This window comes from Lupinus angustifolius, chromosome LG04 (genome assembly GCF_001865875.1).
Source record: "Lupinus angustifolius cultivar Tanjil chromosome LG04, LupAngTanjil_v1.0, whole genome shotgun sequence".
Lineage (NCBI taxonomy): Eukaryota > Viridiplantae > Streptophyta > Magnoliopsida > Fabales > Fabaceae > Lupinus > Lupinus angustifolius.
The window spans coordinates 10,233,833-10,292,746 of NC_032012.1; the positions used below are offsets into that span (position 1 = coordinate 10,233,833).

Consider the following 58,914-nt stretch of genomic DNA (forward strand, 5'->3'; position numbering starts at 1 on the left):
AAATTAGGTTGCACCATTGTGGATATCTTAGTAGATATTTCTTTTGGTACAACGCGAAGATTAAAAACAAAAACTAAAGAATAAGGTACAAGTTTGTTCGGAGGATACTGATAGCTCCTTATGATGGTGCATTCCAGAGCTTTGAAGAGACATCGGTCATGTTTCGGCTAAAAATATTTATAATATTGTAATAGTTCTTTCATTGCCTAATATTTGAACGCGGGTCTTTGCTTAAAAGAAAGAATACATGTATTACTTTAATCAACTACACGTTTGGTTAATAATACAATATTTAATTAGGAAAATGAAATATTATTCTTATAAATTAGTCTAAATATTATCTTAATCATAGAGATATAGGATATGTCACGTTCTATTAACATGTAGCTAAAGTGATATATCTTCCTATTAAGAAGATTTTTAGGTCATTTATTTAGAGGATATAAGACTATAGTACCACTTTTATATTATATGAAGAATAAAATATTAATTAGGAATGAAAATAATTAAAAAAAATCACTTACTATGAGTGAGTTAAAGTAGACTCTAATTAATCTAAATAGAATAAAAAACACAAATTGTTCACCCAATCCCATTAAATCAAATTTTCATAGAATAGATGGTTAGGATGTGAAGTAGATTTTTTAACTTACTCCTATAATAAGTAGATCTCTCCCGGGATAGAAAGTATCATCCTATGATAATGTTAGTTTAATCTTCAACAATCATTTCTAGTAATATATAATTAGTGTTCCTCACTGATGAGACATGCCCCATGAAACCTTGCCACACTTGCAAAACAATCATCAACATCACTAGCCAAAGTAACAATCATTAGAAACTTAAAATATTGTTCAAATTATATATAATAAAAACTAGCCTACAAGGGTGTATAAACTTTATGACCATTATAGTCATGATGATGAGAAAGGGGAATGAAATTGATGAAAGTGAAACTCATTATTATTGTGTAGTGTTTGCGCCAAGTTTCTAATACTAAGGGTAAAAGGGTGAGATCACTGCATGCAACCATTGTTTTTTTCTCTCTAAGCGGATGCAAGCATTGTATTGGTGTCGGAATATAAAAAATCGTGTCAGACTATTTTTTTGTATAATTAATGATATCTCATTATTATGAGTAAGTAATTTAAATGAAGAGAAAAAATGTATACGCTGATGATGTAAGAATTTTTTATATTGTCATTATATCATCTACCATTCATTTTCAATTTATATTGATTCCTCAGAAAAAATAATTTAAATGATAATTAGATGATGCTTTGAGCGTATATAAATCTTTATATTGATGTCAATACATATATATTAAATATATATTTAAATGAATAATGTATAGATATTACACTCATTCATATGGATGATATATTTGTAAATATAATGATCTTTTCCACAATATTGTGTAGAGAAAATGAACACAAGGTAAGAAGTCAATTTTATGGTCATGGACTTTGACCTTAACTAAAAGCTTTGTCTTTGGTCATCTACTTTGAAAGATTTTGTGGTGTAATTCAAATTTGAAAACCTTGGTCTAACTTCATCATTGAATAAAGTGTCATAACCAACCTTATCTTCTAATAACATTATGAATTAATAATATAAATATTGGAGAAATATTATTTGTATGCTTAAAGTTGGAGTAAACACTTTTTACTTGAAGAATTTTTTATATACATTTAATGTCCTTGTTTTTTTATTTTCTTATATCTTTTTTAAAGTGAAAGATTTTTACTTTAAATATTGTTTCATCTAAGAATATGTCTTACTTTTAAAAATGGCAAAATTAACCAAAAATATAGGTGAAATTATCATATAAAAAGGTGAAAATTCAACCTTCTTATCTTACCCTAACAATTTTTCATTTAACCATTTTTTGTTCAAGCTGAAAGTTGTCAACATGGGATATTGAAATATAATTAAAACATATATTAAATAGATTAATTACTTAGGAGTTAAGTAGAGTTAAGTCTATTATATTTTCTATATAATAAGTTGATTATTTTCTTTGTAATTCAATCATTTCAAATCAATTCAATTTCATTGATGAAACACACAACCTTTTTCTTTCTTTTTTATTTCTAATACTCCATATCCAAACCCAAACATTGCAACCTTTATAAAATTACCCAAAAAAATGTTTAAACCCAAAAATAAAAAGATAACATTTATGACTACCTTTACTTTATCAATAAAATAAATTCATTTTCTTTGCCTTGAAGGACAAGATGTTTATTTTGAGGGGACAGAAAGTCTATCCTAATATAAGGGTTAATTTGGTCTTTTTAATTTTTAAGATAAAATATTTTTGTTAGTTAATATTTGGTTTCCTACATATTATGGCACTTTGAATGATATGAATTTGAGCCTTAAGTGGTTAAATCAATAGAAGGGTCAAAGGAAAAGAAAGAAATTTCAATATCATTACTTTATATAGATTTTGGATAATATTTGGATTCAAACCAATAAGAAGAAGAGAGATCATGCAGCCATGGATGAAAGGGACAAGGTGTGTTGAATTTTGAAGCCATCATGCATCATCTATATTTCTTTTTATTAATTTAATTGATGTTTTAACTTTTCTTCCTATTTCATTTTAAAAAAATTGATGTCTAACAAATGAATACAGTTTTAATTTCCAATTATATACTTCTATTTTCACCCATATGCAATTATTTTTTTTATTCTCAATATGCATTACCAATAATACGTTGGTCTAGTATTGTAAGACGTCATTAGAATCTCAAGGTCGAGAGTTCGATTATTGAGAATAACACTTATTGAGAGAAACATGTACGAACCTCAAAATAGATTAGTTTCCTACCCAAAAAGGTGAGAAAATACTATTGGTAGTAGCAAAAAAAATTGTCAATATATTAAACCAAGTTATTTTCTTTTGTATAACTAATGATATTCATTCAAAATGTAACAAACTTTATTAATCTTTTCATCTTTTTTGGAAATTTAATGACATCCTACAAATAAAGTTATTTTTTTCGATATTATCAATTATATCTATCCTGTCGGTAAGAAATAATTCTCTTTCGGATGCATGAACATCTCTCTTAACACATGCCGCTTATAAGAATTGAGTTTTTGATTTTCGAGTCAACCAGAAAACCTAATAAAACCTTAAACTAGACAAATATCTTGATACTAAATTAAGTTATTTTAATCAAATTCTATTCCACTACACATCATTTATTATTTTCCATATATTTGGAGCCAATGTAGTAATTCAAATCATATTTTTCTTTGTTGAATGCCTCATTACTTCATTCATTCAAAAAGTCCAAAGTCTAAATTCAAGTCCAATTTGATGTCTCACTATCCTTTTCTTCTTCTTCTTCACAATTTCTTCCTCTTCTTTTTACTTCCAACTTTCTCATTCATAAAACCAAACCCAACTTCTTCTTCTTTTCTCATTCACTTCCCACTTCATTTTCCTTCCTCCAATATCACCAAAACTTTCTGGGTTTTCTTAATTTTCTATAAAGTTCCAATCTTTAAAGTGAAACTCCATTTGGGTATTCTTCATTTTCTCAATTTTCTGATTTTTCTTACCTACCCATTTTATTATAGAGTGATTTTCCATCTGGGTTTGGGTAATTTTGTATAAAGTTCTAAACTTTATTTGATTATAAATAATAAAGCTTTGTGTTTTAACAATGGATGATACTAGTGAGAAATTGGGTGAATCACCAGCTACTGAATTAACAGGAAAAATCATGATTGTAGCTATAATAATCTTATTCTTGGTTGTTGTATTTTGCTTTTTCCTTCACCTCTATGCCAAATTCACCTTATGCACCGGATCACACCGCCACCGCCGCCGCCGCCACCGCTTTGTCTTTGCCACTAGCCAAGAGCCACCAAGTCATGGTGCCCTTAGAAAGGGACTTGACCCTTTGGTGCTAAGGTCACTGCCCATAATTGTGTTTCAATCTGAGGAATTTAAGGATGGTTTGGAATGTGCAGTTTGTTTATGTGATGTTGTTGATGGAGAAAAAACTAGGCTTTTACCAAAATGCAATCATGGGTTTCATGTAGAATGTATTGATATGTGGTTTCAATCACATTCTAATTGCCCTATTTGTAGAAACCCTTTAGATTCTGAATCATGTAGTTCAAATGATAGACAAAATGCCTCAGAGAATATTGAACCATTAGAGCCAGAAAATTCTCCAAATTTTCCCACAAATGTGTTTATTTGGGGTAACCAGAGTCAAATTAGTTCAATTGGTGCACTTTTGGAAGATAATAGTAGTAATAGTAGTAGTAGTTCTTCTACTATTGCTACTACTACTTGCACTAGTGCTAGTTGTAGTAGCAGCAGAAATCATGGAATGTTGGTGATTGATATACCGAGTGAGAGTACTTCATCTTCTATGTCACCTTCTGCAAGCAGATTTGCTGAAGATGATTTGAAATCGCCGATTTCGGCTAGGTTGAGATCACTGAAGAGGCTTTTCAGCTGGGACAGAAGGTTGAATCCTTCTACTCCTAGTCCTGTAGATGTGGAACAAGGAGGGGAAGCACAACACTAGGAATTTGCCAATGGTGTTGGTTAATTTTTTTAGTACATATGTCTGCATGCATGCAGTTAAGAGGGTTAGCTTGGCGCAACGGTAAGGTCGTTGTTTAGTGATGATGATGTCATGGGTTCAAATCGGAAATATATCATGTCTTGAAGAACACCATAGAGGTGTCTAATGTTACTATTACTTAAGAGAAAGTTCCTCTAGTAGAGAGTGCTTAGAAAGTTATGCTATTGTCCTTCTTAATTATTTGTGCAGATAGTAGCCAAGAAGAATAATAGTTGTATAAATTATAGGGTTGTTTGTAATACTTGAGTAGGATGAACCACTTTCTTTAATTGAAGATGAATTTTATTGAATTTTTAGTACCACTGTTTTTTGTCCGAGTAAATATTCATTTTATTCTCTTGTGTTTTTTGATATTACCAATTTGGTCCTTAAAAATTGAAAAACTCAAAATAATCTCCCAAAATATCAAATGTGGGTCGAATCAGTCCTTTCTAAGGTCAAATTATTTCCTATCAGATTTTGTAAAACATGCTAAAAATAATTAATTTAAACTTTTTGAGGACTCTTTTAAGTTTTCCAATTTTCAAGCAACCACTACCATGTAGCATTGTATAAATTAAAACCATAATATTAGGACTACACTTTACAACATTGGGCACCTCCTTATCTTAAAGGAATCCAAACCAAACAAAGTGTTGTTGGGGCATTCTGTTTAGTTAGGTAACTTAGGTTGCCAAGATAGTGACATGCACCTAAAGACATCATAATTTGTGACATATTATATACCATTAGTTATGAATGGTTAAAAATCGTATTTAAGTTAAGAATTTAATTATGAAGTATTTTTTGACCAATCATAGCTCATAATATATAAAGTGGTACAAACTGTTGAGACATAAAATGTGTTTTCGGTTGATTCTTCTTGAAGGTCCAACTTTGAGGATAGTATGGTCCCAACCTAGTTAGTAGTTCAAACTTATCACTACTTTTGAATAAAGGACCAATTCAACTTATCCAAAGTCTGGCTAAACTATTCATTACATAGATAAAAGGATTTAATTTCTATATATGATGGTGTAAACTGTAAAGATTTGTTATACACTTCATTATTATGCAATTTCATGTTATTAGTTTTTTATTTTTGTAATAATAAGTGATGCATAAAGTGGTGTATGATTGGTTGATAATATAAAAAAGTTTGAACTAATTTTGCATCAAAATTAAACTCAGAAAGACTCATGGGAGGAAAAAATTGTAGGATATTTATACGTTCATCTTTATAAATAAGGTTTTAAACTATGGAATGTTCATATCTTCATCTTTATAATTTCGAAGTGTATTGGACACAAGTGGCCTAAATCAGACTATAATTAAATCAAAATGAAACTTTAATTGTTGAGTTATTTTGAAAAATATGAGATTTTTCACGCAAAACCATAAGGTCTAGTTCACCAATTTTCAGTCGAACTAATACGATACAATATTGATAACCATGTTTGGCAAAACTTAATTTTGCATTTTATTTTTTGGGAAATAAGCTTCTTTCATAATTTAAGCTTCTTTCATAATTTAAGCTTATTTGGGTAACTAGTTATAAAATAAAGTTTTTATTTTAGGATAAAATATTATCCTTAACATAAGATGGTTGTTTTTTTAGATTATAATCATAATATAATTTCTCCACCTATATCAACAAGGCTTATTTTCCTGATTTCAAACAATCATATATTGAACAGTGAAATTTTGACCATTATTTTTTGTACAAATATTTGAACATGGAAAACAGAATAAAAATAATAAAAACACTACATTGATAAAAACAAAAAATAAAAAACATTTTCTAAAACCAAGGTGGTTGAAGTTAAAAGATAATATAGCACCAAAATGGTGGATCGGGAGTACATTTGTTGTCCCACAGTTTATACCACTTCATTTGCTATAGACTTGTGATTGGTCAGAAAAATATTTAATAATTGAATTTTAACTTAAATATATTTTTCTGACCAATCACAAGCCCATGACACATGAAGTGACACAAACTGTGGGACATCAGATGTGTACCTGTTGATCACATGACCTTTCTGAAGTTTCTGTCTTGAATTTCACAAAACCAATGTCAGACAATACAAACAAGATGCATCAGTCAAAAGTTAAGCACATGATCCCACATGACCCTCAATGGCATCAGATCCCATTTTCATACCAATAAACAATGAATCTACACTCACATAATTCACAATTCACACTCATTCATAACAACTTTATCATTATTATCTTCAAAACATTACTCACAATGCAACAACTATCATAACCATAATAACAACCAACCTAAGTTCTTCAACTATCATGAAGAGTTGGTCCATATCACTAGCTGTTTCTCTTGCTCTTACACTGTCACTCTTATTATCAACTTGTTGTACTGCTAGAGCCAAAGCTGAAGTTCAACCATTCACAGAAGAAGTGCACTCTTTGCATCTAACTAAGTCTTCATCTTTTCATCAAGATAACAAAGATTTGCATGCATATATGAAGCATCCTTCTATGCAGGTGGATTCTAGTTTCAGAAGGATACCTCCAACCAAATCAAATCCTACACATAACAAGTAACTATTGCTGTTCAGAATTTCAGACCTTTCAATTGTATGAAGATACTATATGGTTGACAGAAATGACATATTTCTATGGCAGGTTCCATCCTCCAACAGATAATTGAAAGGCAGAACAACAATTCAGCAAGTTCAAAACTACCCATTTCTTTTCTTATCTTCTTATTTCTTTCATTTGTATGGTCTTTCACCTTCCAACTAATCTGAGTAAAGTCGAAAAACTCATTTGAGATGACAAACCTCTCCTGCGGGCTACTATGAGGGCTACTAAGGGTATGTTTTTTTTATTCTTGGAGGTCATTCACTCGAATACTACTTTTACTCAAGCACGCTTAACTGTGAAGTTCAGATGAAATCCGATTCACCTATCAACAACTTTTCCGAATGTGCAAGTGTTGCCATCACAAATGGTAAAACAAGACGGGCATTAAGGCAAGAGTTATTCTGAATTGTATTAGTACATGCAAGTGCAAATACTGCATCTTACATTCTATTTAACAGTTTTACTAACCAAGCTTCTTGAGTTATATGATATACTCCACATATAATATTTGTAGTAAAAAGGGGGAATGATCTCCAGATTTGTAACAAACAACAGATTAAGGGAAAGAAGAGATTAGTTGTGGGAAGAACTTACATATTTTGCAGTAACTACTTTTTTCTCACTTAAGCTTCTTTCCAGTTACATAGTCTATGCAACATGGTGAATGATACAGAACTAAAAGCAAAGAAGAAATTTTTCTGACCATGCTTAATCCTTTACTTAAAAAATAAACAAAATTGTCTTCTTCTCTACTCATCTATGCTTTCAATTTCTTCGGAGAAGCTTCAGATATGTTACCATCTCTATGCCGTTTCTTCGAAGTCTTTTTATCATCATGCCCACTTTCATTCTTCTCCTTCTTAGACTTTTTCTTTTTCTTGCTAGAGTTATCATCCTCTGCACCATCTTGAGCATTTCTCTTATGTTTCTTCTTTGCATCTTTCGGGTTTTTGTTCATACCATGCATGCTCAGAAACGGTGCAGCAGAAGTTAGGGATTGGTCAATCTCTTTTCTCATTTCCTTCACATTTTTTGGATTTGATTTAGTATTTGAATTGTCAGCAAGAAAGCCATCATTTTTGGTTGACTTTGTATTACTGGAACCAAAAGTAGCATAAAAATCTTTGTAAGTGGATTCTTTGGATGCTTGTTTTGACCTCCAATGATCTGGACTGGCCGCATATCTGTTGTAATAAAGCAAAGAATATCGTGAAAATTAACATCAATAAACGTAAATCTCAAACAACATTCAGGACTACAATGTTCAAACATATGTCACTCTAATTCGTAAGCATTGAGGTGTGAATAGAAAAAAGTTGTGTTTTGCATGGTGCTTTTTGTTTCAATCAAACTTGATTCATGAACTCATTATTCATTCGAGGTGACAAAGGGGTTAAAAAGTGTGGTATGTTTTTAGTCCCTATAAATTTGATGTATTCTGAGGTTAAGCTAATTTGAATTTTATTCGTTTTTAGTCCTGAAAAATACCCGAACAATGTCAAGTTTGCAAGGACTCAACAAATTTAAGCCATAAAATATCTTGTCAATGAAAAGTAATAAAACTGGACATTCCACAATACAGTAAATAGCAACAGCATACCCCTCAACATCTAGTCTCCTCAATAGGTAATACCCTTGCTTTGTCCTGGAAAGTTCATTTCCCACAGCCGCCAACTCGGACACTATAGTCTCTCTCAGTGACAGATTACAGGCAGTGAAGCACTTTTCAATGGTAAAAGCACCCGATGAGCTGAGTGCAACCTCTCCAAAATGTGTCTGTAGTCTACAAAAGACAAAACGGGAAAAGATAAACACACTGAATAAAGCAATGATTTTGAAATCTATTACATACCAATTTTGATATAGTTGAAAGACATACTTTTTAACCAATCTGAACTTATGTTTACCGGAAGCTCCTGAAGTTAGAAAAGCCTCAATAACATGTGATCCCTTTGTATCTCTCACTGCTTCAAGCACATGAGTTGCTTCCATGGATATTATACTGGTGATAAAAGGCTGTATATATTCCTGTGGAAATAAGCAGCACGGCAGAATGCAGCAAATTAATACAACTTTAATGCATACATGAATAAATCAATGTACTATGTTCTTACCTAAAAGCACCAGTTCCACTTGTTTAAATAATATAACTAGAATTAGCAATATAAGGCATAGATATTTCCAGTAAGTATAACACATCACAATGATATAAAAAGTTCGCAACACTACCAATCCATCTAAAAGTGCACCACTATCTCAGCTAAGAACAAACCACCTCTAAAAGTTGAGAGACCCCTCGTCAGTACTTTGTTGAATCTGAAAGTGCATCACTATCTAAGCTAAGTACTGACCACTCATATTCAGTGTAAAGAGTTATTAAATATTGTCAAGGGGGCAAACTCATGAGTCCAAAATTCTTCGATGGTAATTGGAGATGGCAGCCTTCTATTATATCTAATCCTAGATAAGCTTCAAGACGAGCATGCTTCTTCTTTGAAACTTCCATCTACAGGCCTCATGGAAGGTCTCTAGGAAAGGACTTAGCTAATAACGCAAGACTTATCCTACAAAACGATGCCAACGCCCCAAGAAAAACCAGTTCTACAGGGTTGGAAAAACCACTTGGAAATCCAATAATCCTTATGATTAAACCTGAGAAACATGGGCATTCCATCCAGACCCTTTTCAATTGACTCCAAAAAGAAAGCAGCAAAAGCATCCATATTCAATAAAGTTGCTTACACTTTTAAAGCGGAATATTGCCTGCAGAATCAGAGAACCCATGACATTCATTTTAGCACCACTTTGCCAGCTCCAATTGGACCTATCTTCGGAAGCAAAATAGCTATCAAGAAATAGTAGTCTTGGAACAATCCATTTTGGAGACTCATCTACTGAACAAACTGTTCCGGCAAGGACTTGACAACACTGCCACAAAGAAACAAAAAGACCATCAAATTTTCACAAAGAGAAGGAACAAAATTAAGAAAGAAAAATAACTTCAATACATAATGCAAGTAATATCATTTACTTTTCAAGTTTGATACAGTCATTGTAGAGTGTAAACTTGTATTTAGATTTTGGAAGCAATAAATTAGTTTAGAAGTTTAAACACACAAGTGTTTAGGAATTCACAAATCGTAGATAATGCAACTAAAGTGTGAACCTTGTGTTCATTAACATGGAGCCTCTCACTGGCAGCAATAAGTGCAGCAACGACTCCTGGCCTTCCCATTTTGAAAAGATCTTCCATATTTGGTCCAAGTTCTTCCCAGATCAACTCCAACTATCAAACAATTAAAAACCTTAAAAATTAAAGCAAAAATGGAGGGAAAAAGATTTATGCAAGCGTGAAAATTATAAGATGAATAGGCATTGTGAAAAGATTAAGCTACAGACAAATGAAGTATATGCAACATCGTGCAACTGATTCTGTGTTAGATTAAATTAATCAGTGGCCACGCTTAACAAGAAGTAGAAAATGTTCAGGATCAATAAGGAAAGTGAGTATCAATGTCTTTAGGCTTAAAAGTGACTAAGCATGATACCAGAGGTTGACTGCTTGTATGGGAAATCAATGCTTGAACAACAAAGTTCCCACATGGATAAGATGATAAGTCCAACAATGAGTTCTTGAATACTTTTGTGAACAATTCATTGAATAAAACCTCGGGAGATACTTCCAAAACAACCTGCAAAAGATTTACAAAATTTCTTTACCTCAGAATCTCTTTAGGACAAATAATCATTGATGGCTCCATAAAGAAATGCACAAGCATAAAATTGTTGAATATACTATACTATAGCCCATGAAAACAGACATCATACAAGGTTGTAACAGTATCACAAGCATAGAATATCTAATGTTCAGGCCATTATCCATTAATGGTCATCAGTTTGAGAATATATAATGTTAGTTTGCTTTTTATACTGAAAAGCTATAGAAATAATTCAAATCTATTATAGACAATTTGAAAGGAACATGTGAACTTCAAACTTCGACAAAATCTTTAAAATAAGAATTAGCATATAGGCAGTTCTTGTAAAACTTCTGTTTGCATTATTGACAAGCTGTTGCAACGCTATAGGTACATATAGACAGTTCCCCTCATCTGTAGGTTGCTCACCTCCATTAGATGACTAAATTCAGTTTCATTTAACAAATTCAAAATCTCTGGAGCTACTTTAGTCTCTATAAAATTGCCCTCATCAATATTCTTATCCTTGCAGCCAAGAAGGATAGGAATCACGTGTAGCACCTCTTCGTCGTTGCCTGCCAGCACCCTTAGAGTTGTCTGCCATTAAATAAAGAAAACCCAGTTAGATGAGCAGAATGGAAAAGAAAACTATCAGAATACATTATAGCACCATAGAAAATGTTTAGGCCCAAGAGGTAACAAGGTTAAGAATGAATTTCAGAATCTCTTCACATTACCATAGAGCTATAAAGCAAGCACATCCAAAAAAATTACTCAAGATAAGGCTATATCTCAAACTTTGTCATGTTATCAGTCCCAAGTCAAGAATACATAGCACAGCATCACACATGCTCCCCATTAACAACCAAAAGAAGAAGATAAAACAGAATATAAAAAGATAACTCCCTTCCCTCACTTCAGCCAGAAAAACGCTAATATAAAGCCCCTAAACCTAAAAGCAAAAAGGGTCATACGGTCATACCAAGCCTGATGGTGCAAATGTATTCAGTCAATCCACACAAAAGTAACTAAATATATCAGGAAAGCATGCCTGAAAAACCAAACTGCTGAATTGGTCAACTTGGAGGGTCTTGATCCATTTTCTAGCATGCTTTAACATCTCTGACACAAGCAATTTCAGCAAATCTGGAAATCCGGACTGAAAATTTGTTCCATCATCTTTCTTTGAAGGAATTTCCTTCAAATTCAACCGCTCTGCTAGCACTGTCGTTGATTTTGAGAAATAGTAACCAGAGTTTTGTGGTTGTACTCCTTTACAAAGGCAAAGAAGGCTCCGAAGCACATGAGAACCATGGCAATTACACATTACGTCAACAGAATTAGCTCCAATCACCTGCCAAGTGACAAGTATATGCATAAGAATTCATATTTTCTTGTCTCCAAATCCTTTAATTCCTAAAAATATCTAGGCACAATCTGATGTGACTAAAAAAATGTACATTCAACATCAACTATCTTTTTTGCTGGTTATAACACCCAAGCGCGTGCATCTAGGCATTCAATATATAAAAGCAAGTCATGAATTTTTCCATGAAGCATGGAACAGTTTCTGGTGGCTTAAACAAATAATGATGTCCATGCTTTAATCAGGCTAGTGTTAAATGAACTACACCTTGCATATCACGGTTAAAGTCTCCTCAACCAGAGGGCGAACCTCCTCGTCTTGAAGATGAGCAGCTAAAGATTTGAGGGCTGCCTCAGCCACATGAGAACCAGATCTGTCCATTGCAATAGAAGGGAAGTCCTTTGCACAACTTTGAAGGAAACCACAAAGGTGGTCTGCATCACAGCCCTGGAGGATTGTTTCCAAAGTATGGCTTAGAATATAATCAGTTGCAATTTCAAATTCTTTTCCCTTGGTTTCTTCGAGAGCATTGCCGCATATAAGTAATCGCTCCTCAAATTCAACCTCATCACTTTCAAAAAGATTTGCAATTTCTGAGAAGTACTTTGATGTTTCAGGGTCAACCTGTTTCCTACAAATATTATGTAAATCATCAGCATTATGTTGAGTATACTCTAGGGGAGTGTCAAGCGCACAGACAAAACATGATGAAACAGGATGCTTTGCTCTTCTCGATTCCACCCCTTTTAGTGAAACCAAAATGTTCTGCACTTGTATTTTCAATCTCATGTCCTGTTTTATTTATAAAAACACTTAGACCTCTTTTGTTTGGGATTATTACTAGGCAAAAAACAGTTACTTTTTTGGAAGCAAAAAAATCACATGTAAATTTGACATTTGTTTGGGTAAGACTTTTTCAATAATCAGAAATCTGGAAAATTTTGATAATCTACCTTGAGTAGAATTAGATTATTGTGTAATTTTCTAATCTACTTTGAGTAGCTTTAGATTATAATATACTTTTCAAGTATAAATTGATTATTTGATTTCAATTGAACACAGCTTTTACTTCTCACCAAAATTATAAAAATTTAAATCACTTATTTACACATCTAGAATGACTTATTTAAAAGCTTAAAGAAACAGGCCCTTATACACCAACACAGAAAAGAACTCGTTTTGCTACTCCTTTTCTCAGTCTACCAAACGCTACCTAAAGTTTGGGGGGGCTACAAGCCAAAGGCTGGCAGAAAAAATATCATCATAAAATGAGTAGAATACCTAATGCGTGATCCTTGATCAGCTGAATAGTTTTCATGCTCGAAGGTCCTACTGTCTTGCACACTTGCAACAGTTTTATTAGAATCATCTGAATGGAAACCAGCACTACCTTTCTTTGGCTTCCTCCTCATTCCTTTCTTACTACTACTGCCTTGATTGTAGGATTCATACTCGTGTTCGCCCATTGAGTTAACGTTTGTCAAGTTGTGTGTTCTTGTTGCTCTCGATGGCAATGCCTTTGAACCAACAGACACCATAAGCACCCTGGGACAACGACATGATATGAAAAAGCATACCAATGAGTGTTAATCAAAAGAGTGCAAATATCATAATAAAAACAATAGGTATACTGTATACATCAAAGAACAAGAGCATATTTCTTAAATCATTACTGTTAAATATATCATTTCCACAACAACAACCAAGTCTTTATCCCACCAGGTGGAGTCGGCTACATAGATCGAACAATGTCATAATGCTCTATCATAAATCATGTCAAGGGTTCTAAACATGGGTACTCGACTGCTACATACACTGATATGTTAAAGTTTTGGGAGACACTAAAACTGTATCCCAACCGCAATGGTGCCCTATCCACCGAATATGCTCGCAATTGTCCGAAAAGGTTTTGGAAGTTTCCGAAACTGCAACTGCTCTTTAAAACCTTGTTTCTCAGTATATTGAAGGCACATCTGGAAGAACTGATAAATAGCTCATGGAAATAGCTAAAAACGTTCCTATAAGCTATTTTCATCCAATTTTTTTTATCAGAGAAGCTTATTGAATAAGCATTTAATTAAGCTAGTTATCTTAATTAACTCTTCTAATCCAAAAAACATCCTAGATACACCACTTTGTAGTTCGTTGTAAAAAAATTATCTTTTCAAATTCTGAAGCAGTACCCTTTAATTAATATTTGACCTTGGATTCAAAAAAACTAAAAGAATAACAAAATTGTTGCAATTATTAGATTATAGAAACATTCTACATTGAAAACATAGCAGTAGAGAAATAAAAGAAATGAAAATTGAGGGAAATTAAAAGGGAAGTAGAGAGAGAAACTCACAGAGTAAGAGTGTGTGTGGATTTCCAGAAGAAGAAGAAGAAAAAAGGGTATTAGGGTTCTTTGTTGAAGCGGCTATAAAACCTAATCAAACGCACCGTTTCATTCAGAACCCTTTTAAACCTTTCTTATTTGTTCATGTTTAAATTAATTCAACTTATTTCAAATGATTTTAATATATTAGTGTCTATGTAATAGTTTTTTATAGATCACTAAATCATTCATATAAATTAATAATTTATTATTAATTATGAATAATATGCTTAAAAAACACTTATATTATTAATATATGAATAAAATTGAAGTAGGTTTTCTTCTTTTTTCCTCCACAAATCTTAAAAAGATTGAATGTCATTGTTCAATTAAATATAATATTATAAAAAAAGTTAAATTATATATAAAAAAATTTCTAAATAATGGAATCATAAATCATTAATTACTTAGTTTATTACTATAATTTTCCATTTTTTAATTACTCAATAAATTATGAATTAATAAATTGATGAATATAAGCAAATTAAGTGAGATATGATTGGTTTTGTTATACTTTTGTAGGATTTTTGTACCCAAAATAATAAGTACCAAACAAAATTGAATTATTTTCCTGAGCTACTTATCTCCTCCCCACAACAAATCATCATTTCAAAATTTTTATTTCATTGGTTCAATTAAGAGGAAAATATTTTGGAGTTTTTGACTAAAAACATATCCTTAATAGAGATAGTAAAACGGGTCGTCCGACATGTTTCATCTATGTCTGTAAATACTCACAATATTTTATGCAGGCGCGGAACATACAGGCAGTTCGCAGGTGTTAATAAGAAATATAAAAAGAAAAAATTAATACAATAAAATAGAAAAAAATTAATAAAGTACTTGAAGAAATTGTTTTTTAAAAAAAGCTTTGATATTTGATATGAATTTGAACAAACCATACTACATTACAACTTTTTTGAGACATTATATCATAATTTATTTGAATTTTTCTTTTTTTTATTACTAAAATTCGCAGGTTGCTTGCATTGTCCAGTAGAAATGCTCGTGAGCATGACAAACAAACAGGCTAAAAGACAAATTTTGTATGCTCTGCCTACAAAAATTTGCAGGCTAAGCCAGACGGTCCGTGGACTTTGTCCATTTTACCATCTATAGTCATTAGTGCTAATGGCATAATCATGTATCCCTCATTTGGTTGAGGTGAATATGAGAGGAGAAGAGAAAATGTGAGAGGAGTTTGTATATTTCTCTTCTTGGACTGCGGAATGAAAAAGAGTGAAGAGAAATAAATATGGTGGGTTTCATGCCAAATTTGTTCTTTTCAAATAGTAGAAGAAACTGAGTTGGGAGAATGAAAAATAAGAAATGACTAAGTTACCCCATCAACTTCATACTATCATATACACGTCTAAGGATAAAATTGTATATATAAGGAAAACTCACATTTTCTTCTCTTCATTGATCTTTCTCTCTCTTGATTCTCTTCTATCAAACAACTTTAAAATTCAACTCTATTTTTTATCTCTTTCTTTTTGCGCATAATCTTTCTTCTCATTTTTTTTTTGGTTTCCCGCAAGTCCTTGCACCAGAGGCGATTCTATCCGAGCCGGGAACATCTACATGTACGTAGAGCTAACTCTTCCAGCCGACATTTTTTCTATCCACAAGACTCAAATCCGAGACATTGCTTAAAGAAATCAAACATATACCACTTGAACCAATGATAAATACTATTTAGTTATATATGAATTAATGTTTAATGGAAGACTAATGAATATAGATTTACTGATAGAAACCAAATAAGTTGTTGATAATATAAAAAAAATAGTATATACACGATATTGTAATTTTTTTTTTACATGTTTGACGTATCATTAACATATAACAAAAAAAATAAAAGTAAGTTAATCAAATTTAATATATAAAAAACTATTCAATCTTATTGATGGTAATTTTTTTATAATCTTTGTTAAGAATGAATTCAAGGTGAAAAGCCTTTAATAAAAAGTTCAATGTTGAATACATATAAATAAGAATCACATTTATTTAAATCATATTTAAATTATCAAGTTCATCTCATGCAATTTTGTCTTGAAAAGGGAAGATAAACCAATATGATAAATGGCATCTCAAAAAAAAGTTACCTGAATTTTTAGGATTTGATTTGATAGCATTTAGTATTGTATACTATAACTATTTATTATTTATGAGAAATCGATTTGTCTATATTTGAAAATATTTTATAAAATTAAAATATTTAGTTAGATATTGATCTTTAATAAAAAATATTCATCAAGGTACCAACATAAAAAATAAAATATATCAAAATATCTACAAGTTTGGTTAATCCATAATAATGATTAAAATTTCAAAATAAGAAGTTTTAATAAAAGGTAGAATATCCTCCCAAAAAGTGAAATAAAAGGTATAACTATGGAATAAATTAAAATATATCATATTATTAGAAGTATATTTAACACTTTTATATTGCATTTATTAACACAAACGTTTTCAACTTATTTTTCAATGGATAGTATAATTTTTAGTCAACCAGAAGAACTTTTAAGTCCTCCAACAATTTCATATTGGTTTTGTAAATGAGATCTTATTCTCATTAAAATTAGCCATGTAACTATAAGTTTAAGTTGCATGCTTACAACTTCCCGCTATCAATTTGATAAAACATCGGTCAATGTTATAAGGTTTCGTTATATCTCTGAAAAGATAAAAAAAATTAATGATTTTATTATAGTGAACGTCACTTGTTGGTAAGAACAACTACGAATCCTAAAAGAAATTAATTTCTTACCTAAAAAAAATAAAAAGATTGGCTCTATAGCATATAAAAAAGTTAGTATGAACCAAAAGATATTAAGTAGTAACTCAAAGTTAATATTCAAGTAAAATAAAAAGAAATATTATCTTAAAAAAATATCTCTTAAGAAACGAATTATTTATTTTCAATATTAAATTTCTTGTTTTATAATCCCTAACCAATAATTGTAGGACATTTGATAATTCAATCATAATGTTAATATAGTTTTATCAAACAATGGACATCAACTAATATATGACTATGTGTATCATAATTATATTGGACTTTGTTTTTGGTTAATGAAATTAGGTTTAAATAAGTTTTTAGTACCTAAAAGTGAATGGAAATTTTTTATATAAGAATGACAAGTTTACAAATTTAGTGAGTTTTGGTTTTAATCCTTAATTTTTTTTTGAAAAATATGATACTTGAATTTTCAATTTTTTATTTAAGTCTCTTATAAATAAACTTGATCAATTTGGATCCTTAAATTAAGCCAAATATATATATCATAGTTAAATTTAATATAATATTTGATTTGTATAATAATGCAAGAAAATTGAATAAATACATCAACTTAGGGTTTATAGAAGTCTAGCATTTTTGGGAAATGGCTTCTTCAAATTAATTGTTTATGTAGCAAAATATCAACCAAAACACTAGTGACAAGTTTTCAATCCTAAAATATGATAAATATTATAAAATGCTAAAATTCAAGAAATCCCTATAACCATATATCATTTATCATTTGCATAAAACCACATATACATTATAATTGTCAAATTAATTTTCTCATTAAACTTTGCATATATTAGTGCACATACATATTATGCATATTAGTATATAATTGTGACCTCAAAACCCCATATAGGTATTTTATATGCATAGTTTGGTGAATTTTGGAATCTGGTATAATGAATTTCAAACTAAAAAAGTATAATTTTCATTAATTTTCCACATGATTTATGGTTTAGGGGATCCTTGAATTTTATCAAACCATATGTGTAGGTGGTGAGAAATTTCTATTGCCATTTTTTATTCCTCAAATTCAAATCAAATATTAATTTAAGCATTTCAAATATCTATACTTTGCTTAATTTAAGGATTGAAATTATATTACTTTATCTATAGAAGACTCAAATAAAAAAATGTGAAAATTTAACGAAAGAAAATTAAGACTAAAACCAAAATGGTTAAAATTTCAAAATTAAAAGTCTATTTAATCATTTTAATAATTTGTAATGCTACCTCTCATTTTTATATTAAATTTGTCAAGTCCTTAATTACATTAGCTTTTAAGAGAAATAACCAAACAATAAACAGCAAAATAAAAAAGTTCAAGGATGAAGACTAATAAAAAAAAAATTCAAAATCAAAATTCACATAACTTTCATAGAATAAAAAGTTATCTATGTAATAAGTTAGAAATCATATTTCATGAAAACAACAAAAAGAAAATGTAAGCACCTACAATGAATAAATTTTACACAATATTTAAAAAAATAATAATACAAATAAATGATGAATAATATATTAGCTATGTATGAAATCTTTACAATAATAACACGTATAAAATAAATGTTTTTTGGTACTACAAAAAGTATTCTCACATTTTGAGTAATAAACTAATCCGTTCTATTCCGGAATGCGTAGCTGCCACTTTCAACAAATATCACGACCCAAAATCGAACTCTTAACCTTTCTCATCCTCATAATCCTATGTCACTTCGAAATAGATGGATTTAGAAGACACAAGACATAGAGAGATGGTGTTTCCGAATCCTATGAAGTTGGTTCCTCGCAATTTTGAACACATCAAATCATTCATAACTTTCTCAAAAATCGAATTCTTAACCTTACTCATTCTCATAATCCTACATCACTTCGAAAATAGAGAGAACATAAACTTTGTTCCTAAAAAATGTCACCTTTTTGAACCCATCACATCATAACATAACATAACATCTATTTTCTCTTTCTTCTCATTCTAAACTTCTTCATACCCACCATGTGGAAATTTGTTTCACGCAAATTCCTCACACATTTTCCCATTTCTTATTCTTCTTCTTCTTCTTCTCTTTCTCACCCTTTATTCTTATCTTCTCTTCTTCATTCTCATTCATTAGCTTCACCTCTTTCTCATTCTAACTTCCTTGTCACTACCCACAACATTAATCCCAAGGTTTCTTTTCTTTTTCTATTACAACTCTTTCATTATACCTTACCCTTTTTTGTTTTCTCATAAATTTACAATCTTTTTGTTTTATCATTCATTGTTTCTATGTGCATGTGCTTTTTCTATGCTTTCTTTTCTCACCACTTTTGCCCTCAACTTTTTAATTTTATAATCACTATATATATATATATATTTATATGTTGTATAAGAATTTTTTTATATAAAATGAGAAGATTGTTATACTAATTCAAATTCTGGAAACACCTGCTTATGGGTATTTGCGGATATCTACTTTATCCTCGGGCATTGGACCTTCAATTCAAATTCTGGAAACAGTTTATCCGCTTATGTGTATTTGCGGATATCTATTTTATCCTCGGGCATTGGACCTTCAATTCAAATTCTGAAAACAGTTTTTCCGCTTATGGGTATTTGCGGATATCTACTTTATCCTCGGGCATTGGACCTTCCTTTTAAAAAATATATAAAAGAAAAAACCAATCCCAAGTATGAATGTTTCATAGGTGTTTGTAAGTGAAATTGTTGTTTTTGGTTCAAATCAATTGCTGATTGCTATGTATCTGTTGTATGGGGCTGAATTTGATATTTTTCAGCACTTTTTTTGGGTGTTTACTTATATATCTGTGTTGATTGATGATAGAGAAATAGTTCATTTAGCTTCTTTGTTGTTCACAAAACTGGAGTGGAATCAATTAATGAATTTATGGCAAAAGAGGAGTGTGTTATTTAGTTCCAAATAGAGTTTGTTTAATAACAAATAATTGGTTAGTTTAGGCTGTTTAAGTGGATTGAATTTTTGTTTTTTAGTTCCACTATTTTTATATCAAAATTGAATGTCCATATTGCACTTTTATACTCCGAGTGTTTTAAATTGCGGTCGCGGTTTCGGTTACTGTGATTGTAGTCATTGCGGCCATTGTAATGCGGATTACGGCTCTTGCGTTATGAACTATTTTGTGATTTAAAAGATATTTTTGAAGTCGATGCAGTCTGTTGCTGCACTATGTGGTTGTGTTGCAGCCTAAATGCGGTTGCGTTGTGGTCTGATACGACCACATTATTGTGATTTGGTATCACACCGCAATTGCAATTTGATGCAGTTGTGACGGTCACTGGAACTGCAATATTGTATCCGCATCACATGATGTGGTCTGCAATTTGAATCACTGCTTCATACGTTTATTTAGTATTACCCCCTCTTCACATCATTTCAATCTCACAAAAAACCATGACATGTATCTCATGTCCCTATAGGTGTTGTTAGCTTCAATGTTCAGGAAACAATTTTTTATGTGTAGAAGAGAGATACTAAAAGAGATATCCTAATTTAACACTCATTAATTAGTATAAACATTGAGACGAAACCATATCACAGTCGAAACAAACTTGTGTGCTGAGCCGCCCTTTTACATTTTTGTAAAATATGAGTGTAGGATGGAATATCAGCTAATTGTTTACGGGTTTATCTGTTGGAAATGTTCCACCTTTCTTCTTTTAAATGCCATGTTGTTTATAAGGTGTCACGAATTACTAATCTTCAACTGTATTACTTGAAAAATGACATTTTGTCTCTTTTTTCAGGTTCTCAATTGTGAGTATGCTGTTCGAGGAGAGATTGTAACCCTTGCTCAGGTACTGTGATTTGTGATTTAGCTTTACGCCGTAGAATTAAGTAATTTATTGGAAAGCTATTCTCGCTTTTGTATATTCCGAGATGGAAGCTTTATATACTCGGGTAAAATAACTGTTGAAGACTTAACCCACTGTCACAATGTTCTCTTAGAACTAACACTAATAGTATTGCTTATCCTGCAATATAGCTTGAATGCCCGTAGAATTTTTGTTGCTTCAACTTTGATAAAGATGTGTTTAGAATTTATGTTTCGGTGGTTATTGCTTATTACTAAGTTGTCTATACATTGAAATAACAATGCCTTATTGCTGCAGAAATTGCAACAAGATTTACAAGCCAATCCAGGATCTCATCCATTTGATGAGGTACTTTTCTTTACTTGATATCTTCTAGAGTAGTACTTTTTTAGTTGTGAATCTTACGATAAATTCCGAAGATTAACTAATTACTTCTAGCCTTAATAATTCTTTGGATAAAAACCAGTGAAATAATGATTGATGCATGGCCGCAAACTAAATGGTGTAGTTGAGTGAATTAGCTAATACCATTTGAGATTCAACCTTATTAGGATGATGAAATTAGTGACTTTGTTAGATTAAGTAATTGTTTTTACACATAGTATTTAATAGTTCTAACTTCTAAGGATCAAATGCAGTAAAATAATAAGTGATGCATGGCTCAAACTAAATGGTGTAGTTGGGTGAATTAACTAATACCATATCAAGTTTCGACCTAGCTTGACCTTGCTGCTAGTTTACGTCTCTTAGATTTGATACATTTTTTTTTGCTTTTTGAGTTATTTCTCCTTCCATTTGTCAATGTTTTCTGTTCTTCAATCATATGGTTAGTAATAGTAAACAGAGACCCTTCCTTTGGAAATTTCAGATTTTTTTCGAACGAATAATGAAATTATTCAATTGTGCATGATGAATTAGAAGTAACTTTAGGGGATTAAAAAGACAGATATATAAGCACTTTTTTCCCGATTTTTCTTTATATTAATCCTTTCCCCTGAATCAAGGATAAAGTCTATTAGTAGATTCTGCCAACACCTTTAAGTTTGTGAATATGTACATCTTATGTAAGACACTTTCCCCTGACTTGTTTTTATCTGAAAATAGATACTTTACTGCAACATCGGAAATCCTCAGTCTCTTGGTCAGTACCCGATTACTTTTTTCCGAGAGGTTGGTTTCCTATAATTCTTTTGGCGGTTGAGTGCAACAACTTTGATTCAAATTAAGCAACGCTTATTATGATTGTTTCATATTTTTTAGGTTCTTGCATTATGTGATCATCCAACTCTTTTGGACAAAAGTGACTCACATGGTCTTTTCAGGTATCTAAGCATAAAATCAGAGTTTGTGGCATCTAAAATTCTAGATAGCTAATCATCGTTGAGAAGAGTAGTCCAACATGTATTTATATACACATCCGGGAGGATGAGCTAGGCAATATGGGACTTAGCTCCCAGCATGCCCCTCCATAGAAGCTTGTTGGACTAGGCAAGGTCATCTTTTGGCCCATGACAACTGGAGAGATGTTGGGCTTCGACTTTGATATCATGGCAAGGTTCCATCCCAAAACTTATTGGCAATGAGAAAAGTAGCCCACAGGTATTTAAACCACACTTGGAAGAATAAGGTAGGTGATGAGAGACTTACTCCCCCAACAGTTGCAAACTCTCTTAAAGCCAATGCCATAAGTTCATACATTTCACTTAATTTGTGCCGTATTTCGTTTCACTTGCATGCATTTAGTTTTTAGATATAGCTTACAAATTTGCTTATACTCTTGTCCAAATGTGACCAGTTTACTAGAACTTCAATAAATGATTAAGCTCTAGGAGCATTCATTGCAGTGTGAATAAAATGTATATTCAACTTTCCTCAAATGCTATGAGCATGGAATTTAGGGTGGGAGGGGCATAATGAATGGATGTAAAATTTATTTGAATGTTTCAATGACTTTTTTATCTGTGAAAAAAACGGCACTTTCATTTGTGAATTGTTTTATCTATTTTGAGGATTTTTTTCTTCCTCTTTCTGATCTTTGTAGTTATTTTCTTCCCTCTTTGGTTGTCCTTTTATTTCAGTTCTGATTCAATAGAACGAGCTTGGCGGATTCTGGATCAGATTCCTGGGAGAGCAACTGGTGCTTATAGTCATAGTCAGGTAGTGATTGCTATAGTGAATCTTGCACGGGCACATGCCTATATCTATTCAACTCGACCAATCAAAATTAAGACAACCTCGTAATAATAGTCGTTGACAAGATTTTGTTGTCTTTCTAAATTGTTACTTTAACGACCGACTAGTATTTGATTGGTTGTGCATAATGGGAACCTGGAAGCACACGAGATTTATTAACAATTGATCATCTTCTTTCTTGTTTTTTCGGCATTATACATTGGATGGACCATAAAATTGTTATTTCCTTATCAGGGTATTAAGGGTCTGCGTGATACAATAGCTTCCGGAATTGAAGCTCGTGATGGTTTTCCTGCTGATCCGAACGATATATTCTTGACAGATGGTGCAAGCCCAGGGGTAACATTCAAAGTTCAACTTTGCATGCATATAGTTTAAAATGATGAAGGTATAAATTTTATTTTACTAAAATGTGAATCAGTTTAAAAACTGTCTTTTGTGTGTGGCAGGTCCATATGATGATGCAACTATTGATAAGATCAGAAAATGATGGTATTCTTTGTCCCATCCCTCAGTACCCTTTGTACTCAGCCTCGATCACTCTCCATGGTGGAAAACTGGTACAATTTTATCTGTTAAAGTGCTTAATGTGTAATTTCGGTTTACTATTTGCATGTACTCCAATGTGAAAAGAGGGTGAGCCTTGACATAACGGTAAGGTTGTTTGTCTTATGACCTGGAGGTCATGAGCGAAATTCCTGAAAACAACCTCTTCGTTTATGAGGGTAAGGTTGTAGACATCTACCCTTCCCAGACCCCATTAGGTGGGAGCCTCGTGCTTAGAGCAACCGTTTTTAATGTTCTCCAATGTGAAGAATTGGTAGTTATCAACAAACTTCCATATATATTTACATATTCACGTACATGGTTGACTAGTTATCACTTGGACTTCGATAATCGGAATGTGTAACTGTCTTCTTATGTTACCCTTTATATTGGTTGGGATATGTCATTAGTATGTTGACATTGTTTGTGAAGGTACCTTATTACCTTAATGAAGAAACTGGTTGGGGGTTGGAAATACCCGAGCTCAAGAAGCAGTTGGAGGATGCGAAGTCCAAGGGTATCAATCTTCGGGCATTAGTTGTCATAAATCCAGGCAACCCTACAGGGCAGGTGAATCATTAAACCATATTGTTGCCTTAAAATAAGATGTTGCTTAGATTTTGAAGCCTTAAGGTTGTTGGTTAAATGTATAACATAGGTTTTATGTAATACCTTCAGGTTCTTCCCAAGGAAAACCAGCAAGAGATAGTAAAATTTTGCAAAGAAGAAGGTCTGGTTCTTTTGGCAGATGAGGTAACTGGACTTGTTAAAAATCTGAGACATTCTATGTAACCGATTTTAAATAAGTTGTAGCTTTTGAAACTAGGAATTAACATAATCGAATTGAATACAAAAGTTTCTTGTGTGTACATGCTTCATGTTTGAAGTGGTTGTGAAGCACAACCACTTCAAAATAGTAGTCATTTTTGTGTTAGACATGTATTCCTATCACACACTTTTGGACACTCTTAATTGTAATCTACAACTTTTTTATTCACTTTTTGAAATTTTATACCATTATAAATGAAAATGTCACGATAACATAAACAAAAACATTTTATTACCCATATTTCGTATCCGTGTTTTGTGTCGCACTCATAGTTCCTACATTGTTTGTTGAAGTTTATAGTGTATAATACTATTATTGATGAATGGATTCATTTTACAGGTATATCAGGAAAATATATACGTTCCTGAGAAAAAATTCCATTCTTTTAAAAAGGTATCTCGGTCGATGGGTTACGGAGAGAATGATATTTCTGTAGTATCTTTCCAATCAGTCTCTAAAGGTAAATTTTTATAACAATTCATTTCCTATTAAAGCGAGAGAAGATAGAATTTTGTATGCCGATACATTATTCACACATTGTTTTCAGGCTATTATGGAGAGTGTGGGAAAAGAGGAGGTTATTTCGAGGTCACCGGATTTAGTTCAGAAGTGAGAGAGCAGATTTACAAGATGGCGTCTGTTAATCTTTGTTCTAATGTCTCCGGTCAGATTCTCGCAAGTTTGGTGATGAGTCCACCTGAGGTTAATTCTTTACATCATAACTCTCTATTATTTTTTTCCAGTATTGGATACTACCCACATAAATTCAACCAATTACTTAGTAAATGAGATGAGATGCACAATGATAATTGTGATATGGTATGACATGCATTATAGCTGTTCGACCCATATAACCGATACCATCTAGTGAGATTAAGGCTTGGTCATAGTACCGAAAATCGAGTCACGACAGCTAGCCCAAAATATTTTGGAGTGTCATTGCTGTTGAAACATTATTCCTTAACATTATTTAAAAATGCAGAGAGGGAGACTTTTATTTATGGTAATTATGTCATTTTCTTTCCTATTCATATTCCATGGAATTCTTTTCTTCACATCAAATGTAACCTGATAAAAAATGATGAATCTTCTATTTATTGGTGCAAACTATTATTGATTTTAAATGCAAACTATTATTAATTTTAAATGTAACTCTTGCTATGATTTTGGCTTTTATGTACTTTAGGATATTACATCCTGAAATTTATGGGTAGGGTTTAAGTGATGAATAAGAAGATTTATTAAACTAATGATGGAAGCAGTTTCTTTCTATAACAATAACATTGTTTTGGTGAATGACAATAATAAGGACTTTACTCTAAAATATCATGTGCATGCCTTATGTAGTTGGAGCATACTTTAGTTATGATACATATTTAACTTGTACAAAAGTAAACTTTAACTTGAGAACCACCTACAACATTATCAAATAAATCAGCATGTACTAACAGGGCGTTGGTCTAGTGGTGTAAGACCTTGCTAGATTATTAGAAAGACCAAAAGGTCAAGGGTTCGATTCGGGAGCACATCTGTTGTCCCACAAAGTGTGTCGCTCCATGTGCCACTACTTGTGATTGGTTGAAAAAATATATTTAAATTAAAATTTTAATAATTAATTATTTTTATGACCAATCACAAGCAGTGACACATTAAGTGGTACACTAAGTGGTACACTTTTATGGGACAGCAGATGTCCCCCCGTTTGATTCCATGGAGCGACACTTATTGGGAGGGGCAACCACGACCCTGACAAAGATTAGTTCCTTACCCATAAGCTGAGGGGATACCCTTGGTAGTACCAAAAAAAGTCAGAAGGTTGATTTATATGAACTCAAAAAGCATGATACTAGTGATAGTTCCATGAGGTCACAAGTTCAAATCCTGGAACAACCTTTCTGTTTGCTGGATGAGGCTCAAACTCCACTAAGTGAGAGTCTCGTGCATTAGGCTGCAATTTTATTTATATGGAGATTATAATACAAGACTAGTGATACCTTTAAATTTATCTAGAACATAAGTATGTATTTGTTCATGGGATTGGTACAAATTCAGCATCTCAAGCTTTTCATAAATGCATTTTACATTATGTGAATTCAATAACAGGTAGGAGATGATTCTTATGAGTCTTACTTTGCTGAGAAAGATGAAATATTGACATCTATGGCTAGAAGAGCAAAGGTCAGTTATTTGAAAATATTTTGACACATTACATTTTTTGGTACTACGGGCACCCCTCACCTTTTGGGTAAGGAACTCATCCCTTTCGGGGTACGTGACTGCCCCTCCCAACAAGTGTCGCTTCGTGATTGTGATCTGCATGTTAAGGGTAGTGTTTTTTATCCTCTTGACACAGACACTTGAAGAAGCATTTAACAAACTAGAGGGTGTAACATGCAACAAAGCAGAAGGAGCAATGTATCTATTTCCTAGAATTCAGCTTCCAAACAAAGCAATAGAATCAGCAAAAGCTGAAAATTCAGTTCCTGATGCATTCTATTGTAAACAACTACTTCAGGCCACAGGAATAGTTTTTGTTCCTGGTTCTGGTTTTGGACAGGTTTGTTTATGTTGTTAAGTTCTTATATGTGATTCGTCTTTTCGCGCTCTACAATTCCGCTTGGTAGATTGAATGATACGTTTTTCTATTAACTGATTGTGTGTTATGCTTTTTTCGATCGTAAAATGTTTCTGCATGGTAGTTTTGTCTAGAGAAGTATCGAAAAAGATTCTAAGAGTATCTTGAGAGTGTCCGATTTGTAATTTATTTTTTTTAAAATAATTTTGATGCCCATGAATACGTATTGATAAAGTATCGAATAGTATCGGGATCAGACATATATCATATATGGATACGTAAAGGATATTGAAGTATCCGAGCTTCATAGCCCTTTCACAACAATTGCTTTTAGGAAAATGTTATATTGCTATAATTTCCTCTATTTTATGCTTTAACTTCAAACAATATTATAACAATAATAGGTGGTGAGAATTGAGAACCAAATTGAAAATAATTGTAAAATACTGAATTAATTTTTTTTATGCATATATATAGATGAACTAAGTTAAAAATGAGTGTGACAGCTTATTTTTTATTCCAACTTATTTAACTACATTTGAAATCTATAGTTAATTAATTTATTAAATTGTTACTTGTTTTGCAAGGTACCTGGGACATGGCATTTTAGGTGCACAATATTACCTCAAGAAGAGAAGATTCCAGCAATTATTACTAGGTTGACCAAGTTTCATGAAAATTTCATGGATCAATTTCATGATTAAGGAGTCCTTGTCCTAAGTTTATCCGCCGGTACGGGTGGGCATTTTACCAGAGGTTTCTATTGTATCAATCTACTCATGTGTGATTCCTGTTGAAGCATATACTCGGGGGTGCAGGGCGAACGATTTCAAAATGGACTCCCCATTCATTAGATAGAAAAGATCACCAAGATTTCGTGATCAGTTTGTGCTAAGAAATTAATCACTATTTTTTTAGAAGCAATAATTTTCTTGATAATTGAATCCATTTACCTTAGGAAGCAGATAAAAAGGTATTAATTAAAGTGGAAAATAATCAAAATCACAAATTGAGTTGATCACTGATTTTATGGGTACCTATGATTTTGTACTTTATTATATGAAAACCTTAGCCCATCTCATATGCTAATTCTACAAGTCATCAATTGATTAAATCGGCTAGAATCGAACGACACTATAATATTCTATCGCAAACAAGAGGTAGTATAATATTGGAGATGACTTTATATCCTTTGAAAATTGAATAAGTCTGTAATAGTAATACAAGTTTTAGGACTTTAGATATCACGACCCAACACATGATTTTAACTACCTTAGATATAAAGGGTGACTCACTACATGAGGTTTCTACGATTATAAGGTTTAAATAAAATATATTTACGATCTTAAACATTATGAATAGATCAAGACCCATTCATTACACTAAGATACACCTTGTATGTTCTTCTAGACATAAATATAAAAGAAATATAACAAATTGAAAGATAATTTTCTACACCATGAATTGGATATTATGGGAGATGATTGTGTGTGTAATCTCCATGTTTCCTTTTTAGCATAGAAGGTGTGAGTGACTCTGGAATAAATTATAAATTTAAATTCTCGAAACAACCTCTTTCACATATGTTATATGTGATCGTGTTTACTGGTAATTCTTCATACATTTAATATTTTAGTGTTTAATGGTTTTCCTAAGGAGTTGGTTCAAACCGGGAATAATGGAACTATTTCAACTTTCCTCTTAACAATTATTTTTGTACAATTAAGAATATTTCTCCATTTTTTGGGTAAGGAACTAATTCATTTTGGGATTCGTGGTTGCACCTTCCAACAGGTGTCGCTATCAGAAATCAAACTCTCGACCATGGGAAATAGGGATCCAGTGTGACCTTACATCACTAGATCAACACCTCGTTGGTTCTCAACAAATTATTTGATCTAAAATTTGCAAAGAATAAGGTTAATCTTCCTAAATATTTAATGAACTATTTAAAATTTTCTATACTTAAGAATCACATATAATATTATTTTCATAAAGTTCAACAATTATAGACTATAATATTATTTATAAATGTTCAATATATCTTATGCTTCTGAAACAGTTTTTATTATATTGAAACATTTTGTGTAGGTCACATAGGAGAGAATCACTATCAAATGATGAACCAAAACCATGAATTGGACAAAAAAAGGTAAGAGATAAGTGAGTTTGGCCCTACTTCAATTCTATTTGTATTTTAATGCATCATAATAAGAAACAGGAGCACATTTCTCGCAGTTTGTGTTACTCCATATACTATAAATCGGTCAGAAAAATACTTAATAATTAAATTTTTACTTAAATATATTTTTTCTGACTAATCACAAGTTAATAGCACATGAAGTGACATAAACTATAGGACAACAAATATGTATCCGTAGCCACCAATAATTGAACTTATTACATCTTCTAAGCAACCATAACCAATACCTACCGTTAATTAAAGGGAATTTTTTGAATTCAACATAAGGTATCAAAATTATATATTGATGAATATATTCTTATTTTGAATTGGACTTTATATATTTGAGAAGTGTCTAACCCAAATAGATTAAAAATGTATCAATATTTTTATTTTATTATATATTGGATGACATCATATATATAAAAATTAGATAATCAATAAATTATAATTTAAAGTCAATTAATTGGGTCAATATTATATATATAAATATAGTGATATAAAGTGTGAGACACATGATTTTATCTTAAAATAACACTATATTGGAAGTATTAGGCATTATTATAATAAAGAAGAAATTGTCTTACAATGAGATAAGAATTTTTTTTTTACGAATAAGTAGGAAATTAATCTTTCGGGATGTATGGCTACCACATCTTTTGTCCCACAATAGTGTGTCATTCCATGTACCATGAGCCGTGGTTGGTCATAAAAATACTTAATAATCAAAACTTTAAATTAAATATATTTTTTCAACTAATCACAACTCATAATACAAGGAGTGACACACAATATAGGACAAAAGATGTGCTCCTTTCCGAACAAGTATTGCTCACACGAATCAAATTCTTGACTTTTTAGTCATCATGAGATCTAACGAGACCTTCTATTACTAGACCAACTGCTTTATTGTTGGTAGATGAGTGTATATGAAGTGTCACATCTTATCATAGAGTATAAATAATAGAGTTGCATTATAGATATTTTTTTATAAACAGTTGCAATATAGAAAGTAATAATCATGTTATAAGATCATTATTCTATTACTATATAGCCATAGTTCACACAACTTCTTAGACAAAATCAGATTCATGGCTATTAACACTGTTTCTTCAACTCAAATCCAAGTTCTGAAATATGGTTCATTTCTCAAACATCCTACCAAAAAATTCATGTACAAACATAGTTCTATATCAGTCACAAAATCACCAATACTTAAGATCACAGCATCCATCAAGAACAAGGTAAATATTATGTAACATTTACATGCTATTCTTTCTTTGATGCATACAAATAAGTTGTAACAAGACTAAGAAAGTTGATATTGTATATGAAATTGAACAGGTTTATGAGGATAGATCTCAAGGTATAGTTTGTTACCAAGATGAGCATGGAGAAATAACTTGTGAAGGGTATGATGAAGGACCATGTTTTCAAAGAATTTCAAAGCAAACATATCAACCAAGGTAGATAATAAAACCATGTCTTATGTTTGTGTAATACCAAGGTTTTTGTTTTACTAAAAAATTGTACTTTTTTATGTGTTTAGTGATGCCAAAATCAGGAACATTCTTTTTGGACAAAGTTGGCTTCAGATTGTTAAAGGGGAAGAACAACTCAATGATTCAGTTGAAGGGTTTTGTTTGAAAGAGGACTTAAACTGCAATGGTTTTAACTCATTTCATTAATAACCTTAATCTTATGTTTTTGTTACATATACTCAAAGGTTTGAACAAGTGTTACTATACTATGTTCCATGATGCTACAAAAAAAGTTGTCTTTAATGGTGAATCAAATTAGCACATGTGAAAAAGTGGATTTGTTCCATAAGCATATATTCTTGTAAGTTGTAACAGAGTCATAATGCCAATGCTTTTCTTAATTGCCTTTCCTTTTCAACCAGTTTTATATATTCTTCGGCGGACACTCCCTGTGCTCGGTTTAATACGATTTTTCTTTACCAAAAAAAGAATGGAAAATTATGATGATTTTCTAATCAAATAACAATAAATTTGTCTATATGCCTCTTTATGATCTTAAAGCATATAAGTTTATAATATCCAAGTTGCATAATTACAAGTTTATTTTTAGGAAAAAGACAATTGCTGAAAAAAACAGAAGAGGGGGACAAAAATTCAAGACATGTAAAGGAAAATCAACAGTAACTAATTAATGTAAATAATTGTTGAAAGTTTAGTTTAATGAAAATATAATATATGTGACTATTTTTTATGTAAAGAAAAAACATTTAAAAGTTATATACTTAACTTTAACTATTGAAATAATACAAATTTGGAAGAACCTTGTTGATAAAACCAGCTTAGTACTCTTCAGAGTATCACAGTAGTAAATCATATCATTATTTTCCTGTAACTTATTTATCACATAACAGAATAAATATCATCAAATTATTAAAAAAAATCAGTAATATGAAGGTATTATCAATATAAATGGCTAAAGTTTTGTACAAAAACTCAAGAGGTCATCAAATATTCTCACCCCTGTGCCTTCTAACACCCTTTTTTATGGTATATTCTAACAAATATCTGATCATGTCTCATTACCAAAAATAACATATGAACCAAAAGAATTCCTATACAAACTAAGGTATCAAAGGTAAAATTTACAAAACATGGCATCAAAGAATCATCCATTCAGCAGAATTCCTAGATTATTGTGTGTTGTTGTTGTTCTTGTTGTTTTTGTTGTTGTCTTCGACACATAAATCGGAGTGAGAATTACTAGGAATGAGATTTGGTGGAGACCATTGATCTGGAAGCATGAGAAAGTAAGTAGACATTGCTTTTCTGAACCTTTTCTTGTATTGTTTTGGTGATATAACTGTTGGAAGTGCATTCTTTGGTCCTCCAAGGATTCCTGAAGCTTTTGCCCATGTTTCAAGGTGCTTGTCCCATGTATACTGCCTCATGAAATCGATGATTCCGATGAATAATTCGTTCTTCTCTTCATCGACCCCAGCAAGTAATGAGTAGTCCATTACATCAATTGACTGCATAAGATGATCAATGTCACAAATAAATGGCATAGACCATAGCACATTCTAGGAAAGATGGACATCGACACGAGGTTTCGACGGATTTTGAAAATTTTAGGAGACGAAAATGATATAATATGTAAAATTTATATAAGGTTAACATAAACGCACAAATATTGAACTAAAAAATATGACATTTCTTGTGAGTAATTGTAAACATAATAATATGTTAAACATCTCTATCTTCGACGGTATAAAATTCAAAAAGCAAATGTAAAAATGTTAAGAAGTGTTCATGAAGTGTCCAATATGGATATGCGAACAACATGGCTGTGACGACTATTAGGGACAACCAATCAAATGTTTATTGATCATGGGAGTAACAATTTAGAAAGACAACAAAGTCCTTATTACAATTAATATGAAGCGATGTTAAGATTTTGATTGGTTGCAGCCCAACAGAAACATGTACATGCAAGTAGACACTCTAGACGTAAACTCAGACGCTTCAAAGCAATAAACAAAGGAAATAAGGCAATTAGAGTTTTGACACTTACGGCAAGAAAACCGGTATCATTCCAGACAGCTCTCTCTAACAACCGTTTTGCCTTGTTTCCCAAAAAAATAGGAGAAGTTGGCATTGCTTCAATCAAATTCTGGTCCAGAAGAACTTTGTTTTTCCCGTTACAATCTGGATTATACCGAGACCTTGAAGATCCTTTAAGATCATAAAGTCTTGTCGCAGTCCTCCTAAATAAAAGATTCTCCATAACCAAAATATCCATCTTTGATTCTTTCCCTCCTTTCAGATGCTTTGTTGTAATCTTTCGAGGAAAAAAAAGTCATCCGTAAATTAAGTAGTTAAGATATGTAATTAAGTGGGGCAAAATAAGAATAATGTGTTAAATCAATTGCCAATAAACTGAAGATATGATTTATTACATGAAATATCAATTGAATTTTCAGTAACCTGTACAACACATCCCAGGATTTGGATGAATATAAGTGCTATGGTTGTTTTTTTCAGGTAATGTAATCAGAAATTTTGTCACTTTGATTTTAAAATTGAGCTTAGCAGACCCTTCATCTCGACCGACAAAATATGAAGTACATACCTGGTATATACCAAGAATCTTTGCCAGGCATGTTGGACTTCTCGAGTCTATTGATTCGGAAAGGTACCTGAAGTACTCAGGACCAAATTTAATAAACGATTCAAGCTCAGTTTTGGTGACTTGTTTGATGATAAAGCGATCGTCTAAGGTTTTTGCAAAGAATACATTACTCTTTCCACCTTGAGCTCCCCATTTCTTACAGCGACTCAGAGACCTTATATAGTCAAGCTCTGAAGGACAACAAATCCTTCTTAAGGCTTCAAATCGTTTGGCATAGTAACTAGTCACGGAGTATTTTACCTTGTCATGAGGACTATCATCTTCGAATGAAACTCTGGCATGCATAGCCTTTGTATTTAACATCGGATCTAGCATTGATGAGTTACGAGAGCCAGAGGCGGTCATCATATCCTCAACTGACGTAAAACTTCTCTGAGAATCAGTAGCTATTTCATCAGAATGAAAAAAATGGAAGTTGCTTGAATCAGAAGAATATGAATGCGGCAATTCGTTCCCATCTTTTGATCTCTCTCCTTCATCAGTCAGTTTGGGGTGATATTCTAGCGACATTAAAGAATAAGCTATAATACTTGAGGGTTCGTCATCATAAACTGGAATCACAGTGTCGTTAACCCCAACCGGCGGAAGCAGCCTTGCCCCACCTTGGAGTTCCAGCTCCCGTAAGGTTGATACATAATAAGGATTGCAATCAACCGGTGTATCAAACTTCTGTGTACCGGCAAAAAAGTTACTGTTAACTTGGCGATAGAACCATCTTAAAGAGTCTTCCATATTATTATCACTACCCCTGTAAGCAGAATAGATGCTCTTAGGGCCATTCTGGTCTTCTGTGTAATCTCCGGGATTGCATGCTTCTTTCTGTGTAGTGATCGTCAAAGAATCTCCTGTAGATGTATCAGGATTTACGGTAGTATTGTCCTTTTGAATTCCAAATCCGGAGTGGTTTTCGCCTGTCCATTTTGCATCAAGGGTATCAGTTAAACTTTTTCTGATTGAACTATTATTATACTGGTCATCTTTATCATGATTTATATTGTTGGCCATGTCAACTTTATGAGATACATCAAATTGGGATATGTTGCCATCAACTCCCTCTGCAAGGGTGGGGCTTTCGTCAAACTTCGAATCCACCGGATTCGGATTAACATTCAACTGATTTTCATCAATGGATCTCTCCTTTTCCTCAGGAACTGAACCAGTTGTAGTACTTTTTTTACTGGAATTAGTTAACAATGACGCTGCATATTTAAGACGGTGGTCCCATATGTAAGACTGGAAATGTAAATGCCTCTGCAATCGATTGATTTCGAGAATGTCAATCAAAGGCTGACCCTTTATCTTTTCCTGGTTCCAAATCTTTTGAAGTTCTTCCTAAAATAGAAAGAAGAGATAGTAAATCACAAACCTTAAAAAGCATACAGTATATAAATATTGCTTTACTAGTAGAACTTAACAAAACTTCCTGTAAGTTTCACAAAAATCGGGAAATATAAATTGGTCGAGAGAAGGATATAAACAACACAACATGATTAAAAAAACAATGAAAAATGGACAAAAATCAAGACCACTATGACTAATGCGGCTATAGTTTTTTAGTATTAATAACACAAGACCTCACCTCGAATTCTACTTTCTCCTTTTGCAAAACACCCTCCAACTCGGCAACTTGCCTTCTTAAATCGGCTGTTTTAAGGCCACTACTACCTGGAACAGCACTAGATCTTTTATCTTCAATTTGATCAAGAGCATTGAGTACCTCGGAAAATAAAAGCTCTGCCCTGTTAACCACCTGTTACAACTAGAAATTAGGTCCTCCATCATATGAATGAACAAATTTTAAAATCCAAGACTACGAATATATATAATAACCTCATCTAACTCTTTTTGTATCCAATCTTGCTTCCCATAATCAAACTCCAGTTTGTGTGGAGGAAGGTAGACTGAGTGAACATCAATTGATGCGTATCGAAAACAAGCAACCATCATCCCGAATCTGCGAGAGAAATATGAGTATGGTACACGAAGGACGAAGGAGTTCAGCAAAAATGTTGCATAATACATATATAGATACAAACAAGGTCCATATTCTTGAATAACACAGTGAAACAAACAAGTTTATATTGTTTTCATAATAATCCATCAAACTGAAAAGAACAGAAAATATTGACTTTAACATAATCACTGATATCTCAAATAAAGTCATTCATTTAAATAAGGGCTCACTTGAATGCGCTTCTAAAACAAGTTCCTTATTTACAATATTGTTTTAAAGGTCTTTTTAAAAAACTATTTTATTTTTTGGGTAAGCGAAAACTATTTCATGTTTGAACAACTATTTTATATTATAAAAGAAGTCTTTTTAAGAAACACCAAAATTATCTAGAGAAAAATTATGTATTTTGGTGCTTTGACAATAGAACTCATCCAAACATTATCTGTAATACATGGTTGTTGCTTAGTGGCCATGAGGTCACAGGTTCAAATCCTGGAAACAGACTCTCCGCTTGCAGAGGTAAGACTACGTACATTTACCTTTCCTAGACCCCACTAAGTGGGAGCCTCGTGCACTAGGCCGCCCTTTTACAAGATATTTTTCGTCAAAATAAGAACATCCGAACAAGGTGTATATAATTTAAAGATCAAGCCCATAAAAACAGCAGTTTTGATACACTTACATAGAAAGCATCGATAAAACATGGATCAGATAAATGCTTTACTTCTTAGACAAAATAATTACCCATAAAAGCGCAGACAGTCTCTATGTAGAGAATGACCGCAGCTTGCCACCCTGCTCGCTGCAGCATGATTTGAGAAACTTAGCTCCAAAAATTTCCCGAATGATAAACCCCAAGCAGCATCAGACATTACTATTCTTCGTGTAGCCGGAGGAAAACCATAGGCTCTTGGACACTGCAAGCACCTGTGCCACATCCAAATCTTTCCATCCCTTGCACCTGGTAGGTTAATTTCTGGTAATTTCTTGACTGATATCGTTAGTGTTCCTTGTCGATGAGTATAACAATGCACATGTGATTCTGATGGCATTTGACAAGAATGACATCGATAACCCTGAAAACAAAAAAACCTTACTAAGTGTCAAAACTCAAAGCTATTTTCATAGTTCTAATAATAAATCACATTCATTCCCAAATAGTAAACTTACTTCATCAAATAAATTGTCTCGCAGAAACCGACCCAAAGGTTTATCAAAGCTGCCATAGTATTTAATTCGGAAGAGATGGGCCCTCACACATACAGTTCCCTTCCATACACAACGGGATGACAAAGACACCAAAATGCTTTGTTGGTCAGAGGGTGATGGAGGAAACTCTTCTTTTAGAGGGTCTTGCTCTTCATTCACAATTACAGGATTCTCGGGTTGGTTTTGGACATCTTCTGTAGATAACAACTCTGATCCAATTATTTGATCTGTAGAGACTTTGTTGTCACCATTTTGAGGAGTGTCAGCCAAAATGCCTTGATCTTCACAGCTATTTCCCGAAGGATGATTGTCTATGACTGTCGCAGTGTTTTTAACCACGGAAGTTTCTGGCACTAGAAGTTGATTGGGGTCCATTTCACATGATTCTTCACTTGTACATGGAAGAAATTTCTTATGGCATGAATCTGGAATTGCATTTTCTGAAACAGCAAGAGAGGGGTAAAAGGCAGTAGAAGGACCATTAGGCAGAAAGGGTTCTATATTTCTGACTAACGACGCTAGATCAGAAATGGGGACACTTTTGCTTCTCCGTGGTTCGGTCCCATTTTCAGTCCCCGGAGAGTTTATATTGCCAGGAAGACAAAAACCAGGCACTGTTGAGATGGATCTCCCAGCAGATAGTGATTTATTTGGAATGACCAAACTGTTCAACAGAAGTTCTGGCAGAGGTGAAGCTCCTTCATCGGCAAGAAAAGACGTCTCCAATGCCAAATGATACGCAGCAAAAACTCCATACTGGACCGCATGCTTTACCTTCTTCAGTTCATCCTCATCAGCACCTCTCAGTAAAATCTGTAAGATTATAAATGAACATCTCATACTACACAATCTCAAAACATCTTAGATGAAATTTCTTGCAAAAAATATGTCAAGAACCAACTATCTCGAAAACTTAAACTGTAATGAGAAAGCCAAACAATGGTTTTTGTTCATATCTCTAACATGGCCTATCACACAAAAACCCTTTGGGCTTGAATTGAACCATCGAAAAAGCAAACCGTTGAATCTTGATTGGTTGGTCAAAGAAGGTTTGATAGCATGTTAAAAACAATCTACCTTAGAAGTTAAAAGTGAGAAGGACAAGACCAAGATGATAATAAAATATGAGAGGGCATACACATTAAGTGTATTTTGTTAGAGTCTCCCTCATTTTTTATAAATTTTTTTCAATTATACATCTCATAATTGATTAAATAAGACTTACTGTGCAGCCAAGCGGTTTAGGGCAGTCTTCAAAAAACATAAGTGTTTTCAGTGTTTTTTTCTTAGACTGACCACCACTACTTAAGTCTTCCACAAACTTTTCGACATGAAATTTCTCACAGTAGCCCAACTTCTGTGATGAAAGTTGATCAACTGATGGCACTATTTGAGTTCCTGTACAGCGTGCTATGCGCTCCAAAAGCGGCCTCTTCAGATTTAGAACCAGACATATCTTTTTTGCAAGAAGATACTCCTGTGCATATCGAGAAACTGATTTCTCTACCAAAAGGACATCCGGATTGTGTGCAGCTATCTTCGCCACTGCCATCTTCAGATGGTCCATTTCCTAAATAAGAGTAAGTAAACAGATTAGCATGAACTAATTATAATAGCCTCTGTACCACAACCAAGCAAGTCAAAAAATGATACGCAATTACAACCTGCTGCAAAAGGGTATCTACACTAGAAAAGAGGTTTGTAACACGCTGATACTCAAGAGCCCCTCCGATGATCAACAACCGAGGTTTATCCAGTTTTGACATCATTTGTCGATGAGCCACATTTTTCTTACAAACAACTCCTTTGACCACCGCACTGAGAGAATATAAATCCAATAAGTCAGGTAAAAGGAATAGAAAGTCAGTAACATGTGAAAAGTTCTCTTTAACTGATGGAAAAGTTTAATGTGATACTATGGATTTCAACAGGAATTAAGAGCTAGAAATCAACTTAAAGTCATGTGAGCTAAATTTAGTTCCAATTTTATACGTGGATGCAGATTTTCAGACATTAAATAAAATAGACTTGTGTATGTCATTACTTTCTATATATCCACGTCAGACACAAGTTTTGTGAGACAACAATATTTATGCACAAGAGAAATGAGATAATCCGGCCTTAGGTTCAGCAAATGTATATTAGCATAGATGTCTTATGACACATCAAAATCCATTAGAGTTTAGACCATTGCTAAATATCGTTCAGATTGATGAACTGAATTAATATTGATCGAGGAGCACATGAAATATTGCCAGTCATTTCAAAGATATTCCAAATAAGAAGTCATTTAAATTATAGCATTTACCTTTCGATGCGGCTTCCACAAGCAATGCATTTGATTTTCACATATCCGGCCGGGTCCATCCCTCCCCCTTTGCTCATATCTGGTTTCAATAAGCTAGCAGCTTCCCATGACAAAGATATGATGATCTCCAACCAACTGTTTTGTTCATTATCTTTAACCGGTAGATTTTCAACTTCTAAAAGCTGAGTTACCAAAGCCCTAAAGTGCCCATATACTGCATTCTTCATGACCTTCTTGTGCTCCTCACCTGACCTATCTCTATAGCCATATTCCACACTTCCGAAACTGCTTGTTGTTCGCTGATACCCCCACTCTCCTGTGACATTTCCATCATAATCATCATCATCGTCGTCAAACAAAACACTTTCCCTCTCATCTTCCTCGTCTTCTGGTTCAGGAGGGAGCCAGATAAGTCCATTATTTTCAAAATCAACAGGTCCGGAATCAGCATCGTCTGAAACAAATACAGAGGAAACGGCTTCATTTTCATCACAGATGTCAGGTTCATCTTCATTCTTTCCAATAGTTTGGGTTTCTTCCAAACTATGTGCCTCAAAACCGTGCTTCTCCGGAGAGACTTTTGCATTGTCTTCTCTACCAGGATGCACTTTCGGTAAGCCATTAGTTTCATTTATGCCATCAGAATCAACTTGGACATCGTAGTCATTCACATGACGCGTTGTTTCAGAATCTGATTGATATACACTGTACTCATCTTCATCATTACTCCTGAAGCAAGAGTAAAAGTATCAAGATAACATGAGGACTAAAAATATCAAGATAACATGAAGAACGGAGTAAAAATATCAAGATAACATGAAGAACGGAGTAAAAATATGAAGATAACATGAAGAACGGAGTAAAAATATCGAGATAAATGATCAAACAAAAGTTCATTCCTCTGTATTGGTGAGCCAAAGAGAAACAATACAATACCTGTTGATTGAGAATCCATATTGCTTTGATAATTGGTCCCCTTGGTCTGCTACAATAGCATTCCTCCCTGTTAATGATGAGACAGATTCCCTATCAACGCCGTTTCTCCTTACAGGTGATTGATGCTCGCTCGGACTGAAACCCTGCTGCATTATTTGATGAGAGCTAACTGAATAAGGCAAGGAGCTAAGAGTAACGTTACTACTGATAGCAGTGCAACTGGTTTCAATGCTGACCAAGCTTGAAGTCATTAGCGAAGAAATAGGATCCAAATTGGAGACCTGAATCCCGTTATCAAAAGCAACTATCCCCTGCTCCCATTGTCGGTAACAATAATTGCATACACGAATCCTCTTACTCTTCTTCCATGAATTCTTTTGGCTTCTAGAAGGGGTAGGAACTGAGTTTGTTGTACACTTGCCACAGAAAATTCGCCCACAAAGACGACAATGGTGTCTACGGTTAAATAAGGTGAAGGGAGAATCACACTCGTAGCATAATCTACAACTCTGGTCGGGCATCCAAAAATCCCTAGAAACATTCGCTGGTTCACTTCGCCAAGGAAACCATGATTTGATGAGACTGACAACCTCACAGAATGTATCGCCGGCATCCATTAACAAACAACCTTGCTTCCCAGCTCATTATGACATGCCCATTTTCCAATCCGAAACAGCATATATTCAAACTTGAAAATTCACCCTCTACAAAAAAAATGAAAAACCGAGAAATAATCAATCCAAGAGAATCTATGCTACTTACTTACAAGTTACAACTCTGACAAAAAACCCTCAGAAGCTGAATCTAGCAAACAATCCTAACCTCGCCGAGATAATATGTGGTTCTCTTTTTCCATTACATTCCATGAAACTAATAAATCTATCATAATTTAATCAATGGTTGAAAAAACAATCCACTGATCCAGTTATAAAGTATGTTATTTTGTACAAGAACTAAACATTCGAAAATCGACTTTTTGTTATTCCGAGGAAAAAAATCAATCAATAACAGAATCATAGATAGGGAACTATGCCAATACCTTACACCAACCTAATTTTATTGCAGAAATTTTAGAATCAACAATTTCTACAGTTCAACCAATTCAATTTAATGAGGACTAAAACATATATATTATATATCAAATTCAAAAGTTTCTGAAGTCAATGGAGAATTGAAGAGAACTTTTCAGCACTTACACCATCATCATCACATGCAAGATTATAAAAAAAACACAGCTTCAAGGAAAAATTCAAACTCAAAAATGGTCAAAACAATATTTCTTAAGTCAATGCAAAAGAATAACCGTTTACTTAGTCAAAGAAAGCAGCAAAATTGTGAAGCCATATCAATCCAATGCTAATCATGAAAAATTCATTCCCATTGAAACACATAGAATATTCAACTTCATCATTAAAACTGAAACAGAGAAAAGGGTATGGTGAAAGAGATGATTTTTACTGAAACAAAGATCGACCCAGATAAGATATGATGCAGAAATAATCGAAAATAGCTTCAATTACGAATCTTGATCATCAATGAAACATGATCAAAGAATATTGTATTAGTGAATTAATAATTTGGGAAATTGAAGATTGTGCAATTCTTGAGGCATATTTATCCGTTTTAAACAGATATGAAGAAAACGAGAAGGGTCAATGAGAATGAAGAGAAAAAAAATCACTTTTGTTGTAATGAGTTGTGGCAAATGAGTGAAAGCACTTTCTGAGTTTTCTTACTTTTTCTTCTATTCTCTTTAACGTATATCCTATAAGCATGGGACCATATCTACTAACCCATTTTTTTGTGCTATCAACTCTGATTGGTTAAAAAAATTATTGAAGTTAAAACTATAATTGTTAAATATTTTTTCTAGTCAATTACATCTCTTGATATATCGAATGATACAAAGTGTGTGAGACAGAAAATGTGTATATGGTCTAGTGACAAAAGTAAATATCAATTCAAATTTCCAATCATATCTTTCCTTTAACTAAACAATGAGAAAATAGTGGATGTTTTTCTTAGATTGTTAATTAATATATAATTTTGTGTTAATTCGAGAGAAAAAAATGCGCAAATATTGTCATGGGTTTAACGATTTGGTTTATAGTATTAATCAAATGTGAGGTTTGGGTCACTTGGAATTAGGGAAATTGGTTATTTTTAGATTTGTTATATTCTTTTTTTACCAACCAAAAAGATAAAATGGTGATTTAATTCAAATTCAAGGATTTGAAATTTTAATATTTGAATATGTTTGCTTGGAATAATAGTCTACTCTTACCATATCCAAACTATATGTGGTTATATTTGATTACTTAAAAAAGTTAAACATGGTATATAAAATTTTTATATTATTATTATATCATTTACATTTATTTAAAATTCAAGATTAACTAATATATTAGTACCAAATGATGATAATGTAAAAACTTATGCTCACTATTTATATTTTTTGGGTACTATTAAGGTATTTTTTCACCTTTTTTTAGGTAAGGAATTAATCACTTTCGAGATTTGTGATTGCCCCTCCCAATAAATATTGTTCACAGAAATCGAACTATCAACCTCGAGTATCCAGTGGAACATTCTAACACTAGACCAATGTCACGTTGGTACCCACTATTTATATATTACTCACATTTTATTAATTATACTTATATTTAAAATCTAAATATGAATAATGGAATGGACATAAATTTATTTTTGTCTTTTTGCTCCAATCATGTGAACCAAAATACAATCAACCGCCGCCACAAGAGTTGTATGTACATTGAGAATATTATTTATTTATTTATTTTCCAAAGTCAATAATAAAGGCATTATTAAGTCAATAATAAAACCAAAGTGGCCCACAAATAATTATTCACACACCAACCTTATATTATTATTTAGATAAGAACCAGCTAACATTCTTTTAATTTTTGTCCCATAATAAGGATGTTGGTGCTTATTTCTATGTATGAAATGGATAAATTAATCCAACAACATATTGATCTAATAGTATAAAGTTTCATTAGATTCTAAAAATATTAAAAAGTTAAATATTCGATTTTTTAGAACGACACTTATTAAGTGGATTGTCAAGACATATTCAAAAGGGATCAATTTCTTACTCAAAGAGAGGATATCTATAATAATACCAAAAATGGATTTGTTTAGATTAATCTCTTAAATGATACATAAATTTAACAATAAAATATAATGAATGGTATCCATTGTTATGAATTTTTAAAGAAAAGATATCTAACATTAAAAAAATAATGAATAAATTAAAGTGCATATAAATAGTTGTACCATTCTCTCTATATTTTTTTTTGGTCAATGTGTAATTTTAAACTTCCTTATATTTTTGGTCAATATATAATTTAAAACTTCCTTTTTTTGTTGTTGCCAATGTGTACTTTTAAACTTCTTTATATGCTTCATTCATCTAATCTATTTATTCACTATTTATTTTATTACTTTTATCTAATGATTAAAAATGAATTATAGATAATACAATAATAATGTAAAAACTTTTAAATCATTGATGCATATATTTTTTTTCTTTCTTATCAGTGATTCTTTAAACATGTTTGGACATGGTTGTTGTATATTAAAAATCTTATGCTATAAGTTTTCTTCTTTTGGTCAATGAAACTTATTATGGGAACATCATAATTACAAAGATCACAAGCTTTTATTTGAAATATGGAAAAGCAAAAATAAGCAAAAATTGATTTGCAAAAATCCAATATTTCTCTTCTTTTTTTTAAACAAAAGTTTATTGGACTGAATCTCAAAGGCTCTAATGAATAAAAAATGTTATACAGGTCTATAAAAATGCTTTCAATATTTACATATTATCAACCAATAATAATTTTGTTACATTAAATAAGCATTTTCCAAAAAGAAAATATTTTATTGTCATATTAACCCAAAGTGATACTAAATATGAATTCATTTCCTGAAATACATTAATTCTAATAAAAATTATTTCTCCTCAGCTTTGTCAATGTTCTTCAAATCCTTAAAAATCGTATTATATAACTAAATGTTATCAATAGAATTATAGAATTAGATTTGTTAATTGTATTTAAATATATAAAGAACACAAGACAATGCTATATTACGTGCTATATATATTAATAATAGCTATAATTCAAAAAGGTATTAGTTGTTATATTTTATTCTAAATTTCGGATGTATTGTTTCAAATCATTTAAAAAAAAGTTTCTAATTATTTTTAAATTATAGTAATATTATATTACTTGAAGTTATTATATTCATTATTTAAATATATTGCTAAGAAGGTAGGGGCTGGAATTATCTCCCGATAGATTTTGACACATAACACTAAAAAAATATTAAGGATCTAAATTTTTTAAGTTCAACAAATAAAAATTTTAATTTTTTTCATTTCATCATATTCCAGTATTGGAGCATCTCATTTCGGGAGATAACTTAACACATTGATGAAGAAGGGATGCTAATATTTTTGGAAATAAATATTGAAAAGTACAAATAAGAACATCATTGTATGCTGCTGTTTTCTTAATTATTACTTATTTGACATATTTTGGTTTACCATTAATTTGATTTTAATATTCAAAGATTTGGCAAATGCATAAAATAGTCATGTAGTTTTTAGCTTTATTATCTATACGAAATTCTCATCTAATTAGATATAACGAGGATAAGTGAGGGGCAATTACGAACTCCGAAAAATTAATTCTTTACCTAAAAAAATGAGATAATATTCTCAGTAGTACAAAAAAATAAAAATATTTTTTTATTATTCGAATTCGCAACCTTAAAATTATGTCAATGTTCACCAACTTAAGTTTTATCATATGAGCTAATTGAATTATTAAATCAAAATAAGTCTAAGTTATTTTATTAAAAAGTTAATAAGAAACTTCAAAAGGAAAAGTGACAATCACTAAAAATTAAATTCACCTAAACTTTTAGCTAAAATTCTGCAGAAAATAAAAATAAACGCCGTATATCTTTTCAAGATATTAAATATATATGTACCCAAAAAAATATATTAGATATATTCATTCTTTCATTTAATACTTTATCATTTAACATTGAGAGCATTATAACTTATAACCTTTATCAAACGTGAATTTTTAAATATTGGAAGCATTTAATTACTCGGATAACCATGCTTATACTCTTTGATTAATGTTTAACATTCTATTTAATATTGCTGTCTACAATACATCCACTCGAATTAAAATTCATCAAACTTTGTCTTCATCAATTTTAAAATTATTGAAAAAATAATTCATCCACGATCACGTCGAGTTTTGGGTTTGTTTGCTTTGCCAACTCGAACACATGAATTCAAAGATAAACAATGTTAAAAGGTATACATGATTTCAAAGGGTAATGATATCTACAACAATAAGGGTAATGATGAAATTTATCTCATGGATTTCAAAGGCAATATCTTAAAATTTATCTTAATTTGAAAGACAAATTTGTTATTTGAATAATTCTATTCAGTACAGGTTAGAATTCGTATATAACAATGGTTATTCAACCCCGTTTTCTAGCACAACACTATTAAATAGAAGAAGGAACAACGCTCTTTTAAGCAAGTGCTGTTAAATTTAATATGCGGATATAACTTCATCAACGCTTGTTTCAATGAGCGTTGTTGTATATTTGCCTAAGATATTCAACAACACTTTTTTAAGTAATCGTTATTGATTTGAATTTATTTAACAACACTTGCTTAAATGAGTTATGTTAAAGATGACATATCAACAACACTCTTTACAACGAGCATAGTTAAAAGTCACATATTTAAAACTGCTTACTTTAATGAGCGCGGTTAAAAGTCATAAATTCAAACAAACTTATTTTAGTGAATGCGAATCTTTGCAGATTTAAAAGCAAAACTATTCCATGTATCTTACTCTTCTTTTTCTCTTAGTTTCTCTCTTCAAGCAAACAAGTTATTAACTTTTGGTTTTTCTCTTCGAACATAAGGTGAATCATTATCTTATTTTACCGTATTTATTTCTCTTTGATTCACTCTTATTGTTTGCATTTACATCTACATTAACTGCTTGTTTTATAATATAGAAAATGTCAATGTTGAATCTAGGTGGAGTTGTTGGTGATTTACCAAACTTGTAATCTTTGTATGTAATTCTTGTATTTGGTTATTATTTTTTCATCCATACGTTCTATGTAAATTTTGATTTGATTCTTATTATATTGAATCTCAACTATGTTTTTTTTGTCATCTTATTTCTTCAGTTAAGGGAGAGAGAAAATTCATAGATTTGTCATCTATGAATTGAGTTTTCAGAATGATGTTTCTATTGTCAAATCTCCTGTAAATGTGGTGGAATTAAGCATGTTTGTTATGTGTTTGATATAATGTCTGAGAGAGATTTTGCCTTATTTAAAAAGTAAATATTTAACCGTGCTTGTTTTAGTGATCGCGGTTAAATGTTTACTTTCTACAATGCTTCAAAAGCATTGCTGAATTTAACCCTATATTATACTATGTTCATATAGATAACACCTAAAAAACACCATTGAATGTCAACTTTAAAAGTAATTGTTTTGTTATTCTGGAATAGTGATTATTTCTAATTCTTTACAACACGAGAGACTTTTGGTTTAGTTAGTTGAAATCATCTCTAAAGTCATAACTTCCACATTCAAACCCATAAATTTGCTAGTTAAATTTGTCTTGGGACACACACCACTTTTATTGCAACTAAACATATAGAACTTATGCAACACATATTCATAATGGAAGAGTATGATATTGGAATACCAGAATGATATATTCTGATACTAAATTTTTTTATTAATCCTCTTACCTACAAGAAAATAATAAATATCATAGTGTAATATTTTATTTATTAATAATTGATTTATAAGTTATATGTATCGTTTTCTTCTAGGTATGACGATTAGTATGAGATATAGTAAGAGAATATAACATTACGCATTAGAATGTGAGGGAAATTTTGTTTTCGTAATTCTAAAATTTTTTATTTTAAAAAATAATTCAAATCGTATCCGTTAAATAATTTTTTTATCACATATCGTAATCTTCATTCAGTACTAGACTTTGTAGTATAAAGAAGGATCCGATCCAAATATGTTTCATCATACTACACACGTCATATATAACAAGTAAGTTATGTGTGATTATTTTAATTCCATGATTTCACATAATAATAAAAAATATACATAAGTGTTTCACATAATGTCAAATCTTTTGGTGAAAAAAATATATTTTTCCCAAACTTGTATTGCCATTGGCGCCATCACATTCATCACAACGTGTAAAATTGGACACCATCCAAGTTTCCCAAGAGTTGGATAAACCTTCACCATCATTTAAGAGGCAGATTCTTGATGGTAGTTGTTCAAGGCTTCTAGTTAAGGAAGAATCTAGACTTAGTCAAGTTGATTTAGTGGTATAAGGTCTTATTAGATTTCAGATAGGTCAAAAGGTCAAAAGCTCGATTCATAAAAACGATATTTGTTGGAAGAGACAGTTACACACTCGTAAAGAGATTAGTTATTACTCATAAGATTGATGGGATACCCAAAAAACTGATAAGTTAGGCCAAAGTATTTTCTTGTACTACCAAAAGTTCTCTCACCCTATTTATAAAGACTAATTATTTTCGGAGTGCATGATTTCCTCTCCTAACAAGTGTTATTCACTCGAAATTAGAATCAAACTCTTGACTTTTTTGTCGTTTTAAGAATCTAATGATATTTTACACCACTTGATCATCGCCTTATTGGTAGGCCAAAGTATTTATATTGCTAAGCTATTAGAATATCCTATTATTAGAAAAAAGATCTTTTTTCATTTTTAAAAACAACATTAAAGAATAAGTGTCATTTTCACATGTCTACCCACAATGCGAATATCATGATACTCATTATCAAATGTATACACAAACAATATAAATTTTGTATACATTGTCACTCATTTATTTACCATTAATATTTAAACATCAATTCATCATTGTCTTTTCGAAAAATAATACAAATGAATGATGTATTAATAATGTAAAAATCTTTATGGTAACAATACATAAATATTATTAAATATGGAAATTGGTTTCCATTAAACAAATTAATAAATACTTTGATCTAGATCCTTGAAGGTTGAAAATTTTGTATTTAATCGTTGAACAATTAAAGTTAAAAGCAGCTTTTACAACTTGCACTCTTTGAAATTATAACAATCAATTGATAATTGAGTTTAAGCTAGTAATTAAAAGAGCAATCTGTTGTCCCACACTTTGTGTCACTCCATGTATTATGAGCTTAAGATTGGTCAGAAAAATATTTAATAATTAAAATTTAATTTAAATATATTTTTTCTGACCAATCACATGTCCATGAGACATTAAGTGGCATAATATGTGTGACAGCAGATGTGTACATTTAATTAAAGGAGTTTCAAAAGGTTGGCTTTTCTTATTCTTTATGCGCCACTAGGCTCTTTCTTAATCATCTAACACTATTGGTTCCAGTTGTATTTTCAAGATAATTTATATAAAGATTAATAAAAAGGTTACAATGACTTATTAAAAGGACTTTGCAAATTAATGAGAATACTATGAAAGGAATTTTATTCCACTTTGCTTGAATTTGAATTCTTTAATTATTTTAGGAAATGATTCTATTTAATTAACTAAATTGAAATATAGAATGAAGAGAATATTTTTTTCTAAAGAATGTTGAAGTTAGCAAGATTGGTAGAATAAAAGTTAGATAATGTAATCCTTCATTGCTGAAGTTCATCCCAGTTCAACGTTCCTACCATTAGGATTGATGCCCAAAGGTTGGGATTGTAATACATGTAAGATCTAGTGTCAAGACCAAACTACTCTCGATGTTGTGAGAATGATTTCACTTATTGGATAGGACCCGAGTCGTGCCTCGAATAATCATACATCAAAGTGGGATGATCTTGAATGGAATACCTGAATGCAAATTGAAAAAATGTCGTACTTATAACAATTTTGGAGATGTAAGTCAAAAGAGGTACATACATCTTTTGACTCTATATGGAAATATAATTGTTATACTCGAATGACTTATCACAACATATAAGATAATTGTTATACTCGAATGACATATGAAAATATTTCATGCATCATCTCTCATTTCATTTTCACCCTGCTTCCTATCTTGTATTATATGTCACTAAAAGCTTGAGACCGATAAATCTTACCTTGGTAATCGAGGTGAACATATAATTAAGAAGTATAATTAACACCTTTGACTTCATTTTTTGGTATATTAAAAAGAAAAGGATATTAAATTTATTATCGTGAGAGTGTGACCTAAGTTTTAATATATAATCCAATAATATATTTTTTGGTCTCAAGATATATTGTATTTGAATAACTAAGACCTATCCTTTAGATGAGTCAGAACTTTGACTTCATTTAAGTCTATAATGTCATATACTTTTTTGATTATCGAATAAGGTATATCTCTAATAAAACTTAACTTCTTTTTTGGAAAATGAAATCTTTATGTTATAAAAAATCTGCATAAAAACTTTTTATTATGTATTACTTTAAACATACTAATATCAATTTAGGGAAGTTTGACTAAAATCCTCTTATTTTATTGATAAGTATTACTCCATCATTTCATTTTTATGTTGAAGGTTATGCATATAGTTAAAAAGCATTAAATGGTATAAAATTTTGATTTAATTGAACTATAATAACCATATATAAATTCGCATCGAAAACTACATTAAAGAAAAAAAAAACAAGGGAAGAAAAAAAGAGGGGTAATTTATACTTGTATACTATATTTATACTATATATAAAGCCAAAACTTGAAATAACTTTTCTCATGGTGTAATTTTCATTTCCTATATTGCCTTTAACATTATTTAATTTTTACAAAAAAACTATATAATTATAAGAAACTACCACCAATACATTAATTAACCACATATCTCACATTAAATTAAACATTATCATAATCATTCAAAAAATATAATATAAAGTACATCGAACACAACAAATACATTTTAATTCAAACAAATAAAATATATAAAAATTGAATATGTAGTATCACACAATATTCGCCGGCAGGCACGAAGTGCCTGTACACACTAGTCTATACTATATATAAAGTCAAAACATGGTGTAACCACCACCATGACATAATTTATATATTCCTATTTTGCCCTTCAAATTTTTAATTTAAAAAAACCATATAATCCTATATAACCACCTCAAATATATTAACTATAAGTTGCATATCTATACTACTTAATAAAGGAAAAACCTAACCTAACTTTCATGAAGTTATTTTGGGTTTTCCTATTTCATATTTTATAACTTCTAATTTTATTGTATAAGTTATACTTTCATCTTTATATATACTTATACTACTAAACATTTATTTCATATTTTATAACTTCTAAAATAAACACATTACAAACAATATGAAAGCGGATTGATAGACACAGTAGTACCTGTCAACACGCTAGAAAATAAAATTAAGTGAAGATATCAAGACTATATTCTTGATGAACACAATTGTATATGCATCATTTCTTTAAGATTGAACAATTACCTCAAACGAATATATATTCAACTGCAAATTACAATATATAATACAACTTAATATGTAGAATACACATTGCAAACAATAGGAAAGCGGGTTGACAAGCACGGTAGTGTCTGTTAACACGCTAGTTATAGATAAAGAGAAAACATGGTGTAACTATCACTATGATATAATTTCTCTTTTATCCTTAATACTTTTTAATTTCTACAAAAAAAACCTTATAATTAAATGTAACCACCACCAATATAATATTCATTCTCTTATCTCTCTTATCTTAATTTGACAATTAAAATAAAGACAAAGAAATATAATATAACGTGCACCCAATAAAAATTATAATATAAAGTATATTCAATGTAAAAATTATTATAATTCATCAAAATAAAATATATAAAACTTAAATACTTGACATTAGAAAGTAAAAATGTGTATCGACATGCAGGATGTACTTGTCGCCACACTAGTATATAATATATAATAGTAAAAAAACACATTACAATAATGTGTTGGATTTCTAAAATATCAATTTTTTAAAACATAAAACTAGTGTAAATAATTTTTTCGTATCGATTAAAATGAAATATCCAAATAGAGCTTTTCATTGATGTCAATATGGATGAATTTGAAAGCATGAATCTCCTAAAACAATTTTCAATGAATATGGAAATAAAAAATTAAATTAGTTATTTTAAAATTCGATTTTAAAATTCATATTCCAATATCTTTTATTTAATTTACCCGATTTTAAAAGTTGGTTTCTAGAGGAAGTGTTTTAATTAATCGATCTTGTAGCACTTGAAAATTAACCTTTAGATAACTACTTCAAGTAAGTTCCCAAAAACATAAAAGCTTTTAATAATTTATTGGTTAATTTTAATCTTTGAAATTTTATTAAATTATATTAATTACCCTAGCTAAAGTACTCAGTTAAAAACGTAACATACACAACAATAAACTTTAATATAAATTTGAAAGTAATATCATGCACCGTAAGTGTAAATATTTATACACAATAAATATATCACTTATCATTCCTATTAATTTTTTGAAGAGTCAATAATAATTAAATATAAAAGATAAATGATGCAGTGACAATATATAAAACTTATACAATGTAGACAATAATATAATTATTATAGAGGAATGACTTATCACATCATGCAAGATAATTATTACAATCACTTATCTATGGAAATATTTCTTCCATAATCATTCATTTCATTTTCACAATATTTCCAACCTTGTAGCATATGTTAGTAAGAGCTTGAGACCTTGAAATCCTATCTTGGTAACCATGGTTGGCATAAAATTATCAAGTATATTCCACAACTTTGACTTTGTTTTTTGGTACATCGAAGAAAAGAAAGATCGAACTAATATAAAGGTGAAAGATCCATCTATAAGATATATATAAATCTTATTGGATTTGAGTCTCAAATCTTATATTTATTATCGAAGGAGTGTGACCTAAGTTTCAACATACAATCTGTCAAAATATTTCCCTATCTCAAGATATGTTGTATTTGAATCAATATCAAACTTGGACCAATCAATAATTTAGTGAGAGCACTGAGTCAATGAGTCATTGTTTAGATAATGAGTCAATGGTTGGACAAATTGACTCGGTTTGCATTAAAAATTCTAAAACAATTCATAATATTAACTAACATTCCAATATCTTTTATTTAACTTATCCAATTTTAAAAGTTATTTTCCAAAGCGAGTATAATTACTTATCCTCGATAAAGTACTTATTAATCCTTCATCTACTCCCCATTAATGTTAACATTAGATTAATCTTATATAGAGCTAGTTATCTTTTATTACAAAATTTAGCATCATAAATATTTGGATATTCTTATATAATTAATATTTACACACACTTTTAAAAAAAAACATATTATTCATGCTATTTAAACATCAAGTTCTATTAAACAAGTTTTACTTAAATCAACAAACTAGACAACTATACATTTATTTATAAGTTACAAACTCATAACTATAAGTTCTTTTTTTATTGATCGATAATAGCAATCAACAAAAAAAATGTCGTCATCCTTTTATCACACTCATTTACCAACACTACTATCTAGAAAAATGGGAAATAAAATATTACACTCATTTATTTTAACTTTTAATTTTAATTTTTTCTCTGTAAAATCTATCTTCAAGAATTTATTATGGTTAATTTTATATAGACCCTATTTAAAATTTTGTTGACTCACCTACCACCATAAATTAAAATAAATAATTATTCATCTAAGAAAGAAAAACAATATTTATTGTAACTCATTACATTTTTTTGACTTATGTTTTTAAATAATATAAAAGAATATACTAGAATATAATTGAAGCATATAAATAAATAAAACAAACACAAAAATTGCTTCATTTTTTCATTTCAACCCAAAAGGAAAAAGAAAAAGAAAAGAAAAAAAAGCGATCGAAGAAAATGTGTGGTGGTGCTATTATCTCCGATTTCATCTCCGGCGGCGGAGCTCCGGCGAGATCTCGTCGTCTCACCGCTGATTTTCTGTGGCCAGATTTGAAGAGTAGCAATCCATGGAAGAGTAAGCGTAAGCCGGTAATCGATTTCGACGATGAGTTCGAAGCTGATTTTAGGGATTTTGAGGAAGATTCTGATATTGAAGGTGAATTTGATGAGGATGATTTCGTCATTGATTCCAAAAAGAAATCTTTTGATTTCAAAGCAACTAAACCTTACAATTTGGTTTCTCGTGGTAAGTAACATTTCTTCAATGTTTCATATTTTTTTGGAGGGTGGTTTGAAATTTTGGAATTTGTTTTTTATTTTATTTTGGGATTGAATTGAGTTTTGTTTGTTTGTGTGTGATTATGTTGTATAATTATGTGAGCACTTGAAGTAAAAGTGAGTCAAATTTGAAGTGAAAATTTTGGGATTTTTTGTTTATTGAGTTGATTGCTATAGTTTTCTGGTACCTGAAAATAAAAATGGATATAATTTGTGATTTATTTGAAGTGAATATTTGTGTTTTTTGTCATGGAGTTTATATTAGTGTGGGTTTATGCCCTTAAAATAAGAATGAATCTAATTTGTGATTTTTGAAGTGAATAAATAAGGGATTATTTTTATATGGAGTTGATAATTGGTGTCTCTGGGAATTTAATTTGTAGATCTGTGAGAAAGGTGTTTACTTTATTGCAGATCTTGTGTTTTCTAGATTTGTTTTTGTTGATAAAAGAAGGGGAACAGTTTCAATTTTTTATTTTAATTGGATATGTGTGTGTGTTTCTGTGTGTTCAATTTCTATTTTAATTGTAAGATTGATGTTTAATTTCATCATGCTGTTATGTTGTTATTATTACAAGCTGTTCATGTCTTAGTAACATCAACACTCTACTGAGTAACAAAATGAACTTAGCCAATACCTGTGCATATTATGTTCTATTGAGATTCTTGCTGATTTCCTTTAAGCTTGTCCTGGTGGGTACTTTAATGCTTTCAAATGGTTTTTGGAGGATTTGGGGAAATGGTTATTTGCATCATTGCATGTGTGTTTCTGCTCTGGTACTATCTGTTGTCACTAGTCACCCTGAGAACTTTACTTTTTTATGATTATTTTAAGGATATACAGCTTCAAAACCTGTGGTATTCGAAGGGCAAGCTGAGAAGTGTGCAAAGAGAAAGAGGAAGAATCAGTATAGGGGGATTCGTCAGCGTCCTTGGGGAAAATGGGCTGCTGAGATCAGGGACCCGAGAAAGGGTGTTCGTGTATGGCTTGGAACCTTCAGCACTGCTGAAGAAGCTGCAAGAGCTTATGATGCTGAAGCGCGGAGGATCCGTGGCACCAAAGCAAGGGTGAACTTCCCTGACGAGGCACCAAGTGCTTCCTCGAAACGTTCCAGGCCAAATCCACAGGAGCAACTAGCAAAGGAAAATCTGAACACTGTTCAGCCCTATGGCAATCTGAACAATGTTCAGCCCAATGGCAATCTGAACTCTGTTCAGCCAAATGGGAATCTGAACGCTGTTCAGCCCAATGACAATCTGAGCCACAAGTTCAATGTTGTTAGCAGCAATGAGGACGACATCTATGCTTCTATCGATCTGTTGGAACAGAAGCCACTGGTTAACCAGTATGCTAACAAGGGTTCATTCTCTAGTAGTAGAAATGAGATCACTTCTCTTGCTTCGTCTGATGATTTCACCCTTTACTTCAGTTCAGATCAGGGAAGTAACTCATTTGATTATTCAGATCTGCCTGAGATATCATCCATGCTTTCTGCTCCTCTGGAAGGTGATACTCATTTTGTGCAAGATGCCAATCAGCAACAGAACAATCTGCATTCTAACTCTCAGGATGGTTCTGCAAAGACACTGTCTGAGGAGCTTGCAGATATTGAATCCGAGTTGAACTTCTTCAAGATGCCATATCTTGAAGGAAGCTGGGATGATGCTTCATTGGAGTCCTTTCTTGCTAGAGACGCAACTCAGGATGACGGAAACCTGACAAACTTTTGGAGCTTTGATGACATCTCCATGGGTGGCAGTGACGTAGTTTTCTGAGCAACCCCCCTTGGTAAATAAAGCTACAAGTTAGTAATTTTCCGTCTGCTTCCGGATTTTTAAATTTTGTTTTTGTTGTTCTCTAATTGATCGGAGAAACTTATATCTGGCAAAAAATTATGATGTTACTGCTTGTCATTTGTAGCGGAACTATATAGTTGTGCTTTGCGGTTTTTCCTTGTAGAAAGACCTTGGTTTTTCCTTGTAGAAAGACCTTAGTTTTTGGGATTTTGAACTTAAGGTTCATATGGGTGATTGTACATTCTTGTTTGATTATGGTCATTTGATTATGGGCTATATTCCCCCTCTTGTATCAATGTATGGAATTGTACATTCTTGTTTGATTATGGTCATTCGATTATGGGTTATTATTCCCCCTCTTGTATCAGTGTATGTATGATATCATATTACTCCAGCTATATGGTATTTTTCTGCATAGGTTAGTTGCTTCTCTTTCAATCTATAACATGTTTCTTTGGTCGCTTAAAACATTGAAGATTGAAGATTTGTTAAGAATATTTGGATCTTTTAAGAAATGTTTTCTTCTTTTCTTCTTCCACTTATTTATTACATTGTCATCAGTGTTACTTTGGACTGTGGTGGGAAGCACAATCTTGAACACCTGATGCATGATTTCATGAGCATCCACCAATAAAGTTGTTTCATCTTATCACCAACTTTGAAACATCATATTTTTGCCGACATTGTATGAATTTTACACATTGTTACTGCATCATTCACATTTATGTTTATTATTATCGACTCTTCAAAAAAAAAATATAAATGAATGGAGATATTGTACGGATTGTGTATAAATCTTTACACTAATATTGTATAAATATTACACTCATTAATCTACTATTTTAAAATAAACATCAAATGAATCTTTATCTTATGGGTTCAATTCCTATCATATACACTGAAAAAACACTTATGTTTGTATCATTAGATCTCAGAAACAATTAATAGAAATACACTTGTTGCATAAACATCAAATGACATGCCCAAGTTGTTGTTTATGGAACATTAATTCCCAGTCAAAACACTTAATTATTAAAATTTTAATTTAAATATATATTTTTAACCAATCACAATAAATGTTACATGAAATGAAATGGTAAAGTTATTAAGAAAACAAATGTTAGTTTCATTTCTCTACATATATAATCCCATGGAATTATATCAAAACCACCTTGATATCATTGTACCCAAAAAAATTAGACAGCATCACATGATTTTTTTAGCTTAATGATACTCAACATTCTACCCATTTAAAACTTTAGATTCTTCTTCTATTCGCCACAAATATAATGTAGGTATATAAATTAGAGATAACTGTGTGTGAGATAGAATGTAACATAATTTACTATTTAAACTAACATTTAATTTTGACTGAGTTGTTTCCTAGTTTTTGGTGACAATTGTGTTGAAACTTGAAACCTTGGGAGCTGAATTATATTCCACTTTGAATTTTCTAGTGTTGAATATACTTGTAAGAGATAAGATTGCTAGTGTCTTAAATGAACTTTCAAATGTAAAAAGTAATATGCAAAATCACTTGTCGGAAAAAAAAATGTATCTACTGATATTATAGGAAATTTTTATACTGTCAGTATATTATGCACTATTAATATTTGATTATTATTAAATTTTTAATATAAATTAATAATAAATGATGTACTAATTGTATATAATTTTTTACACTATAAATATTACATTATACTTTTCACCATGAGTATTGGCTTTAATCGAAAATCGTGGCTTTTAGGCTTAAAATATAATTTGCAAGTGCTTCCTTTGTATTTGTTGAAATGCTCATTCATAATTCGTTCTTAACATCATGCCTTAAACTATCTTATTTTACATAATATGTCAAATGTCTTTGATTCTATATTAGATTTAATATGTATACGCTAATAGTGTAAGTGTTTTTTACACTATTAGTCAATCATCTATTATTCATATGTTAACTATCATGACTCTCATACAAAAGTAATACAAATCAACGGTGGATAAAGTGCTAATAGTGTAAAAAACTTTACACTAACGGTACATATATTTTAAACTCTTCTATATTTGGCACGATAGAGATCTTATAGTTTAGTCATATTAAATCGAATTTAGTTTTATCTCTCATGATATAGAATTCTACACTCATTTTGTTTAAATCTTCTTTAATTTTAGTGTACATTTAAATAATAATAGTTCAAAAAATAACAAAAATATATTTTTAATAAAATTATATAGAAAAGGATTACAAAAATAGAAGGCTTGTCAAGTTGGCCCATTATCTCTTGGGCGCAAAGCTAACTTTAACCAATATAATTGAAAGAGAGAGAACATTTAAATTTTGATTGAATATTTTATTTTATTAACATGTTGATTTTAGTGCATTTAATAATTCTATTTAAAATTTACTCAGTAAACATGATAATAGAGACAAGACATTAAAACTTTAAATTTCAACAAAATTTGAAATTTATAAATTAATACTTATTCAACTTTTGGTATTAAGTTTTATATAGTCTTTAAAAAAAATTAATTTTGTTTGTAAAATTCTGATGGGTCCACATTTTTTCTTCTGTACAATGCCTGAGACATGTTAGGACCTGTCTTGATTAAGATATCCTTTGACCTTAGAAATAAAGATTGATGCCTTGCATTGTACTACCAATCTACATTAATTAGAGTGAAAATCTCAAGTCATAAAAAAGTGATACATGTCATTTATAAATCAATCATTAAAAAATATCTGCCGATATCATATATCACTTTCTTATGGATAAAATGATTTATAAATTTTTTTAGTATAAAGATATATCACTTTTCAACAACAACAATTCTCACAATTCTCCCTCATTAATGGATGCTTCACCAACCATATAAGTTCCCAAAACAGAGATCTTAACCAAAAGACACATATTTGGGTGATTATTATATTATTATTAATTAAAGCTATTATAGTATTAAAAATATTGTTTGTAATTATCTTTTAAGACACAACATCTCCTAAAATACCGCACCATGTTCTTAAATTATCCAATTCATATATATTCAAACTTAATGAATATATTCCAAACCATTCAATCCATCTATAAATCAATTTTAATGGATTGAGTGAGTGAATATTCAATCTATTTGATTCTTTTTAAATAAAAATCAATTTTAAAAATCAAATTTTGAAAAGTATTTTTAATTTCTTTAAGAAACATTTTTGAAAATGTGATTTTTTGAACTTTTAAAAAAAATAGTTTTTTTGTAATATTCTACAAGTATATGATGTTCAAGGTTATATGTGTAGAGTTTTTAACAGATACTTATATATGCTACGTATTTAACAACAAATTCTTAATATTGACACCGTACATATGACATATAATTGATTTTAATTTAATAATAAAAAATCAAAGTGAGAGTGACAATTACTACAAGAAAGCTAGAGTTGACATAATGAATAAAATTGAAAAGCAAATAACATCATTTGTGAATGTTTATGTTTTGGATAGATTGAATATCCATTCAAATTGATATATACATGAATATTCATTGAATATAATAGATAAATTCAAGTCTATCCATTACTAAAGTTATGCATTGGATTATG

The 58,914-nt window shown here is 31.1% G+C and overlaps 6 protein-coding genes and 1 long non-coding RNA gene across 10 annotated transcripts; 5 read left to right on the forward strand and 2 right to left on the reverse strand.

The window, feature by feature from the left end:
* On the forward strand, positions 3,335-4,915 carry LOC109345751 (RING-H2 finger protein ATL3-like). The gene has a single exon (XM_019584937.1). The coding sequence runs from the start codon at positions 3,681-3,683 to the stop codon at positions 4,557-4,559; it is 879 nt and encodes a 292-aa protein (XP_019440482.1). The 5' UTR covers positions 3,335-3,680; the 3' UTR covers positions 4,560-4,915.
* On the forward strand, positions 6,647-7,925 carry LOC109345754. The gene is made up of 2 exons (XR_002107438.1): positions 6,647-7,162; positions 7,248-7,925. It is a non-coding gene; the product is annotated as an uncharacterized LOC109345754 (long non-coding RNA).
* LOC109345753 (pumilio homolog 23) lies at positions 7,765-14,707 on the reverse strand. The gene is made up of 11 exons (XM_019584938.1): positions 14,620-14,707; positions 13,554-13,817; positions 12,540-12,903; positions 11,958-12,260; positions 11,336-11,503; positions 10,757-10,900; positions 10,375-10,494; positions 9,951-10,136; positions 9,088-9,236; positions 8,809-8,991; positions 7,765-8,392 (listed from the first exon to the last, which is right to left on the reverse strand). The coding sequence occupies exons 2-11, from the start codon at positions 13,808-13,810 to the stop codon at positions 7,966-7,968; spliced, it is 2,301 nt and encodes a 766-aa protein (XP_019440483.1). The 5' UTR covers positions 13,811-13,817; positions 14,620-14,707; the 3' UTR covers positions 7,765-7,965.
* Positions 19,385-28,381, forward strand: LOC109345755 (alanine aminotransferase 2-like). 2 transcript variants are annotated; one of them, XM_019584939.1, is made up of 15 exons: positions 19,385-19,610; positions 21,207-21,257; positions 21,573-21,623; positions 22,380-22,445; positions 22,536-22,597; positions 23,354-23,432; positions 23,703-23,807; positions 23,918-24,028; positions 24,447-24,584; positions 24,693-24,767; positions 25,183-25,303; positions 25,391-25,545; positions 26,947-27,021; positions 27,197-27,400; positions 28,006-28,381. In XM_019584939.1, the coding sequence occupies exons 1-15, from the start codon at positions 19,437-19,439 to the stop codon at positions 28,120-28,122; spliced, it is 1,584 nt and encodes a 527-aa protein (XP_019440484.1). In that variant the 5' UTR covers positions 19,385-19,436; the 3' UTR covers positions 28,123-28,381. The 2 variants fall into 2 exon arrangements, with proteins under 2 accessions (XP_019440484.1, XP_019440485.1); XM_019584940.1 differs by having other exon boundaries at positions 25,192-25,303.
* On the forward strand, positions 30,607-31,499 carry LOC109345756. 3 transcript variants are annotated; one of them, XM_019584942.1, is made up of 4 exons: positions 30,616-30,844; positions 30,945-31,066; positions 31,150-31,305; positions 31,338-31,499. In XM_019584942.1, exons 1-3 carry the CDS (start codon positions 30,692-30,694, stop codon positions 31,286-31,288), a joined length of 414 nt encoding a protein of 137 aa, XP_019440487.1. In that variant the 5' UTR covers positions 30,616-30,691; the 3' UTR covers positions 31,289-31,305; positions 31,338-31,499. The 3 variants fall into 3 exon arrangements, with proteins under 3 accessions (XP_019440488.1, XP_019440487.1, XP_019440486.1); XM_019584943.1 differs by having other exon boundaries at positions 30,607-30,844; positions 31,165-31,499; XM_019584941.1 differs by having other exon boundaries at positions 31,150-31,499.
* LOC109345757 (1-phosphatidylinositol-3-phosphate 5-kinase FAB1B-like) lies at positions 32,014-41,859 on the reverse strand. Its single transcript, XM_019584944.1, has 12 exons — positions 41,636-41,859; positions 40,178-40,881; positions 39,242-39,970; positions 38,598-38,751; positions 38,159-38,503; positions 36,895-37,746; positions 36,469-36,800; positions 35,601-35,724; positions 35,350-35,520; positions 33,711-35,102; positions 33,153-33,419; positions 32,014-32,610 (listed from the first exon to the last, which is right to left on the reverse strand). Exons 2-12 carry the CDS (start codon positions 40,792-40,794, stop codon positions 32,272-32,274), a joined length of 5,322 nt encoding a protein of 1,773 aa, XP_019440489.1. The 5' UTR covers positions 40,795-40,881; positions 41,636-41,859; the 3' UTR covers positions 32,014-32,271.
* On the forward strand, positions 53,156-55,619 carry LOC109345758 (ethylene-responsive transcription factor RAP2-2-like). The gene is made up of 2 exons (XM_019584945.1): positions 53,156-53,502; positions 54,370-55,619. Exons 1-2 carry the CDS (start codon positions 53,214-53,216, stop codon positions 55,308-55,310), a joined length of 1,230 nt encoding a protein of 409 aa, XP_019440490.1. The 5' UTR covers positions 53,156-53,213; the 3' UTR covers positions 55,311-55,619.

Coding starts and splice junctions, on each gene's coding strand:
- LOC109345751 (XM_019584937.1), top strand. CDS start 3,681: ATGGATGATACTAGTGAGAAATTGGGTGAATCACCAGCTACTGAATTA.
- LOC109345753 (XM_019584938.1), bottom strand. CDS start 13,810: ATGGTGTCTGTTGGTTCAAAGGCATTGCCATCGAGAGCAACAAGAACA. Junction 10,137..10,374: donor TCCATGTTAATGAACACAAG/GTTCACACTTTA, acceptor TCTTTGTGGCAG/TGTTGTCAAGTCCTTGCCGG. Junction 8,992..9,087: donor AAGTTCAGATTGGTTAAAAA/GTATGTCTTTCA, acceptor TGTCTTTTGTAG/ACTACAGACACATTTTGGAG.
- LOC109345755 (XM_019584939.1), top strand. CDS start 19,437: ATGTGGAAATTTGTTTCACGCAAATTCCTCACACATTTTCCCATTTCT. Junction 21,258..21,572: donor AGATTGTAACCCTTGCTCAG/GTACTGTGATTT, acceptor TTATTGCTGCAG/AAATTGCAACAAGATTTACA. Junction 24,768..25,182: donor TGGTTCTTTTGGCAGATGAG/GTAACTGGACTT, acceptor TTCATTTTACAG/GTATATCAGGAAAATATATA.
- LOC109345756 (XM_019584941.1), top strand. CDS start 30,692: ATGGCTATTAACACTGTTTCTTCAACTCAAATCCAAGTTCTGAAATAT. Junction 30,845..30,944: donor CAGCATCCATCAAGAACAAG/GTAAATATTATG, acceptor GAAATTGAACAG/GTTTATGAGGATAGATCTCA. Junction 31,067..31,149: donor AAGCAAACATATCAACCAAG/GTAGATAATAAA, acceptor TTATGTGTTTAG/TGATGCCAAAATCAGGAACA.
- LOC109345757 (XM_019584944.1), bottom strand. CDS start 40,794: ATGGATGCCGGCGATACATTCTGTGAGGTTGTCAGTCTCATCAAATCA. Junction 37,747..38,158: donor CTAAACCGCTTGGCTGCACA/GTAAGTCTTATT, acceptor ATAATCTTACAG/ATTTTACTGAGAGGTGCTGA. Junction 33,420..33,710: donor AGATTCTTGGTATATACCAG/GTATGTACTTCA, acceptor TTTCCTCGAAAG/ATTACAACAAAGCATCTGAA.
- LOC109345758 (XM_019584945.1), top strand. CDS start 53,214: ATGTGTGGTGGTGCTATTATCTCCGATTTCATCTCCGGCGGCGGAGCT. Junction 53,503..54,369: donor TTACAATTTGGTTTCTCGTG/GTAAGTAACATT, acceptor GATTATTTTAAG/GATATACAGCTTCAAAACCT.